We start from the raw sequence: 72,089 nt of genomic DNA, 5'->3' as shown, positions 1-72,089 counted from the left end.
TCTTTATTAGTCTGGCTAGTGGTCTATCTACTTTGTTAATCTTTTCAAAAAACGAGCTCCTGGATCTAAATTCTTGACTACCTCACCAAGTTATTCTAGGGTGGTTGTTTAGGAAAATGGAGGCTGGAAAGGAGTTGGAGAGGATAAAGGAAGATAAGTTCTGCCACTGAATTATCCTGTTTTACTCTATTTAAATTGCCTAAGTCTTTTTCTGATTTCTACATTCTTTCATGTAGGCCTGACTTTTGGGAGGGATTTCCTTTCCAACAACTAATATGTCTTCTCTGAATCTTGTTTGTTATTAAAACCTAATCCACATATCACACTATAGCTATTCACAGATCCGGGTTATCTGAGTGAATCACTAAACTGTGCTCCTACAATGCCGTCTTTTCCCTTTTACCACATTTATGTAATTCCATTGTAGTTATTTTTTTTCTGTGAAGGCTAGGTGCCATTTGTCTTTTCTTGCTCACTCGTACATCCCAGAGCATAAAAGAATATTTGGCATAATACATTTCTGTTCAATAAATGAATAAATGAGTTTGCTTGAATACACACAAAAAAAGTGTGCTCAGAAGAAATACAGCTTTTAAATGTCATTGTCATACTGTTGAAGAAATTTTTTCATGTTGTTTTTGCTTTAAGTCTAATGGCTTATATGCAGAATCTTAGGGCTTCCATTTTGCAAAATTTACATTGAGTGGATTATACTTGTTTTTCAGGAAGATATGATTATTAAACACCGTGGCAGATTTTGTTTTCAAATATAGCCTATTCCTGTGCTTTTCTTGCAGTGTGATATTGACATTTCTCCAAAGAAAGAAGATATTTTTATATTCCCAGTACTGAATATGCGCTAGCCTTAGTAACTTGCTTCTAAGGGATGGCATGCACTGGAGACAGGAGGTGACTTCTGAGAGGCTAGGTCATAAAAGGTAAAACAGCTTCCACCTGGCTGTCTCTTCTCTCTCTATTGAGACATTTGTCCTTGGAACCCAGCCACCATGCTGTGAGAAAGCCCAGACCATGTGGCAAGGCCATAAGAAAGTGCTACAGACAACCTCCCCAGCTAAGGTCTGAGCCTTCACATGTCAACGAAGCGTCCACTGCCAGACATGTGAATGAGTGAGCCTGCAGATTATTTTACCCCCTTGAAGCCTTCCAGCTGAGGTCCCAGACATCACAGACAAAAGCCATCTTACTCTGTCTCATTTGAATTCCTGAACCACATAATACATGACCAAAATAAATGGTTGTTTTCTGCCACCATGTTTTGGGGGTAATTTTTTAATGCAGCCTTGGTGACCAAAGATCTAGCTTTTGTTTTTGTATTACTTGTTGAAATTATTTTTATTAAGCTATACTTCACATATCATAAAAACTCACCATTTTAAAGTGGACATTTCAGTGGTTTTGAGTATATTCACAAGGTTGTGCAACTATCACCGTTCTCTAATTCCGGAATATTTTCATCACTCTGAAAAGAAACCCCTTTATAATATTAAAGTGGATGGCTAAAATCCATCTCCTTCAGCTATTCATGGAAAACCGCCCCCACTCTTGAGTAGTTTCATCTTGCCAGGACTGTGAAATCTTATGTGCGTATCTAGGGCTGACATTCTGAGGCTGCTGCCAGGGATTTAGCATTTGGAAGCACTATAGGAACCCCACATATGACCACTGTGAGACAAAAATGTTGGCAGGAGAATGACCCTGGAAATTGTGACTGATTAGTCAGATGAAGCTTATGAGATAACATAGAGCTTCCTCTCTACCAGGCACCGACGTAAGGACTTTACGTGTATTAACTCATTTAATTCTCATAGTAACCCTGCACAATAGATCAACTGGATATTGGGGAAAGGCTGAGAGTTAACCTCTGAAATCCTTGTTATAGATTGTCATTAGGCTCAGTTTGTTCCAAGGAGACTCGTGGTCACCATACTGGCCAAAATCTACAGCTATTCTGCAATTTCATGTGACTAATGAAAGGATCACCCCTACCTCCTACAAATATACTCCAAATTGTTTGGGATGACAAAACACTTTCTTTAGTGCACAAGTATCTATCAACCCTAAGAAAATCTAGACTTAAGTTTAGAAATATTTAAGAGAATTGGCCAGGCGCGGTGGCTCACGCCTGCAATTCCAGCCTTTGGGAGGCCAAGGCGGGTGGATCACGAGGTCAGGAGATCTAGACCATCCTGGCTAACATGGTGAAACCCCGTCTCTACTAAAAATACAAAAAATTAGCCGGGTGCAGTGGCAGGAGCCTGTATTCCCAGCTACTCGGGAGGCTGAGGCAGGAGAATGGTGTGAACCCGGGAGGCGGAGCTTGCAGTGAGCCGAGATCACGCCACTGCACTCCAGCCTGGCCCAAAGAGTGAGACTCCATCTCAAAAAAAAAAAAAAAAAAGAGAATTAAACCTTGAGATCATTATGTTTGTGTTAAGGAACCTATTCATATTTACAGATATTTAAGATAATTTGGGCTTTGAATAGATCAGTCTTGGAGTTCTCATTTGAAAGTTTTACTAAAATGTATATACAATATTAAAATATTTTAACAACATATATATGTATATATATATATATATATATATATATGTTCCTAGAATATATATTAAAATATTTTAAGAGTATACACACATACTTATACAATACACCATATTTTTAATTTTTTTCATTAGATGCATAAAACTACTTGAGTACCTGAGAAGGTTCCTTAGTCAGTCAAATGAAGTACTCAAAAAAAAAAAAAAAAGAAAGAAAAGAAAAGAAATATATTACATTTACGGATGCAGAGTTGATTTTGCCTTCAAATGGCAGAGTCTCTACTGTTGCTTCCGTAGAACTTAAAAATAAGTTCCTCACATGCTATCTCTTTTGTTACTGGTCTATGGTGAGACTCACTCAGGTCAGTTTTTCTCTCCAACCTAAAAATGCTACTCCTTATATCCTGTACTACCATATCTCACACAACATATATTAAAAATTACAGATTTATCATCAAATATTGTGGTGTAAGTTGATTATGCAGTTTCTGAAATTTTAGCACCAACTTATAAAACTCTTAACTGAAATAAGTGCAGTTGCAAATATTTCATTTATTTTAGTAAAGCACACGCACATAAAACTAATTTTAAAAATGTGAACTGTGAATGTTTTCATTTTCTTTACTGAATTGGCCCTCATGCAAGAAAGGATGCTCATGACTGCTAACTTGAGGGCTACAGTGTAGAGAAACATTTTTTCACATTATGTATGTTTCAGGTTGATACACTAAATTACTTTTTTTTTTTTTGTAGAAAATGTGGCCAAATATAGGCAATTTCAATGGTTCAATCTACTAATTAGGTAATTCCATGCTTACTAGTGTCTCTAAACTGAAACGTAGTCATAATTGTCACAATTAATTAGTTTTTAAACTGTATTTTCATTTCTAAATTATCTTTAGAGAATATTTTGAATTGTACAAGGTTTATTGTTACTATATTGGAAGAATAAAATGGCAATATATCTTCTGTAAGCGTAAATGACCGAAGAAATTAAGTAAAAAATTACTCTTCTTTATATTCATTGTAAATTTTAAGTCAGTCTCCATATTAGTTAGGATTAGATTTAACTATAAGTGTCAGAAAATCCAAATTAACAGTGACTTTTCATTTTAACTCAATATGTTTTCTAACCAAATAAAAGCAAACTGGCCGGGTGTGGTGGCTCATGTGTATAATGCCAGCACTTTAGGAGGCTGAGTTGGATGGATTGCTGGAGCCCAGGAGATCGAGACCAGCCTGGGCAACATGGAAAAACCCCATCTCTACAAAGAATTTAAAAAAAAAAAATAGCCGGGCTTGGTGGTGGGCACCTGTAGTCTCAGATACTCAGAAGCTGAGGTGGGAGGATTGCTTGAGCCCAGATCATGCCACTGCACTCCAGCCTGGGTGACAGAGTAGACCCATCTCCAAAAAAAAAAAAAAAAAAAAAAGTATTATTTATTATTTATTTCCCTTTAAGGTCAACAAATCTAAATAAAAACAGGAACAACTCTAATATTTTGTATTATAATGTAACTGGTATGATCATTTTGGAAGGCAATTTGGAAATTAGGGTGCTCTTGCATTGTTACAAAGAAATACTCGAGACTGGGTAATTTATAAGAAAAAAGGTTTAATTGGCTCACAGTTCCGCAAGCTCTAGAGAAAATGTTGTGCTAACATCTGCTTCTGGGGAGGCCTCAGGAAGCTTACAGTCATGGCAGAAGGTGAAGGGGGAGCACGTATCTCCCAGTGCAGAGCTGGAGAAAGAGAGTGGGCAGGAAGGTGCCACACACTTTTAAATGACCTGCTCTCTGGAAAGAACCCACTATCAGGAAGACAGCACCAGGCTATGAGGGATCTGCCTCTATGATCCAAACAGTTCCCCAGGCCCTACCTCCGGCACTGAGGATTATAATTCAGCATGAGATTTGGGCAGGGACAAATATCTAAACTGTATAAGGCAATATGTATAGTATAGACAAACATTTTGATTAAGGGAATTTGTCCTGTGGAAATACTCTAAAAGAAATAAAAATGTATAAAATAACATATTTCTTGCTGCATTTTAAATAGCAGTCCCAAATTAGAAACCACCCAAATATTGAACTATAGAAGAAGAGTTTTGTAAATAATGATACATCAGTAAAGGAATACTATTTAACTATTAAAAGTGGTACTAGAGAAATTTTATAAACAACATTAAAAATTATAGTAGTATATTAAATTAAAAAGACACAGACAGTTATACATAAAAACCTATATGGGGACAGGACCAAGATGGCCAACTAGAAACAGCGGCATTCAGAGGCTTCCATAGGAAAAAACCGTAATAAGCATGTGAATCCTTCACTGGCAACCAAAGCATCCAAGTTTTCTCATCAAAATCGACTAGAAGACTGGTGTGACCCACAGAGAGAAGGAAGAGCATTGTGGTGTGGTGGCCCACTTGAGAACCTCTTGGGGAAGAGGAACTCCCTCCTCCCAGCCAAGGGAGGTGGTGAGTGAGCATGCTACTTAGCTGGGGAACTGTGCTCTTTCCACAGAACTGTGCAACCCATGAATCAGAAGATCCCACTAGTGAACTCACGCCACTGGGGCCTAGGATCCTAACCTCAGAGCATGCAGATTCTTACAGCCTTTCAGCTGGAATCTGCTTAAGCCTATGGAACTCCTGGGGGAGGGGTGACCAGCACCAGGCATGGCTGCCTGCTGTCTAAACCATTTGAGCTCCTTGGGGAAGGGGCAGCAGCCAGCACGGGGACTTGCAACTGCCTAACAAGCTAAGCTCCCTGGGTTGGGGAAGGGCAGCATTTCTATAGCCCCAGGCTGCACTTTCCCCCTGCTGGAGCCAGGGAGGCTGGACAGCTTGGTCCCAAGACTTGTCCCCACAGCCCAACACACCAGCTGTGGCAATCTGTGGCCAGAGTGCCCCTTCAGGCCTAACCCTGACCCATCCTTCCTCATTGGACGGGGCTTCCCTGCAGGATCTCCAATAACTCCAGCCAGAGGCTCAGGGAAAGAATTTGAATCTCCCTGGGCTTGAGCCCCTAGGAGAGAAGTAGCCTCAGTCTCTGCAGAGCAGCAGACTTAGCCTTTCCTCCTGGTTGTTCTGAAGAATCTGGGGAGCCCAGCTGAGTGGGTTTCCCCACAGTGAAGCACACCCTCTCCACCAAGGGACAAAGTGTTTTGTTAAATGGGTCCTACTCCCCATGCCACCCAACAAGGTGAGACCCTCCAACAGGGGTTGTCAGACACCCTATATAGGAACGATCCTACTGGCATCAGGTTGGTTACCCTCAAGGTCAGAGGTCCCAGAAGAAGGAGTAGGCACCCATCTTTGCTTTTCTCTAGCCTCCTTGAGTGACATTTCTAGGCATAGGAGCAAATCAGATGAATAGGGCCTGAAATGAACCACCAGCAAACTGCAGCAGCCCTACAGAAGAGGGACCTGACTATTGAAAGAAAAATAAACAAGCACAAAGTGACTACAACAGCATCAACAACAACAACAAAAGGCCCCCACAAAAACCCCATCCAAGGATCAGCAGCCTCAAAGATCAAAACTAGACAAACTCATGAAGATGAGAAAGAAGCTATGAAAAAATGCTGAAAACCCAAAAGGACAGAGTGCCTCTTCTCCTCCGAATGATTGCAGTGTCTCTCCATCAAGAGCTCAGAACTGGGCAGAGGATCAGATGGACGAATTGACAAAAGTAGGCTTCAGAAGATGGGTAATAAAAAACTACACTGAGCTAAAGAAGCATGTTTTGACTCAATGCAAAGAAGCTAAGAACCTTGATAAAAGGTTAGAGGAATTGCTAACTAGAATAACCAGGTTAGAAAGAAACATAAATGACCTGATAGAGCTGAAAAAACACAGCATGAGAACGTCGTGAAGCATATGCAAGTTTCAACAGCCAAATCGACCAAGTGGAAGAAAGGATATCAGAATTTGAAGACCACCTTACTGAAATAAGACATGCAGACAAGAATACAGAAAAAAGAATGAAAAGGAATGAACAAAGCCTCCAAGAAATATCAGACTTCATAAAAAGACCAAACCTATGATTGACTGGAGTACCAGAAGGAGAGGGGGAGAATGGAAACAAGCTGGAAAACACACTTCAGGATATTATCCAGGAGAACTTCCCCAGTCTAGCAAGACAGGCTAACATGCAAATTCAGGAAATACAGAGAACACTGTTAAGATACTCCATGAGAAGATCAACCCCAAGATACATAATCATCAGATTCTCCAAGATCAAAATGAAGGACAGCCAGAGAGAAAGGCCAGGTCACCTACAAAGGTAAGCCCATCAGACTAACAGTGGACCACTCAGCAGAAACTCTACAAGCCAGAAAAGACTGGGGTCCAATATTTAACATTCTCAAAGAAAAGAATTTTCAACCCAAAATTTCATATCCAGGCAAACTAAGCTTCATAAGCGAAGGAGAAATAAAATCCTTTCCAGACAAGCAAATGATGAGGGATATTGTTACCACCAAGCCTGCCCTGCAAGACCTCATTGAAGAAGCACTAAATATGGAAAGGAAAAACTTGTACCAGCCACTGCAAAAACACACCAAAATATAAAGACCAATGACAGATAAAGAAACTGCATCAACTAGTGTGCAAAATAACCAAATAGCATCATGATGACAGGATCAAATTCATACATAACAATACTAACCTTAAATGTAAATGGGCTAAATGCCCCAATTAAAAGACACATAATTAAATGCAAATTGGATAAAGAGTCAAAACCCATAGATGTGCTGTATTCAGGAGACCTATCTTACATACAAACACACACACAGGCTTAAAATAAAGGGATGGAAGAAATTAACCAAGCAAATGGAAAACAAAAAAAAAGCAGGGGTTGCAATCCTAGTCTTTGACAAGACACACTTTAAACCAACAAAGATAAAAAGACGACAAAGAAGAGCATTGCATAATGGTAAAGGGAACAATTCAACCAGGAGAGCTAACTATTCTGAATATATATATGAGCCCAATACAGGAGCACCCAGATTCATAAAACAAGTTCTTGGAGACCTACAAAGAGACTTGGACTCCCACACAATAACAGTGGGAGACTTTAACACCCCAGTGTCAGTGTTAGATCAACGAGACAGAAAATTAACAAGGATATTCAGGACTTGAACTCAGCTCTGGGTCAAGTGGACCTAGTAGATGTCTACAGAACTCTCTACCCCAAATCAACAGAATATACATTCTTCTCAGAGCCACATGGCACTTTTTCTAAAATCGACCACATAATTCGAAGTAAAACACTCCTCAGCAAATAAATGCAAAAGAGCTGTAATCATAACAGTCTCTCAGACCACAGTGCAATTAAATTAGAACTCAGGATTAAGAAATTCACTCAAAACCACACAATTTCATGGAAATTGAACAACCTGCTCCTGAATGACTCCTGGGTAAATAAGGAAATTAAGATAGAAATCAAGAAGTTCTTTGAAACAAATGAGAACAAAGAGACAATGTACCAGAATATCTGGGACACAGCTAAAACAGTGTTAAGAGGGAAATTTATTGAACCAAATGCCCACATCAGAAAGCTAGAAAGACACCCTAATATCACAATTAAAAGAGCTAGAGAGGCAAGAGCAAACTAATCCAAAAGCTAGTAGAAGACAAGACGTAACTAAGATCAGAGAAGAATTGAAGGAGATACAGATATCAAAAACCTCAAAAAAGTCAATGAATCCAGGAGATGGTGTTTTGAAAAAATTTAAAAAATAAATAGACCACTAGCTAGACTAATAAGAAAAGAGAGAAGAATCAAGTGGACACAATAAAAAATGACAAAGGTGGTATCACCACTGACCCCACAGAAATACAGACTACCATCAGGGATCACTACAAACACCTCTATGCAAATAAACTAGACAATCTAGAAGAAATCGATGATTTCCTGGATGCATACTCCCTACCAAGAATAACCAGGAAGAAATTGAATCCCTGAATAGACCAATAACAAGTTCTGAAATTGAGGCAGTATTTGATAGCCTACCAGCCAAAAAAATCCCAGGACCAGATCTATTCACAGCTGAATTCTACCAGAAATACAAAGAAGAGCTAGTACTATTCATTCAGGAACTATTCCAAGCAATTGAAAAGGAGGGACTCCTCTCTAACTCATTTTATGAAGCCAGCGTCATCCTGATACCAAAACCGAGAAGACACAACAAAAAAATAAAACTTCAGGCCAATATCTCTGATGAACATCGATGCGAAAATCCTCAATAAAATACTGGCAAACTGAATCCAGCAGCACATCAAAAAACTTATCCACCATGATCAAGTCAGCTTCATCCCTGGCATGCAAGGCTGGTTCAACATATGCAAATCAATAAACATAATCCATCACATAAACAGAACCAAAGACAAAAACCACATGATTATCTCAATATATGCAGAAAAGGCCTTCGATAAAATTCAACACCTGTTCATGCTAAAAATTCTCAATAAACTGGGTATTGATGGAACATACCTCAAAATAATAAGAGCTATTTATGACAAACCCACAGCTAATATCATTTTGAATGGACAAAAGCTGAAAGCATTCCCTTTGAAAACCAGTCCAAGACAAGGATGCCTTGTCTCACCTCTCCTGTTCAACATAGTATTGGAAGTTCTGGCCAGGTTAATTAGGTAAGAGAAAGAAAGAAAGGGTATTCAAATAGGAAGAGAGAAAGTCAAGTTGTCTCTGTTTGAAGATAACATGATTTTATATTTAGAAAACCCTATCATCTCAGGCCAAAAGCTTCTTGAACTGTTAAACAACTTCAGCAAAGTCTCAGGATACAAAATCAATGTGCAAAAGTCACGAGCATTCCTTTACACCAACAATAGGCAAGCAGAGAGCCAAATTAAGAACTCCCATTCACAATCACTATAAAGAGAATAAAATACCTAGGGATACAGCTAACCAGGGATGTGAAGGACCTCTTCAGGGAGAACTACAAATCACTGCTCATGAAAATAAAAGAAGACACAAACAAATGCAAAAACATTCTATTCTCATGGATAGGAAGAATCAATACCACAAAAATGGCCATACTGCCCAAAGTAATTTATAGATTCAATGCTATTCCCATCAAACTACCATTGACATTCTTCACAGAATTAGAAAAAACTATTTTAAATTTCATATGGAATCAAAGAAAACCCTGTACAGCCAAGACAATCCTAAGCAAAAAGAATAAAGCTGGAGGCATCACACTACCTGACTTCAAACTATACTAAAAGGCTACAGTAACCAAAACAGTATGGTGCTGGTACCAAAACAGACATATACACCAATGGAGCAGAACAGAGACCTCAGAAATAATACCACACATCTACAATCATCTGATCTTTGACAAACCTGACAAAAACAAGCAATGGGGAAAAGATCTCCTAGTTGGTAAATGGTGCTGGGAAAACTGGCTAGCCATATGCAGAAAACTGAAACTGGGTCTCTTCCTTATACCTTATACAAAAATTAATTCAAGATGGATTAAAGACTTCAATGTAAAACCCAAAACTATAAAAACCCCAGAAGAAAACCTAGGCAATACCATTCAGGACATAGGCATGGGCAAAGACTTCATGACAAAAATGCCAAAAGCAATTGCAACAAAAGCCAAATTTGACAAATGGGATCTAATTAAACTAAAGAGCTTCTGCACAGCAAAAGAAACTACCATCAGAGTGAACAGGCAACTTACAGAATGGGAGAAAATTTTTGCAATCTACCCATTTGACAAAGGTCTAATATCCAGAATTTACAAGGAAGTTAAACATATTTACAAGAAAAAATAAACAGTCCCATCAAAAAGTGGGCAAAGGATGTGAACAGAAGCTTCTTAAAAGAAGACATTTATGTGGCAGCAAACATATGAAAAAAAGCTCAACATCACTGATCATCAGAGAAATACAAATCAAAACCACAATGGGATATCATCTCACTCCAGTCAGAATGTCAACTAGTCAGGAAACAATAGATACCGGTGAGGCTGTGGAGAAATAGGAATGCTTTTACACTGTTGGTGGGAATGTAAATTAGTTCAACCATTGTGGGAGACAGTGTGGTGATTCCTCAAGGATCTAGAATCGGAAATACCACTTGACCCAGCAATCCCATTACTGAGTATATACCCAAAGGAATAAAAATCATCTTGCTATAAAGATACATGCACACGTATGTTTAATGCAGCACTGTTTACAATAGCAAAGACATGGAACCAACTCAAATGCCCATCAATGATAGACAGGATAAAGAAAACGTGGTACATAATAGGCCATCAAAAACTATGCATCCATAAAAAGGAATGAGATCATGTCCTTTGCAGGGACATGCATGAGGCTGGAAGCCATCATCCTTGGCAAACTAACACAGGAACAGAAAACGAAACGTTGCACGTTCTCACTCATAAGTGGGCGCTGAACATTGAGAACACATGGACACAGAGAGGGAAACAACACACACCAGGACTTGTTGGGGGTGGAGTGGGAGGGGAGGCAACTTAGGGGATGGGTCAATAGGTGCAGCAAACCACCATGGCACACGTATACCTATGGAACAAAATCGCACGTTCTGCACATGTCCCATTTTTTTTTTTTTTTTCAGAAGAAACAAAAGAGAGAGAGAATCACATACCTCATACATAGCTAAAGCCTTTGTAAGTAGGCTAGTTTTTGGTAGTATAATCTGAATGGTTCATCAGGTTTTATATTAGTATCATTTATTTGTTGACCTAAAAGGGAGAAGCTGAAGCAAAATTAACATGGAGAGAGTATTTGGGACAAGATTGAAGACTGTGGCCAGGGACACACTTCCAAGTTGCCTTGGGAAGGGCTCTGGCAAACAAAGGTGGGGCTCAAGTTTTTAAAGAAAAGGCAGGCCAGGTACGGTGGCTCATGCCTGTAATCCCAGCACTTTGGGAGGCCAAGGCAGGTGGATCATGAGGTCACGAGTTCGAGACCAGCCTGGCCAAGATGGTGAAACCTCGCCTCTACTAAAAATACAAAAAATAGCCAGACGCAGTGGCAGGCACCTGTAATCCCAGTTACTCAGGAGGCTGAGGCAGGAGAATTGCTTGAACCTGGGAGGCGGAGGTTGCAGTGAGCCGAGATCGCACCACTGCACTCCAGCCTGGGCGACAGAGCAAGACTCTGTCAAAAAAAAAAAAAACAAAAACAAAAGAAAAGGCAAATCAGGAGAGGGGACAATTATAAAAGTAGTTCATCAGGAATTCTTACTCTGTTATATAAATAGCTTTGATTAGCAACTGGTTATACATTGTTAAACTAAGAGTAAGGGTAAGAGTTATGGTAGTAAGAGTATGGTATTTTATGGCTACTTGCCATCAGTAGTCACAAAATGCCCATATAGCAAGTGGTTTCAAGAGGTAATTAGTTCAAGGGAGAGTGAGACTTGTTACATTTTAAATGCCTCTTTGGGACTGATAATTTAAAGGAGCTCTCTTTGCTCAGATAATTTTTTTCTTTCTCACATTCAATATTTATTCAACAGATGCCTGTTGAATGGATGGATAGATGGTGAATGATAAAATGAAAAAAAATTCAATGGTATGCAATTTCAAAGAAACTCTGTGATAGCATGATTAAAACATCAGCTTAGAGCCAGACATACAGGGATTCAAATCTATCTGCCACTAATGAGCTGTGCAGTCTTGGGAAATAACTTAGATTCTCTGAGTTTCATAGTTGTTTTGTGTATGTGTATGTGTATGTGTGTCTGTAAATTGATGACAATAATATCTGCTTTGTAGGTTGCATAGGAACGCTAAATGAGCTAATATGAACAAAATAAAATACCAACTACTACTCTTAAAAATAAACCTATATAAACTGTAGTTACATACTAATACATAAAAGCAAAAAATGCATTGAGTGTTATGTTTTTTTCCTATATTTTAACTTATTGAAATACATTACTTTTATAATTTATTGGATTGGATGTATATGCATTTTAAAATCACTAATAGAGGGGCACTAAAGCACCATATTTGTCTTCAAGAAATCTCATATTTTTATGTAATATCTGTACAACTAATGAAAATACCTAAAAGGAAGCATTTGTTTGCTCAGAAAGCTAGTTGAGACAGGTTGACATAATACCATTAGGTAAATTAACTTCAATATTCTACTTTGTTGCAAAGTTTTAATTCTCTGTTTTCTAGGCAGGTATTTTGGAACTCATCCATGTGTAGAATGATCAGTTTGTACTTTGACCCTCTCCACCCTTTCCATACAATATTGCTCAAATCGAAAGATTCATAATAAGTACTTTTAGTCTTATTTTTTCTAAGTCTTTACATTTAAGTTTTTAAACGTGAGAAGAAAAGAAACAATAAATAAAAACAAAAAATTCCTTCCACCTGGATATTTAGTAAAAGTAGCCCTTCCTATGTTCTCCCCTCATTCCTACACACACAGTTTTCCTGAATATTTTTTGCATTATGGTACAATACAAATAATATAAAATTTGCCATCTTGGCCATTTTTATAAACAGCATTGAAAATTATAGTCCAGCTCAATGGTATTAAGTACATTCATTCCTACACACGTTTTAAAAAATTACAAGAAGGACTTTCTATGGCCTTAATACTTTGTTAATTTACTCAGCAGTTGGCTTAAACTGGAGAAAAGCAAGTGTCAAAAAGTTTCATTCTATGAATTTCCAAAGGGTACTTATCTCCTTTGATGTCAAAAACTAGCCAACATTTCAGGAAGATTTCTCCTATTTCATTGAAACTAGTAGACAAATCCTTCAAGCACAGTCATTCTGCTTTTACTAACCCTTTCTTGAAGAGCAAAGGCACGGTTGAAACTTTCCCAACCACATCATTTAACATTTAAGTACCTACTATGTGCCAAGTTTTACCTACAAAGCCTAATTATAGCAACAGTCTTCCAATTTAGGTGGTATTACATGCACTTTGTAGACAGAGAAATTGAAGGTCTATTTTAAGAGGCTTAACTAGAGCATGGTAGAACTGGGATTACAATCTAAATCTTTGGTCTACATGCCCACTGCTGATTCTACCCACCACAACTACCTTCTGAATGTTTGCAGCATCTTTCAAACAAACCCAGGTGTGGATATCCCACAATCTGACTCCCAAAATGCCACACAACGCTGAATATTCCTGATACAACTATTTATCTCAACCACTCTTTGGCATTTATTGCTTAAAAAAAGAACTACTCTTGAGTGGAGATGTGTTACATTCTTATGTTTATGTTTTAGACACGATTCCATTCTGGGTTATATTATTGGCTCTGGTAGATGATTTTCTTGTTTGATGGTGTACCTGCTAAACTAGCACATAAAGAGCAAGTCTGCAGTAAATAGGTATAGGTATAGCGTATATAATATACAGACCATATCTAGAGAGAGTAGAGTATGTAAAATGTATAGAAGGTTAGTGCTAATTCTAGGGCTGGGGTGCTCACACGTACACTGCAGTTCCTCAGATGCTAGAAAGACCAAAGCCTTAGAGCAATAAGGAAGAATTCTTCAGGATCTGAAATCTGTTGAAAGGATAGAGTTTAAATAGTTCTGTGAGTGAATACAAAGAAACAGATAGATGATAGAGGATAGATAGACAGACAGACAGACACACAAACACAGCTTTGCTATTGGGAACCCTGAGGATAACTGACTTTCATTTGACTGAGGGATTGGGATTGATCCTCTTTCTTTCTCTCTCTTTCCATCCGTCCGTCTGTCCCTCCCTCCCTCCTTCCTTCCTTCCTTCCTTGCTCCCATCCTTCCTTCCTTGCTCCCTTCCTTCCTTCCTTGCTCCCTTCCTCCCTTCCCTCCTTCCCTCCTTCCTTCCTTCCTTCTCTCCCTTTCCCTCTCCCTCTCCCTCTCCCTCTCCCCTCCCCCTCCTCCCATTTTGGACAAAAATCTAAAATAGATTGCATATTTCCTTGTGTTCTGTTAAACTACATTTTTCAGTGTTTATATGTCTGTCACTGAACTAAACACACTAACTGTACTCACATTTCATCCTCACAGTCAACCTATGGAGTAGGTATGTCACCCTCATTTCACAAAAGAACCTGTGGCCTAAAGAAGCCAAAAACGTGGTCCAGTTCTCATAACTAGAAGGAAGAGGTGAAGCCAGGATTGAAATGCAGGTCCTTCTGACCCTGTCACCCCCAAACTTGTTTCATTACCTTACTATATTATCTCTCTGAATAATTTAAGTCTTTGTGATAATTCTGTATTCTAAACTTTAATGTTGAATTGACCTGCATCATAATAGAGTGGGCCATCTGGCCCCATTTGTATATATGTAGTATTGTAGTCTAGGACCACTGCATACATATGTATTATCTAGGCCAGTGAATATAAATACAAATGGTATTGTGGAAGACAGTGTGGTGATTCCTCAAGGATCTAGAACCAGAAATACCATTTGACCCAGCAATCTCATTACTGGATATATACCCAAAGGATTATAAATCATTCTGTGAAGACACATGCACACGTATGTTTATTGCAGCACTCCAAAGACATGGAACCAACACAAGTATCCATCAATGATAGACTGGATAAAGAATATGTGGCACATATACACCATGGAATACTATGCAGCCATAAAAAAGAATGAGTTCGTGTTCTTTGCAGGGACACGGATGAAGCTGGAAACCATCATCCTTAGCAAATTAACACAGGAACAGAAAACCAAACACTGCATGTTCTCACTCATAAGTGGGAGTTTAACAGTGAGAACCCAAGGACACGGGGAGGGGAACATCACACACTGGGGCCTGTTGGGGGTGGGGGGCAAGGGGAGGGAGAGCTTTAGGATAAATACCTAATGCATGTGGGGCTTAAAACCTAGATGACAGGTTGATTGGTTTAGCAAACCACCATAGCACATGTATACCTATGTAACAAACCTGTACACTCTGCACATGTATCCCAGAACTTAAAAATAAAACAAACAAACAAAAAAACAAATGGTAAGCGTTTCTACCTGTATTTAGTGACACAAGACTACAGTGCTTTTTTGGGTTCATGACAGTTAATTTTTTTCTTTTCTATGCCCCCTTTTACTGAGCAGGAAGCCTTTCTTGGTCAAAGAGATGTGGTTCATAGAGTTAGAGAGGTGTATTCAATTCTAGCTCTGACACATACTATCATTGTGATCTCATTTTCTTCATCTTTAAAATGGATGTAACATTGCCTACTTTGAAGAGGATGAAAGCGGTAAAGTAGTTAAGTGTCTAACACTGCAACTGGCCATAGTAAGTTCTTGACCGATGTCAGTCATTATTATTATAGCATATCACTGCTGTCAGGTGGCTAACCCTATTTTCTCACTGCTATCAGTGTTCCTGTTATATCTGGCTCTTTAATAATTTGTAGAGTCTAATCTGTTTGGGCTTAGAAAACAGTTTCTGTATTGGTAACACTGCAAAAGGGACGTGTGCAGGGTATTGGCACAGAGACGGGAGTACAAAGTCAAGCCAGGAACAAAACAGGGGTAGAAATGCTGAGAAAACATGGTCACTGTTCCAACGCTCAGTCTGTGGATTTGAAACAGAATCAGAGACGTGACTGTGGCCAGATATTGGGGTAGCACAAGAGATAACAGTGGGAATGCCAAAGTCCATGGCTCCGTCTGGCTTTGCAGGCTGACAGGAGAAAATCAGAAGACAAAGCCCAGGGGTTCAGGAAAGACAGGCTTGACTGGGAGCACTTCTTGTAGCCACTAGTTTGTGCTAACCCTCCTTTTGGAGCCTGGAATTTTCCCACAGCAAGTATACTTTTATATTTTTTGTAAGCACAATTCTCCAAAACTAGCATCTCTTACTCAGAAAATAAATTCTTGAGATCTGAAGTTAAGGTTCATAGATACTGAGTGAAGGTATAGGGAGCCTTTCCTTTAGCAATGACCATGAATTTTAATGTGTACATTTTGTTTGACTGACTTAGGTATCTTAGTCTTTATCATTACATTCTTAGCTAAATGATAAATAAATGAATTTTCTTGAGCACATTTATGTGTAAATAAGGTTGCCAGATAAAAAGCAGGATCTTTACTTAAATTTGAATTTCAGATAATAATTCAATTTTTAGAATAAGTATGTTTCAAATATTGTATGAGACATACTTATTCTAAAAAAGTATTCATTGTTTACCTGAGATTCAAATTTAACTGGGAATTCCGTTTTTTTTTTTCTAAATCTGGAAACTCTACATATGAATGACTACAATAATATGAACAATAGTAATTATTGAGCACTTTCAGGAACAGTGATACTATTTTAACACACATTATCTTACTTAATTTTTACAACAATGGATCAACACAATTATTATTCTCATTTTCCAGTTATAAAACTGGGACTAGAAAGATTAATTTGTAACAGTTTGCAAATGGTAAAGCTAAAATTCAAACTCAGATCTGTCTGACTCTCTAAATAACACACGCATATACTTTGTGTATATGGATGAGAAGATAAATGCACCTGTCCTGGCATTCTGTCATTTTTGGATATTTGGATTCCAGATGCAATTGTCATTTATTATTCCTTATGGTAAATTCATAAAATGCAACCATTTTATCTCTCTGTATGTTTTCTTTGATCACAAGGAGAAAACCCATTTTCTATTACTTGAGTTCAGATAGGCATGTGGCTGAGCTTTCTCAGCAGATGCCGGTTTTCCTGTGCTTCAAACACAGTTTGAAGCTGTGTTTAGGTAACTCAAAGAAAGCCTTCTGGCCACCCTGCTTCTGATGGTGTCCTGCGAATACCTCATAGCAACAATGTCAATTTCTCACTCATTTTTGTTACTTACCTAGCATTAGGAAGTTTGCTGAGGTGAACATTACTTTAATGTTGTCAATTGGCCACTCTCCAGGAGCCAATTGTTGACAATTCTCCCTTGCCATTAAATAGTAAATATTACAAATAGGTGAGGCTAATAAACCACTTAAGAAAATGAATGTCATGTTATTGTGACATTTAATGATGAACATCTGAAGCTGTGAAGGTTCCCAGACTTCTTTGCATTTTGGGATTTGTGAAGTTTTGCTTTTTTGCCGCAACTAACCTCTTCTAAATGGTTACTTAATCACTAGAAACTAAACTACTGCCTTCTGAATTAGAAAACTGTATTGACTTTTAGAGAATATATTATAAAGGACCAGAACCGATAAACTATAATTTATATTCCCTGTCGCCTCTTCTGTGATTATTGACTTCTATTGGCAAAACACTCTGGAAGCATTTGCTATTAACATGACTAAAGCAATTATATGAGGCTTTTAAATAATGTCCAGCAACTGTAGTCTTTATTGCATTTAACATTAAGAATCTTTGGCAACTCAGGAGCTTATTATCATTAAATAAGTGATCCTTATCCTCACATATTATACAGAAATATTAGTTTTAAAATATTTTTTAAAAGAAGTAGTTTTTAGCTAATTCTTTCAAAAATAAAAGCAGTAGAAAAATGTAATTTCTTAAAAATGATCTATGGTTTTTGTCTGCATGATATTCATAACCATTTAAATCCTTTCGTATAAAAGTTGGTCAGTATTTCAGTTATTTTATTGCTATTGTCTGTCTTTATATAGATCACGACAAAAATATCAGAATTTTATTTCTTGAGTTCGGATTTCATATTTGAAAATATATGTAATTGAACTGTATTATTTTCAACTACTTGAGTCTTGTACAGAAATATTCAAATGATTCATTGAATTTTTCACTTTTCATCTGGATGTTTGTGTTTTATGTCAATACAGTCACAGCTTGAATTTACTATGATAAACTGTGGCAAGATGCAACTATCTCTCATACGACATCAAAGTGTTTGAAGGGAAATGAGTGTACCAGTTTCTTTGCAAAATCTGCAAAAAAAATTTGCAAAATTTGCTAATTTCAGATGCAAAAATCTGACTGGATCTGAGATAGCAATTGTGAAATATTCGAAATGGAATCGGGGATCCCATAGTAAAAGAAAAATAATTTCTCAAATTTTCGAGGTACAAAGTAGGCAATAGTGTCTTGAAACTTGTCGGCATGATTATCAGGAGATTGGGAACACATGTATTCCTGTTATGATTACCTCAAACATCACAGAACAGCTAACAAGCTTCTCAGATGTCATCCCTTGCATTCTTCTTAAGGTAAGTTTTTATACTCTGACAATGATGTTTACACACTAAAGCATATGACATTTAGTTTCATTAGGTTAACTGGACACAATCCAGTAGAAAGCAATACTTTTTAATAACCAGGTATAAAACTTTAAAGAAAAAATTACCAACTGGTGCCAATATGAGAAAATGGAGAATAACAACAACAACAGCAACAGCTAACACCACTGTGGTTACAAAAATAATATTAATACTTTGAGTGTTTACTATTTTTTTCTCTCTTCTCTGCCTTTTATTTTAGACAATATCTTTATGAAATTGCAAATTGCAGGACCATAGATATTATTACAGTTTTTGGAGAAACCAGAAAGATAGAGAAAGGATATATAATAAACTCCTGCCATGATCTTAATTTTTTTCAATGTAACCTTTTGAGATAAAGAAGTCTTAACCTATAGATCATGTTTTATTTCACATAGAATGAATTAAATACTCAAGAGCTCTCTATGAAGAAGGCAAATATTCCCACATACTTAACCTCATATATCTTTATTCTTTCTTTGTTTTCGTGAAATAAGAGTGCGTTTTTAACAACAATTAGAACATCTTTTAAAAACTGTGTTATGAAGAATCTCAAACATATACAAAAGGAGAGAATTGTATAGTGAACTACCATGTACTAAATGTGAACTTCCCTGTTGTCAATAGGACATGACTGATTATTTTGTTCTTATTGTCAATTACTTACCTCATTCTTGCTCCCATTAGGTTGAGTTCCTGACATCATACTGGCTTTTTTTTGGGTATTTCTTTATGAATTTGTAAAAAATAAGGAAACCCGTAATTCTATTATCAAACCTTAAAAATAACATTAATTTGCCGGTATTGTCAAGTGTCCAGTTAGTATTCACATTTTCCATTTTTCTCCAGTTTGTTTATTTGAAAAAGGGCCACATAAAGCCTATACATTGTGGTTGGTTAATTTGTCTTTTAAATTTTCTTTAGTGTAATTTCTGGAATAAAGATGATCATTGATATATATTCTTCTATAGTGACCATTGCCTTACTGCAAGGGTAGTTAAGGTATGTAATACCAAGTAAAACTATAAGTAAAATGGTCAATTTTATGAGATCTGGGTCTAAATATTGTTTACTTTAAAAATCTGGTGATTTATTTCTTTCCATTTTTATTTCACATATTTTCTTATTGTGTACATGTAGCAATGTTCTAAATATAAATTTAAATGTTGACATTTTAAAAGTTTGCCATTGATAGTGATCTTTAAAAAAACAACTTTCAGATTGAAATATTCAATTAAAGCAATAATCGGTTGCTGTTGGTTCTTTGTACGTCATGCTAATTACAGATTTTCTCCTACTTATATCAAGATGTTTAATTCAGTTCCTAGTTTATCTTGATTATAAATTTAGATTCCTTTCCTGAACCATGGAAGTTGAATATAAAACTGTCAGAAGATATTTATGTACTTTATTTAGACATAATTTATATAATTAATTGTAATTGGTACTATAGTTGTTAGAGAGAAACTAGTTAAAAGCAAAATAATCCACCAATCTCTTAATTTACTTTTTATAAAATAATCACATTATACTTGAATTTGTTCTAAATATGCATTTGATTTAAAAATGTCTTTTGATTGCATAGTTTCTACTCACAAGAAATGACTTGAGATAATTTTCCCCTTGAATTATTTAATCTACTTGTCCAGGGCATTAATTATGAAAATGACATTTAAGACTATCCTGTCTTATTAATGATGCTTACTTTTTTGCTCATAAGTATGAAGAGTGAGAATTGGAAGTAGATAATATTACCGTTGTTATCACTTAACAGGTACATAATTTAATTAGAACAATAGAAAAAAGTTAGAGTTTTCTTGTTTGCTTGCTTGTTACAGAATGTGCTAAGCAATGCAAACTACTTTTTTGCTCTTCTGAATAAACAGGTGCTCTTAATAACCCTGATTCTCCAATAAATATACATTTTTTTGCCTTTGTAAAGGAAGTAGAATTGCAACTCCTACCTTCAGTTGAATCTTATAATATGCTTAGCAATTGAAGTTGCTTTCATAAATAAATTTTCTGTTAAAATTCTGTACAGAGGAAATAATGAACCATGCTATCATTATTGCCTTCTTCATCTAACAATAGGTCTCTAAGCAAAGTTCCTGTGGGCAATGGACGTCTTTACCCTAGGAACACAGCTAAAGCCTATATGTCACTTAATATGTGCTAGGCACAATTATAAGCACTTGTGTACATTAACTTATTTAATCCTCCTAACAACCTTAAAGGAAGTTACTATTATTATGATATCCATTTTACAGAAAAGGAAATTGAGACATAGAAAGGTTAAATGACATCTTGGCTGGCACACAGCTAGTTGTGGTGGGACTAAGATTTGAATTGAGGCAGTCTGACTCCATAGATTTATTTTTATCCACTATGCTATACTGCCTAATAAGCATAGAGCGTGTCAGTGGTTGCCTGGGAGTTAGTTGTTTGATGTAAATTATGGAAATTTTCTAAATCTTGATTGTGGTGGTGGCAACATGAGTGTATTCATTTGTCAAAACTCATCAAACTGTGCATGCAAAATGGATGCATTTTATTAGATGTAAATTATACCTCAATTGATAGTCCTTCATACAGTGAATTTTGGTAACCTTTACTGGATGGTAGATTTTGTTAGTTTTTTAGTACAGTGCACTTTATATGACCTAACTGATATATAAAGAATAAGGTACTCAAAAATTAACAAATACACATCACTTTGGAATGGTATGGAATAATTAGTGAAATTTACCACATAGGGGGATCACACAGTGTGTCTGCACTGTAGACATGTTTCAGATCTTTTATATCCTTACTAGTTTTTTGTCTGCTTGCTCTATAATGACACAGAGACCAATATTAAACTAGTTATGAGTTTGTTTTTCCTTTTCATCCTGTCTCTTTTGTCTTCCTGTAATTTCAATCATTTTTATTAGTTACAAATAAAAGTTCTATTAGTTACAAATAATAGATTTTTTAGCATGGTTATGTTTTATACTGGGTTGATTTCTTTATCATCAAGAATAATTAAAAATCATCTCTCTTGATTTCTAGTCATGCCTTTTGATGTAAAGTCTTAAAATTTTATTAATATAGCCACACCACCATTCTTTGCTTAATATTTGCATGACATATCTTTTTCTGGCCTTTCGCTTTCAATCTGTTTCCTATTTTTATTAGGGGTCTGTGCTTGTAATTTTTTTTTGCTCTTGTTTTTATTTTTCATAGTGTAGCAGTCTCTCATTTATTTTTATTCAGTTTTATTGCTGATATAGTTGAGTTAAAACCTACCAGCTTTCTATTCCTATTTTTAAATTAGTTCTTTCGAGAACTAATTTAAAGACGTAAAGATGGCATTTCATCGATAATACTTCAAAGATGGTATTTCATTACCTTCTGGCTTTCATCATTTCTGTTGAAAATTCAATTAGTTTTATTGTTGCTCCTTGTAGTAATGTGTCTCCCCAACCCCCTACCTCTGAGTGCTTTCAAATTTTCTCTTTGTTTTTGGCTCTGAGGAGTTTTGCCATGATATGTCTAGGTTTCATCTCACTCGTATTCATCCTGAGAGTGCAACGAGCTTCTCAAATCTGTGGCTTGATGGCTTTCATCAATCATTTTCTCTTCAAATACAGCTTTTGCTTGATTCTCTCTCCTCTCCTCTGGTATTCCAATAACATGTGTCTGACATTTGGATTACTTTTCTTGTATATATTTTTGCATTTTTAAAATCATTTATCCTTCTGAGCTTTAGTCTAAAATATTTTATGTTAATCTGTATTTCAGTTCACAAAGTCACGATTCTACTCTGTCTCATCTGTGATCATGTCCCTTCATCAAGTGTGTTATTTTGTTTTTCATTTCTAGAATTTCCATGTGAAATTCTTTACTCATTTTATTCATTTTTTATTGTTTTTCAACTTTTATTTTAGACTCTTGGGGTACACGTGCAAGTTTGTTACCTAAGTATACTGCATGATGCTGAGGTTGGGGTATGAATGATCTCACCACCCAAGTGGCGAGCATAGTACCCAACAGTTACTTTTTCAACTCTTGTCCCACTCCTCACCTCCCCCCTCTAGTAGTCCTGAGTGTGTATTGTTGCCATGTTTTTGCCCTGTGACTTTTTTATTGAGATTTAAATTCTCTGGTAAAATTCTCTATCTTTTCATCTATTTTTCATCTTTCTATTTGTTTTCTTGAGTGTATTAGTTATAATGATTTAATGTCCTTATTGAATAATCCTAATATCTGGATCACCTGTGGATCTCTTTTTATCGACTGTTTTATTCTCGTGGTGTGGTGTTAGGTCATATAGTCTTGTGTTTTGGTATGCCTGGTTCTTAGTCTGTTTAGGCTGTTATAAGAAACTACCATAGACTGGGTAGTTTAAACAACAAGCATTTATTTCTTACAGTTCTGGAGGGTGGACATCCAAGGTTAGGGTTCCAGCATGGTTGGGTTCTTGGTAAGTGCCAGCTCTTGGTATGCAAATGGTTGTGTCCACACTGTATACTCACATGGAGGGGAGAAGTGGCTCTAGGCTCTTCATCCCCTTATAAGGATCCTAATTCCATCATCATGACCTAATCATCACCTAAAAGCCCCACATTCTTATTCTATGACATTGAGGGTTAAGATTTCAACATACAAAATTTGAAGAATACAAACATTAGGTTTATAACAGCTGGTAGGTTTTTTATTCAATGTCTAACATCATATATGAAAAATTATAAAATATTGATCATATTATCATCTCCAAAGAGCAGAAGGAGGGCCTGATCCTCTTAATCCAGTCAGAAACTAAATTGAAGACCAAATTGAAGTCGTGTTAAGGCTCTATCTAGATTTCTTTCATATCCGCTTCTAGGATGTGATTCCCAAGGTGTTCTGATTGAGGTCCAGGATGCTTCCTAGGTTCCATCCCTTTATGTGTCTAGAACTTAAAGTCTGTTTCCTAAGCACTGTGAGACTGCTAAGAACTCCTTGTTTTCCAAAAGCATTTTGCTTGGCTTCTTAGATTCCTTTCCCCACATAGCTGTAGAATTCAACCAACATCATCAAGGAAACCCAGCAAAGTACTGGATGTTGTTTGCCGTCCCCCAATTTCTCACTAGAATCCCATCCCCTCAAGCCTCTAAATTTTGTCTGTCCAACCTCATGAGATGGCCTGATGTTCTGATGGTCTTTCTGCCTCTTTAGCAGGGGCAGCTTCTTGGCCTTTTCCCTGAATCTTCAGCCTCTTGCTCTATGCACAAAACTGACAAGTGCACTAAGGGGGAAAACAAAACAAAACAACAACAACAACAACAACACTCAGCTGTGAATTGTCCACTTGGCTCCCCAAGCCATTAGTCCTTCCCAAGACCTCGAACTTTCATGTCCTGTTTGCCCTTGGCAGCAGTCTGATGGCCACAGGCTTATTCTATTGCTTGGCTATCTAGTTGTGTTTAGCAGAGGCTTTGGTTTAATTCAAGATGCTCCATCATGCCCTATTATGAATCTTTGCATTCCAGAGAAAACAGCATCAAACAATTCAAAGTAGCAATATATAGAATAACAAACAATTCAGGCCGGGCGCGGTGGCTCATGCTTGTAATCCCAGCACTTTGGGAGGCCGAGGCAGGCGGATCATGAGGTCAGGAGATCGAGACCACGGTGAAACCCTGTCTCTACTAAAAATACAAAAAATTAGCCACGCGTGGTGGCGGGCACCTGTAGTCCCAGCTACTCGGAGAGGCTGAGGCAGGAGAATGGCATGAACCTGGGAGGCGGAGCTTGCAGTGAGCCAAGATTGCGCCACTGCACTCCAGCCTGGGCGACAGAGTGAGACTCCGTCTCAAAAAAAAAAAAAAAAAAAAAAAGAATAACAAACAATTCAAAGCTGCAATCTATAGAAACAATAATAGTAGGAGATTTATAACTCACCTCACATGACAGGGAAATGAAATAAGAATACAGTGGATCAAAATAATGGAATTAATTAAATGGAACTAATAGATGTACATTTGGCTATATTTCAAAATAACAGCATTTTAGTCAGGGTTCTCCAGAGAAGCATATATATAGCTATACACACACACAATCTCCAATGTACAGTATTTTGTTACAGCAGCCTGTGTGAACTAAGACAATGAAGAAAAGTTAGCAAAAGATGAAGCAATTTCCTATTTAAAATTTCAAAATATAATAATAAGTTTGTAACTTTTCTCATTTATTATACCAAAACAAATTTCAAGTAGATCCAAGATTTAAGGAAAATTTGAAAATCACCAAAAAAGTGCATAGAATATTATTTATAAGTGTAAAAATCATTACTATGCATCATGAAATAATCAGGAAAGGAAAAGATGGATGTGTTGACTATGAAAAATTGTAAACTGTTCAATTGTAAAAATTATAAACAAAGTCAAAGCAAAATGACAAAATGGGAACAGTTATGTACAGCACATATGATGAACAAAAAGCTAATTTTACTTAATATATACAAAACTGAAAAAATTAACCATCATCCATAAAATGGTAAAAAAAATCTATGAACAGATATTTCACCAAAAAGGGAAAGAAATACTAACAGTCAAAAAACATATAAAAGAGTTTTTTTAGTCTAGATTTTTTAAAAAACTAAACAAGAATGTATTATGATGCTCAAACACTTAAAAATTAAATAAAATAATTCAAGTTTTTAGAGAGCAGTTTGCCAAAATTACTCAGAATTAAAGGCATATATTATTTGACTCAGAGATTTCACTTCTAAGAATTTATCATACCATATATTCCCAGAGATTTCCCTTCTAATAACTTATTACACAGAAATATTCCCGTAATTCTACAAAGTATATTCAAATATTCCAATTACATTGTCATGTGAAATAGCAAATGAATAAGCAACTTATATATCTAGCAATAAGAGACTGGTTAATAAATAATAGTATATTTATTAATAGAATGTCATGCAGTCAGTAAAACGAATGAGAAATGAGTCACTGAAGAAAACTATCAAAGCTAAATTGTTAACAAAAAAGCAAGTTGCAGAAAAATTTGTATACATGTTTTCATTTTTTCTTTTGGCAACAAAAATAAAAAAACCTTATTAGGCTTATATGTACATAGCCATTTTCTGAGAACAAGCATGAAAAATTGTAAACACTGCTTTTTGGAGACTGAGCTTTGGGGTTCAATAGTGGAGGACAATATCTTCTTTTGTACTTTGCATTATTCTATAGCATTTGAAATTTTCTAAAACACATATTTACTTTTATGATTAACTTTTCAAACTATCTTAAAATGATATGGTAATGCTAAGTTTCAAGTTTTATGTTAATTTTAATCAATAATTTATTCCTCTCCTCATTATTCTTGCTTTAAAAGAAATCTCAGTGCTCTCCTCATGTGTGAAAAATTTCTGATTTTAAAAACATGAAAATCAAATGATGTAAATGGAGAAGTGCCTTTACAATTTTAAGGGAAGAAAAAGAGACATGTTGATTTTGTTTAAGTTTACACACATTGCCAGACAGTTTTTAAATAATTGAATGACATTAGGGCTTGCCTGTTATTGCCATGTCTAAGACCACCTAAAAGATTAGAGCCTTCTGAGAGCTAAGCACCAGCAACTAAGGTCCTTAGTAAACTGAGGGTTCCAGTAGATAACTCTTGTCTTTACTGGAGTCCTAGCTATGAGGGAAAGTTTTTTACTTATTATTTTTCATTTATTTAACCAATATGCGTTCAGTGCTTGCTTGTGTAATATATTAATACTAGGCCAGGCAGTGGGTATATAGTGCTGAATATTAATAAAGGTGTCTACATTAAGATCTCTGACAAAGTCTACAAAAATAAACAATGGGGAAGGATATCCTGTTTAATAAATGGTGCTGGGAAAGCTGGCTAGTCATATGCAGAATGAAACTGGACCCCTACTTCTCACCGTATACAAAAATTAACTCAAGGTAGATTAAAGGCTTACATGTAAGACCTCAGAATATAAAAATCCTAGAAAAAAAAAACAGGAAAAACTCTTCTGGACATTGGCCTAAGCAAGGAATTTATGACTAAGACCTCAAAAGTATAAAAATTGACAATTGAGACCTAATTAAACTGAAGAGCTTCTGCACAGCCAAAGAAACTATCAACAGACTAAACAGACAACCTAAAGAATGGGAGAAAATATTTGCAAATATGTATCTGACGAAGGTCAAATATCCAGAAGCTACAAGGAACATAAACAAATCAACAACAACAACAAAAACAAATAACCTCCCTAAAAAGGGGGCAAAGAACATGAACAGACACTTCTTCAAAAGAAGATATACAAACAGCCAACAAACATGAAAAAATTCTCAACATCACTAATCATCAAAGAAATGCAAATCAAAATTACCATGAGATATCATCTGACACCAGTCAGAATGGCTATTACTAAAATGCCACAAATTAACAGATGTTGGTAAGGATGTGAAGAAAAGGGAATGCTTATACACTGTTTCTGGGAATGTAAATTAGTTTAGTCCCTGTGGAAAGCAGTTTGGGAATTTCTCAAAGAACTAAAAATAGATCTACCATTTGACTCAGCAATCCCATTTCTGGTTATCTACCCAAAGCAAAATGAATTGTTCTATCGAAAAGACACCTACACTCAGCTGGTCGCGGTGGATCACACCTGTAAATCGCAGCTCTTTGGGAGGCCAAGGTGGGCAGATCACGAAATCAGGAGTTTGAGACGAGCCTGACCAACATGGTGAAATCCCCTCTCTACTAAAAATACAAAAATTAGCTGGGCATGGTGATGCGCGTCTGTAATCCCAGCTACTCAGAAGGCTGAGGCAGGAGAATCGCTTGAACCCAGGAGGAGGAGGCTGCAGTGATCCGAGATCGCACCACAGCACTCCAGCCTGGGCAACAGAGCAAGACCCCATCCCCCGCCCCCCTCCAAAAAAAAAGACACCTACACTCAAATGTTCATTGCAGCACTATTCAAAATAGTAAAGTCATGGAATCAACCTAGATGCTGGTGAATGGTTGACTGGACAAAGAAATGTAGTACATATACACCATGGAATAGCCATAAAAATCACGTCCTTTGCAGCAACATGGATGCAGCTAGAGGCCATTATACTAAGTTAATCAACACAGAAACAGAAAATAAAATACTGCCCAGTTATAAGTGGGAGCTAAACAATGGGTACACACTGACATAGAGATGGAAACAGTAGACACTGGGGACTCCCAAAGAGGCAGGGATGGTGGAGAGAAAGGGTCGCAAAACTACCTGTTGGTTACTATGTTTACTATTTGGGTGATGGGTACAACAGAATCCCAATCCCAAACATTATGGAATATATCTATGTAACAAACGTGCTTATGTATCCCCGAGTCTAAAATCAATCCAACAAAAGAAAAAGCAAAAAAAATTAAGCATAGTACTAAGCATATTTCATATATTATCTCATGTCTTCTCATAATGGTTCTGTGATATGGATTCTATTTTTACACTTTTTAACAAGAAAAAAATTAGGGCTGAGGTTGTGTAGGTTGCTCACGATTACATAGTTAATAAGTGATGATCTTGGAGTTTGACATCAAATTCCAGAACATGTGCCTCTAAATATTATTATGCACTGTCTTCAAAAGTGCAAGTAATCTCCCCAAGTAAGCGATGTGGCCTAGAGACTACATGTGCACAGGCTACTAAGGAATGTACAGGAAGGTGAGTATGCACAGGATAGTAAAGGGTGTACGGGTTGGTGAGTTTGCAGAGGATAGTAAGGGATGTACAGATTGGTGAGTTTGCCCAGGATGGTAAGGGAAGTACAGGTTGGTGAGTTTGCACAGGATAGTAAGGGATACACAGGAAGGTGGGTTTGCACAGGATAGTAAGGGATGCACAGGATGGTGGGTTTGCACAGGATAGTAAGGGATACACAGGTTGGTGGGTTTGCACAGGATAGTAAGGGATGCACAGGATAGTGGGTTTGCACACGCTAGTAAGGGATACGCAGGATGGTGGGTTTGCACAGGATAGTAAGGGATGCACAGGATGGTGGGTTTGCACACGATAGTAAGGGATGCACAGGATGGTGGGTTTGCACACGATAGTAAGGGATACACAGGATGGTGGATTTGCACAGGATAGTAAGGGATGCACAGGATGGTGGGTTTGCACAGGATAAGGGATGCACAGGATGGTGGGTTTGCACAGGATAGTAAGGGGTGTACAGGATGGTGAGTTTGCACAGGATACTAAAGGATGTACAGGAAGGTGGGTTTGCACAGGGTACTAAGGGATGTAGAGGAACATGAGTTCTCACACGATATTAAGGGATGTACAGGTTGGTAAGTTTGAACAGGATAGTAAGGGATGTACCAGATAGTGAGTATGCACAAGATAGTAAGTAGAGGTTGGTGAGTTTGCAGAGGATAGTAAGGGACATACAGGAAGGTGGGTTTGCACAGGATGGTAAGGGAGATGTACAGGAAGATAGGTTTTCACAGGATAGTAAGGGATGTACAGGATGGTGAGTTTGCACAGGATAGTAAAGGATGTACAGGATGGTGGGTATGCACAGCATAGTAAGGGATATACAGAAAGGTAGGTTTGCACAGGATAGTAAGGGATGTGTAGGATGGTGAGTTTGCACAGGATAGTAAGGGATGTACAGGATGGTGGGTTTCCACAGGATAGTAAGGGGTGTACAGGATGGTGATTATGCACAGGATACCAAGGGATGTACTGGAAGATGAGTTTACACAGGATAGTAAGGGATATACAGGATGGTGAGTATGCACATCATAGTAAGGGATGTTATCTCCTTAAGTGGCAGAGGTCACATAGTCGTATGCATTGAAACCCATTTCCTTGGTCTCAGAGCTCACAGCTAAGCACCATTTCTGAACCTCCTGTACAATTAAATGGGGCCAACAGAGTGTGGGCAAAACTGACAAACTCCCCTTCAATCCCTGGTGCTACCTCTCTCCTATGATCCTCCATACGTTTTTCCCTCATATCCCTGCTGCATACAGCAGATACAGTCCAGGAATCTGAGGGCTTGGAAAGTGATGGAGCCACTTCATTAGAAGAGCCTGGGCCCTGCATCCCCACTAGGAAGTCTGTCCCTGCAAACCTGAGCTGAGCTAATTGAACTGTGTATGACTGTGAAATAAACTTTTTTGTGTGTGTGATAAACCTCTGAGATTTTCGTGGTGTTAGGGCAATTAGCATACCTGACAAATTAAACGCTATTATTTAAGCTGAGTCTTGAGGGATGAGATGGAAGTTTTATGTGAATGGGTGTTTTAAAGAGAGGAAACAGCATGTGCAAAAGATCTGAGGCAGAAAGGAAACCACCATGTACAATAAGCTGAAAGATGCCAGTGTGCCTGAAACTTTAGTGAGTGAGGGTGATGAGGCTGGAAAGAGAGGGTTGCTGCCTGACCAGACAGGTCTTTGCAGATCATAAGAGTGAGAAATTTATTCAAACGCAATGGAAAGAGATTAAGGAATCACGGTGGATGGGAGGCAGGACTAGATTGCAGCTCTGGACAGAGCAGCATGCAGAGGCTTGCATTGTGAATTTTAGCTCCAGATTGACTGCAAGAACAAACCAGCAATCCCAAGAGAACCCACAGACCCTCTGAAGGAAGTGGATCCTCAAGGTGGTGCATCTGGAGTTGTTCGTTCCTCCTGGTGGGTTCGTGGTCTTGCTGCCTTCAGGAGTGAAGCTGCAGACCTTAGTGGTGAGTGTTACAGCTCATAAATGCAGTGTGGACCCAAAGAGTGAGCAGTAGCAAGATTTATTGCAAAGAGTGAAAGAACAAAGCTTCCACATTGTGGAAGGGGACCTCAGCCAGTTGCCACTGCTGGCTTGGGCAGCCTGCTTTTATTCTCTTATCTGGCCCCACCCACATCCTGCTGATTGGTCCATTTTACAGAGAGCCGATTGGTCTGTTTTACAGAGAGCTGATTGGTCCGTTTTGACAGGGTGTTGATTGGTGTGTTTACAATCCCTGAGCTAGACACAAAAGTTCTCCACGTCCCCATTAGATCAGCTAGATACAGAGTGTCGATTGGTGTATTTACAAACCCTGAGCTAGACACAGAGTGCTGACTGGTGCATTTACAACCCTTGAGCTAGATACAGAGTGCCGATTGGTGCATTCATAATCCTTTAGCTAGACATAAAGGTTCTCCAAGTCCCCACCAGATTAACTAGATCCAGAGCGGCGATTGGTGCATTCACAAACCCTGAGCTAGACACAGGGTGCTGATTGGTGTGTTTACAAACCTTGAGCTAGATACAGAGTGCTGATTGGTGTATTTACAATCCCTTAGCTAGACATAAAGATTCTCCAAGTCCCCACTAGACTCAGGAGACCAGCTGGCTTCACCCAGTGGATCTTGCACCGGGGCCGCAGGTGGACCTGCCTGCCAGTCCCAAGCTGTGTGCCCGCACTCCCCCACCCTTGGACAGTTGATGGGAATGGGGGCCGTGGAGCAGGGAGTTGCGCTCGTTGGGGAGGCTCGGGTCGTGCAGAAGCCCATGGTGGCCGGTGGTCAGGAGGCTCAGGCATGGCAGGCTGCAGGTCCCGAGCCCTGCCCCGCAGGGAGGCAGCTAAGGCCCGGCGAGAAATCAAGCACAGCAGCTGCTGGCGCAGGTGCTAAGCCCCTCACTGCCCACCGGCCGCACTGAGTGTGGGGCCCGCCGAGCCCACGCCCACCCGGAACTCAATGCTGGCCTGCAAGCGCCGCACAGCCCTGGTTCCCACCCACGCCTCTCCCTCCACACCTCCCTGCAAGCTGAGGGAGCCGGCTCCGGCCTTGGCCAGCCCAGAAAGGGGCTCCCACAGTGCAGCGGCAGGCTGAAGTTCTCTTCAAGCACCACCAGAGTGGGCGCCAAGGCCAAGGAGGCGCCGAGAGCCAGCAAGGGCTGTGAGGGCTGCCAGCACACTGTCACCTCTCAAAACTATACTATAAGGCCATAGTCACCAAAACAGCATGGTACTGATATAAAAAGAGGCACATAGATCAATGGAACAGAATAGAGAACTCAGAAATAAACCCAAATACTTACAGACAACTGATCTTCAATAAAGCAAACAAAAGCATAAAGTGGGGAAAGGACACCCTTTTCACCAAATGGTGCTGGGATAATTGACAAGCCACATGTAGGAGAATGAAACTGGATCCTCATCTCTCACCTTATACAAAAATCAACTCAAGATGGATTAAGGACTTAAACCTAAGACTTGAAACTATAAAATTTCTAGAAGAGAACATTGGAGAAACCTTTCTAGACATTGGCTTAGGGAAGAGTGCGAGGGGGATGAGGGATAAAGACTACAAATATGGTGCAGTGTATACTGCTCGGGTGTTGGATGCACCAAAATCTCACAAATCACTACTGAAGAACTTACTTGTGTAACCAAGTACTACCTGTATCCCAATACCCCAGTAGCTTACGGAAAAATAAAAAAATAAAAACAAATGCAATGGAAAGCCATCAGTATGTTTTATGCAGGGAAGTGTCACGATTAACATTACTAAAATATTACCCTGACTTCTAGCATAGAGTAGATAAGAAGAAACAAGACTACAAATGGGAACAGGACATGTTACATAATTTGTGAGTTCTAGTGCAAAATGAAAATGTGCTCCCCTTGATCAAAAATTATTAAAAATTCAAGACAACAACAGCAGAGCATTAAACAAAACTCAGGGCTGTTTTAAGTACAGGGCCTGGGTGACTGCACAGGTCTCATGCCCGTGGGGTTGTTCTGAATAGGTAGCTCAGTTAAGAGGCTCATAGAGAAATCTAGAGAAGAGATGTTAGTGACTTAGGCTATCCTGTTGGCAATGAAAATGAAGAGAAGTGCACGGATTTAAGACATATTTTAGTGAAAGAATAGACAGATGTTTTAAATTCATGAAATGGTGGCATGTCCTGAGAAAAGGAAGAGTCAGTGATGATGTTCCATGTTTCTGTGGCTTGGCTTTAGGTGTTTGTGCACTGGGAGAAGTAGACACCTTTGCCAATCTTTACAGACTGGCTTTGGCAGGAAGAGCCCTTCATCTGTCAGCTCATCTAGAGATTCGAGGTAGGTTAGCTGGCAGGGCCCATGAGCAAGCTTGCATTTGGAGTTCTTGGGCAGGCTGGCCCAGTGTCTGGGTCAGTGGGCAGGTGGGCCTGGAGCTTGTATCTGCAGGGGCTGGCTCGGTGTCAGGATTTTCTGGGTCTGGTTCTGGGGTTGGTGGTGAAGTTGGGTACTCATTTCACTCTTTTTTCCCCATAAGAAGGGTATGTCTCTCTGAGCTGCACTACGTGGGCTCGGAGGAGGGGGTGACGTGGGTAATGTGAAATTGTGTCCCCTACTATCTTCAGTGTTTCTTTTCTTGTTTCTGTGTTCAATTGAGGTGATATAATCTCTCACCTGGAATCCGTAGCTCTCATGAAGGTACAGTCTGCATGGATGCTTATTCAAACTGATGTTTCCATTAGGGAATGAGCGTTGGGGAGGCTCAACCAAAAACTGCTATACTGCCATCTAATTGAGGTCATTTTCTTTAGAATCTTATTTGTATGTAGAAGCAGTGGTGAAGAGTGGAAGAATTTCCCACTGGCCATTCTTACTTTCTCTATTGACAAATAAGGCGAAGTCTTCAGCTGAAAGGATAACCAAGAATATGTTAGGATGAAGTTTGAGGAGACAAAACAGGTGTGAAATAATCATCTTGGGATAGAAAACCAAGCCTATTAGAAAAACACAACAGATTGCTCTTGTTATTGAACAATCAACTTGTTATTGAATTTGACTTTTTAAAAGAAAATTCCCTTAAAATAAAAACAGTCTTACTGCAGCACTATTCACAATAGCAAAGATATGGAATCAACCTAAGCATCCATCTATGGATGACTGGATAAAGAAAATGTGGTGTGGTGTGTGTGTGTGTGTCTGTTTTGTATAATGAAATACAATTGAGCCGTAAGAATGAAGTCACGTCTTTTGCGCAACACGGACGAACTGAAGGCCAGTATCTTAATGAAAAACTCAGAAACAGAAAGTCAAATACTGCATGTTCTCACTTATAAGTGGGAGCTAAATAGTGTGTATACATGGACAACAGAATGGAATAATGGACACTGGAGACTCAGAAGGGTGGGAGAGTGGGAGCAGAGTGAGGGATAAGAAATTACTTAATGGCTATAATCTCCATTATTCAAGTAATGATTATAATAAAAGGCCAGACTTCACCACTACAAAATAAGTTTACATAACAAAACTGCATTTGCACTCCTTAACATTATTACAAATACAAAAGAAGAAAAAAAGAAGTAAAATAAAAAGTCAATTTGGTCATGTAATTTTTCTGTGCAATATTCACTGGCAAGGAGAACATAAATGGTTTAATCCATACTGGATTAGAGTTTTAGTAAGCTGGTACATAAGGGAAAAGTGGCAAAAGGGAGTTAAAAATAATTGTGAACGAGAATTCATAAAGAAGGACCACATCGTCTAAGATAGAGAAGGAGGAAGTTGAAGCGTGGAGGGGGCTGAAGGTAACTGCAAAAAATGGTAGATTGGCTCATTGACATCAAAGGGTGATGCACCTAAGACATATGGGTAGAAAGCTAAATGGTAGTGGTGAAAGAAGGGAACATCTGTGATCAAGGTTTTAGGGATGGGCATTTTTGCGTAAACAAGTGAAGAATGAGCTCTTTGAAGAAACTGGCCAAAGTGGACCGGAAGGGAACTATTGGAGTGAGAAGGTGAAGAAACTGAGAAGCCAGACTGCTGAGTGGGTCATCTGTATTGATGCTGGAGTCATTGTGCATGATGAGAGCTAACCGGAAGTTAACATCTTCAATAAATGAGGGGTGATAAATGGGAGACCAGTAGATAACAGCCGGGATAAAGGAGTTGGGTATTTTTTCAAGTTGGCGTGAAACTAGAAGAAGCAGGGGATTTACAGATGAAATAATGGTGTGGAGACAGCAATGGTGTTTGCAAAGATGCCTATGGTGGATGCAAGGATGCCTTTAGTACTTTGAGAGGAAAGCAACCTTCACCTGAGAGGGCTGCAGGGAGGCTGTGCCCATAGACGAGATCCAGAATTTAACAAAGGCAAGGGGCTTCAAGGACTTTCAGGGGAGAGATTCGGGATATAGGCTTGTTTGCTGATCAAATGGTGGGAATTCCAGAGGGCACAGTGTGATGGTAATGAGGGTAACTGACACAGTGGCTAACACAGGACATTCAGCTTTAGTGACCGCCTCTTGCATTCTTTCCTTGATGGTATATCGGTGGTGAGTGTGGTGATGAGCGTAGTAAAGAGTGTGTCTCCTCACACTAATATTGGTTCTCTTCCCAATTAGATTCCAATAAAGCAGCTAATGATCCTAAAGCAGAGGGGACACTCTATTTAGAAGGTTTGATTATTCCCAGAATCCTGGATAAAGTGCTTATTTAGGGCAACACTGGACCTCCCATAGTGACAGAGGCTTTTATCTTCCTTTCTCAGTGCTTTGGTGGCCAGTGTCTCCTAGACTTCTGAGGAGCATTTGGTTCAACCAAAGTGTATTTTCAAATCTATTCCTAAAACAACTTTGAAGACTCCAAGTTATGACTTTATAATCTGATAGAAGCAAAACAAATTCGATTATTTTCTGAGTTAGAGTACACCTTTGAACCTGTACATTATCTCACAGATAGAAGGTAAATCCGTACTAGCCCAGAGCAAAATTAAATATGCAGATAAAATGCTGGTGAAATGCTATTTTGCATAGATCTAAATAGTGTAAGTTGCCAGTTTTGTGAGTCAGGCAGATGCAGTTCATTTTGAAGCAGCCTTTGGGTCTTTTCACATGATTTGGCTATTCTTAGATTTCTGAGTCATTCTGTCCTCCATGCTAGTCATTTTTCAATTCCATATTCTCTATTCATGAGGGAGATACAGATACAACATTAACGTATCCAAATTTGGCTATGTGGCTTAATACTCTGAGCAAACAGGCTATATATTCATTTCTATTCTTAGCAATACCTTGGGACAAGTTGAATGTAAATAAAATATTTGGGCAATACACTGTAACACTGTAGATTTCTGGTAAGTGATGCCAGGAAACCTTGGCATGCACATTATTGCATAATTGTTTTGATTCTATTTGACTATCCTCTTAACAACTAAAATCCCAAAGCAATAGGAATACTTACAAAAGGAACAGAAATGTGGATAACATGGGATGAGCCAAAAGACTCTGCCAATGTTTTATCCAACAGAAACGGCATCTCTTAAAGACTAATGCAGGCAGTACATTGATACCCATAATAATAAATTCACAGGAAATGAAATTTCCTTTAACAAACTGAGGATAGTAATAAAATCTTTATTCAAGGTATCATTAGGAAAGCTCAGAAGCATAGGTACAAATAGGATTGTCAGGGCACTGAGGAGTGTAATTGGGTTGGTGAATTCAGCAGAGAAGAATGGAGAGAATCCACCAGATGAGTTAGGGATCCTGATGTTTCACTGGAGAGGAGCCTCTCTGATTATCACCTGATGAAATCAAGTGTTCACCAAACTGATGCTCCTTGAGGATACAGGTTGTGCCTTCCTTGTCTTTGTGACCCTATTGCCCATCAGAATGCCTGGCATATAGTGGACATTCGAGGAATACCTGTTGAACTGAAAGAAACTTCAGCGGGAGGGTAAAGCAGATCTGACACTTATGCTTCCACTCAGAAAAGCCGGCATATCATTGAAAGCACCTCGTTCCCTCCAGCCAGCCTTCAGCACTGCGCCTCACATCAACCACTCTGAAAATTACAGTGGAGACAAAGAATTGAGTCTGTCCTATTTTTCACTTCTTCCTTCATTTTATTTTTCTTCTTCTATTAGGAAACTTCAGGCTACCATACCTGCTTCAACTGTAGGAGAATCTCAGCTTTGGAGAGCTGACCTTCCAGGTGAAGAATTAGGCTTTGATACAATTTTTCTGGTACAGGCTGTAGATCTGGTCTGGGCCCCAGACTATCTTGCCTGTCCTCAAGAATCACAACCACCTTGGAATAACTCCTGGCCCACTCAGCCAGCACCTTTCCGGTAAAGTGAAACAAGTAGATATTGAAGACCAACGTGTAGCACATGTCTGCAGTTTTTGCTGCTTTGTACTCAATGTGTAGTACTATTAAGAAGTTTGATATTACAATCTTCATACTTTTATGAATGTTTGAGATATTTTTCATTTGTACTTAATGTAATTATTTTTTTCCAGGAAGCCAGAAGAACGAAGTGCCACACATATCATCAGAGAGAATTCCAAGAAAGAGGGAATGATCTATAGTGTCTCAGGCCACAGTGAGTTTGAAATAAATTTACAAGAGTATCCCCTGGAGCTATGTGGCCAATGGCATCCTTAGCAAGAGCAAGCTCTTTGTGCTGCTGGGAACAGAAGCCGATGTTCTGGGGGTCGTGAGATGGAGACTGAAGTTCAGGCTATATTTTCAAGGAGCTTGATTAAAAAGAGAAGGAGATAGCGGGATTGAACCTACAGTAGGAACTTAAGTAATGAAAGATTTTTTTAGATGAGACAGATTGAAACATATTTAAAAGCTGTAAGAAAAGATTCGGTTTCTGCTAACTCCATATGTGGATAAATAGTAAAGCGGGGCCATGGACCGGCCAGGCCCTGAGGTGAGCCCAAGACCCAGAAAACAGTCAGCAGAGTGAGGGTGAGACTGGCCTCTGGGCTGCAGAACAAAGGAAAGAGTCCTCTGAGAGGCGAGAGAACTAAAAGGCAGGTGGAGTTTTCAACTGTCATGTATCTAAAGGGAGACCCTGAATTGGAGGCGATAGGAAACAAAACAAACAAGAGTAAATAAAGCTGTCATGAAACGCCTTAAAGCGAACCCTAGGAGGTAGATCCTGAAGTTGCTTATGTATTGAGAACGTAGCCACCGCTTTTCCTATAAAGCTTCTGTTGCCCACAGAGAAGAAACAATTAAGGGTGCCAGTCTGCCTGGGTAAATAGAGATGTTGAAGGTATTGGAGAAAGAGTTTGTAACAGATAGAATAAGGTCCCTGAGGTCATGGGGGTGGGTTTGCATCCTGACCACAGGTTTGTAATTAACTACATTAACATTATACATAATATACACAGGATTCTGAGCCAAGAAAGAGAGTAACTTGAAGGCATTTTGTATATGCATATTTACATATCTGGGTGGAAATTTAGCTTGCTTTAAGAGTCTGAGGGGAAAATACATATATGCATTAAAATGTTTGCATATTGTGTTTTAAAAAAATCCCCAGAAGTCTTAAGCCTTCCAAAAACTGTGGTCAAATAGACTTAATGTAATATTTGTATTTAAATGACCTTGAATAGTTTTTGAATGGTTATTCTTTTCAACTGAAAAGACACTTTTTAACCTGGCTTTCTCTGTACCAGTCTCTCAAAGTACTGCTCTTAATTTCAGTTTAATGAAACTCTCTACACTTATGGGTTTGTGTTTTCTTTGGATTTCAGTTAATCCTTCAAGAACAGTGTTAACTTTCTCAGGCTACTGGAACTCCACTTTTTGGAACTGTTATGTTTACTGTTGGGGAGTGACTTTGGCACCAAGGAGAACTTGGCTCAGTAAGTATTTTCAACAAAATTACTAATATTATAAATTTTATATTTATGAATTATATTTTATTATTCCATTGTGTTTCTCTGAGAAGTCCTGATGCATTGTTATGCCTGTTTAGAATCACTGGTTCCGCCAAATCCAGCATTATTTGAAATCAAAATCTTTTATAATGATGCAACCATTCGGCTTGATGAAATTAAATACCTGGACTCAAAAAGAAAATAAACTGAGTGGAGAGAACAAAAGCAACAAAGAAATAAAAATTGTACCAAGGGTATTTTCTTTCCTTTTCCTTTTCTTCTTTTTGGATAAAAAGTAATAAAAAGCAGGAAATTTTTCTTAAAAACTGTCTTTTAATGGATCCTTTGTTATGGGATGCTCATTTACCTACATTATTACATTTTTGGAAGTAGTTATTTACTAAGTGAAATTAAGAAGCTAAAATATTTAATCAGACTTTGAAATTAGCTTTTCACAATCGTAAAGTTTTTTTTCAGGATTTGTATCAGGACCTTCTAAGAGTCTCCCATGTTTGCCAATGTCATTCTGCTTTCTCTCTCTCTAGAATAAGACAGCAGTGTTTGCTCACTTTGTAAACATTTGTTATGAGATCTTTGGGGTGTTACTTCACCAGCTGGAAACCTCTGTAGCTGGCGGGGCCTTCTGTCTGAGTACTGCTGGGGCTCGCTGGGCTCCTTCCGCCCACTCTGCCTGGCAGGCTGCACTCAGCTTGCACTACTGGCCTGAATTCCACACCTGCCAAGGGTGAGCCAGGCATGGAGCGGCAAGGGGTATGCGGATGAGTGAGCACGGGTCCGGCCACTGCGCACAGCCAGGCATGCTGGCTGCTGCAGAGGGGTGGGCAGCTCCAGCTGCCAGCACAGGTGCTGGCTCACTGATAGGCTGTGGCTGGACCAGATCTACCACATGTGGCTCCCACTGTGGGCACCTGCATCTGGACAAGGGGAACACAACAGTGCCTGGAAGCTTGGAGACATGAGGAACTGCAGAGCACCAAAGAGGGTGCCACAGCCCTGGCTCCAGGAGCCCTTAGGTCTGGGCTCCCCAGAGGGCTGCAGCTCTTGTCTCCTTCTCATCAGCTGCAAATTGGTGAGCTGGGGGGCATGTTTAAGTCCTGTTTGTGTTACAGCTCTTTCAGTCCTGCCCATTTGGTGGGTCCCAAGGTCTTGTCCCGCATCCAGGAAGAATGAGGTATGTGGACAACTGGAGGGTGAGGAAGGCGGAGAGCAGCTTCATTGTGCACAGGACAGTTCGCAGGAGACCCGAAGTGGGTAGCTCCTTTCAGCAGGCAGGTTGTCCCAACAAGTACCCAGCTCACAGCAATCAGTGGAGAAGAGACTGCAGTGGGTAGCTGTTTTCTGCAGGCAGATCATCCCAACAGTCAAAGAGACCCAAAATGGGTAGCTCGTTTTTGCAGCTGGTAGTCCTGACAGCTCTCTGAGTTTGGCTGAGTCTGGGTTTTTTTAATGGGCTCAGAAGGGAGGAAGTGCATGTCGACTGGTCCATGGGTGGCCATGGGCAGCTGGGAAAAAGCACCATAAGTTCTCACTATGGGCTGCAGCCTCCACCTGGAGCTGGCAGCCCAGCCCCCAGGCTTCAGGCCGTCCCTGGCTTGAGGGTGGGGTTTCACCAGGAACCCACCCCTTTCTACCCAGGAGTCTGTGTCCCTCCTGTTGTCCACCATGCCCAGGCTGTTCGTACAGAGGGGCACCTGCAGGCCTGCGCCGAGCCGCCTTCAGCCCCCAACTTGGCCTCCCTCCCGTGCTTGTTAGTGCCCAAAGTCTGGAGGGGGCCAAGGCAGCAGGCGGCTGGTGTGTCAGCCCCACCCCAAGTGTGTGCACAGCCAGCAGGGTTGCAACAGTGCTCAGGCTCAGCCATGATTTCATTCTGTCCTGGAGCAGGTGCCAGGAGTGGGGAAAGGCCAGGGAGCAGGAGCAGGTACCTCCAAGCCTGCCTAGGAAAGAGGGCTTCCTGGCCCCTAAGAATGCAGGGATGCCTGGATCCAGAGCCACAGCTGAGCAGCTGCAATTGTGCCTGGGAGTGTGGGGCTCCTGCCCTGCCAATTGGGTAGGGGGTGGGGTTCCACCTATTCCCGGCCCTGCCAGCTCCACAGAGCATGCAGCCCCAGCCGTGCCTCCCCCTGCTGTAGTCCACATCTTTGCAGAGGCCACTCTGGATGGGACACTGCTGCCATCACTTTGACCTACATATGTATGGAAAACATGTTATGTATTCATTTTATATTATTTCCAAAAATATTTTTATTATTTTGTCTTAAAGTTTCAATAAGATCTGAAAAGAGATAGTTAAGAATTTGGATTTTTGGGCCAGGTGCGGTGGCTCATACCTGTAATCCCAGCACTTTGGGAGGCTGAGGAGGGCAGATTACGAGGTCAGGAGATCTAGACCATCCTGGCTAACACGGTGAAACCCCGTCTCTACTAAAAAATAATACAAAAAAAAAATTAGCTGGGCGTGGTGGCAGGCGCCTGTAGTCCCAACTACTCGGGAGGCTGAGGCAGGAGAATGGCGTGGACCCGGGAGGCGGAGCTTGCAGTGAGCCGAGATCGCGCCACTGCACTCCAGCCTGGGCGACAGAGTGAGACTCCATCTCAAAAAAAAAAAAAAAAAAGAATTTGGATTTTTGAAAAAATGCTGCTTGTTAGATAAATCTGAGCTCCTGCCATTTCCTAATTACACTGATAATTTAGAAAATTAGTAGAGAATCTATAGACAAGGTCACACTCCAGTCACCCAGGCGGGAGTGCAGTGGTATGGTCATGGCTAACTGCCTCCTTAACTTCCTGACCTCAGCTGATTCTCCCGCCTCAGCCTCCCGAGTAGCTGCGACTTGAGGAATGTGCCACCACACCTGGCTAATTTTTTATATTTTTAGTAGAGATGGGGTTTTTCTATGTTGCCAGACTGGTCTCAAACTCCTGGGTTCAAGTGATCTGCCTGCCCTGGCCTCCCAAAGTGCTGGGATTACGGTGTGAGCTACCGCACTCAGCCATATTTTTATTCATTCATATAATGAGTGGCATCTGATTTATGTTTCATGCCAGATCAATGTTCCAGGGTCTTGCACTGATTCCCACATTTATTATGTCAATGTCTGGCATAATAACAGTGTCTTATAGTAACAATAATAGAATCTATTTATAAGGATATTTTAGAAAATCAGTGAGCTATAAAATCTACTTGATTGAAGCAGATTGTAAACCACAGCTATTGTTTTGTTGGGTTAATCAAAGCATCAAAAATTATAGATTAAGGACTTCTGTATTTTCTGTCAAAAAGGAACTAAGAATATGTTCTCATGGGTATGAAGTGAACAATAATTCTCTCTCTTTCTCTCCCATATTCACTTTTCTATTTGTCTCTGAGTAGAAAATTATCCAGTGGACACTAATGTTCTACATGGCTGTTTAGAGAATTTTTTTTTTTTTTTTTTGAGATGGAGTCTCACTTTGTCACCCAGGCTGGAGTGCAGTGGCGTGATGTCGGCCCACTGCAACCTCCACCTCCCGGGTTCAAGCGATTCTCCTGCCTCAGCCTCCCTGGTAGCTGGGATTACAGGCGCCTGCCACCATGCCCAGCTAATTTTTGTATTTTTAGTAGAGGCAGGATTTCACCATGTTGGCCAGGCTGGTATTGAACTCCTGGCCTCAAGTGATCCGCCAGTCTCAGCCTCCTGAAGTGCTTGGATTACAGATGTGAACCACTGTGCCCAGCCTTAGAGAAAAATTTTTGCCAATTGACTACAGAATGATCGGAGGTAACACCATCATCCAGAGGAGAGTAAAACCAACATGCGAAGGGCATGAATTCTATCTGGATGGATTTATGGGCTCAACTAATAAATTACAATTACATATTTGGCATTTACCATGCATTCAGTATGGCAGCACTTATAAGATAATTTACTGACCATATACTTGCAACTTATTTGGACAGATGAATGTGGTAAGATGTCTTAGTCTGTTTTGTGTTGCTTATAGCAGAATACCTGAAAGACGGGGTAATTTATAAAGAAAAGGAATTTATTTCTTACAGTTATAAAGACTGAGAAGTCCAGGGTCTAAGGACTGCATTTGGTGAGTGCTGTCTTGTTGGTAAGGACTCTGCAGAGTCTTGAGGTGGTGCAGGGCATCACATGGTGAGGGAGCTGAGTGTGCTAGCTCAGGTGCCTCCTCCTCTTCTTACAGAGCCACCAGTCCCACTCCTGTAAAAACCCATCCATTGACCCATTTATCCATTAATCTATGAATGGATTAATCCACCCCTCCTGACCCAGTCACCTCCTAAAGGCCCGCCTCTCAATACTGCCATGTTGGGGATTAAGTTTCAACGTAAATTTCAGAGGAGACAACCATTGAAACCACAGTGTAGGATAATGTGCAAACAACCAATGTGTTTCCCATTCTCCATTCACTCTCATTTGTACACTTTAGACTTGTGACCCGACCGCATTTTGGCCAGCCAAAGGTTTTTCAAAGGGAATCTGTCATGAATAGCTTTAAGACAGGAAAAAATTAGGAAAAGAGGTGATTGGGCAGAAGCAGCCACCCACTCCACCACCATATAAGCTAATCTTGTTAAGCTGTAGAGGGAAGGAGGGAGTTAGACAACCATAATCTTAGAAAATATAGAAAAAGGGAATATTACAGCATTTCTTATTAAATGTAGGAATGTAAGTCTGAGAGTAGAGAGACTAAATGGCTCTTTTCACTGGAATGCCAGAAAGTGTAGTCTTACAGATGTGTCCTTGCCATGGACGTGACAATAGGCAATGAAGAGAGCTGTTTAGAAACTATGAGTGGCAGAGAGGGCTAAAAATAGCCCTAAATATCTTTTCATCCCAAGAGAACAGCTAAATTTTCTCAGTACTTTAGTAAAAGGCATAGAAGTTTGCTCAGCAAGAAATCCTACTGCCCAGAAAGGCCTTACACAGGTGACATGGGTTATAGAATTATATTCTGTCAGTCATCTATTGCTGCATTACATTCCTGCCCTCCAAAACCAAATGGCTTCAAACAATAACCATGTATGTGCCCATAATTCTGAAATTTTGCCTTGGGTAAGCCAGGCTGTTTTCTGCAGGCCTCACCTGGGCTTACTCATGTAGTAGCAGTCATCGGTGGCTTGACTGGGGCCGGGCAGGGAGGCTGCATGGAAGGTAGCCTCCCTCTCATGTCTGGGGTGTTGGTGTTGGCTATTGCCTTTATAATCAATGATCTGTGAAATCTCTTATCCTTCAAAAGTTGGATCCAGTCTTCCTTAAACAACAGGGGTAATTTCTAAGCATGTAAAGAAAAAGCTACAAGTCTTATTGAGAATTAGGCTCTAGAACTCATACAACACTTTTTAATCACATTCTGTTAGTCAAAACAAGTCAGAAGGCAAGCCTATTTTCAAGGAATAGGGGAATAGATTCCACTACTTAATGATAGGAGTTGCAATGTTTTTGTGGCCATATTTAATGTATTACAGTCCTCTCTCTGGCTACCGTTATTTACATTCTTCCCAAGCAACACATGCTGATTCCTCCTACAAAAGTCTCATCTCTTGAAGTGTTTAGACTTGTGCAATGCATTACCATGGCTATGTGCCACATGTGGCTACTGAGCACTTGAAATATGGCAGTTCTGAATTGAATTGTGCTGTTATTGGAAATACACACAGGATTTCAAAGACTTAGTGGGAAGATTGTAAAATATCTTTTAAAAACCTTTTTATATTGATTATGTGTTTACATCATAATTTGGACATATTGGGTTAAATAAAATATATTTTAAAAATTATTTTCACCTGTTTTTAAGTTTGCTTGCTTTTTTATGTACCTACAGAAAAAAATCACATAAGTGGCTTATATTATATTTCTATTGCATAGCAGAGATTTAGACCAATGGTTGGTGAACTTTTTCTGTAATGGACTAAATAAATATTTTTGGCTTTGTGGGCCACACAATTTCTGTTGCACCTATTCAACTCTCATTGTCATACAAAGCAGCCATAGATAATATATAAACAAATGAGCATGGCTGTGTTACAATAAAACTTTATTTACAAAAATGGGTAGCAGACTGGATTTGGCCTGTAAGGCAGTATTTTGTTTCACTTGTCTGAGATCATTAACATTTCATGTAATTATTAATATGGTTGGATTTCAGTGTACCATTTTGGGGAGCGGGAACGTGCTTGTTTTTTCTGTTTTTTGTTTCATTTCTCCTTTTTCTGCCTTCTATTGGATTGACAGTTTTTGTTTTAATATTCCATTTTAATTTATCTGTTGTCTTTTTGGTTACATCTCTGTATTTTTAAAGTGGAATTATGAGGATTATCATATACATACTTAAACTTTTATAAATATCTAGGGCTAAATACACGTCTTAGATCTTTTTATATTAATTCATAGATCCTTTAGGCTATAGATATTTTAAAAAACATTTTTTCTCTCAGTTCTTCATATGGATACTTTTTATTGACATATCTCCAAATTCACAGAATCTTTGTCACTTCATTCTACTCTCAAGACTATTAATTGACATTTTTATTTCAGGCATTGTATTTTTTTAGTCCTTAAGTTTTCACTTCTCTTTTTTATAGTGTATATATCTCTATTGTGATTTTCTATTTTTCATTTGTTTTTTGTTTTCCTTTTTTGTATGGATGTAGTTATTACAGCTGCCTTTCCGTTAAGAATGGGTCTTTGGGGCTGGGTGCGGTGGCTCATGCCTATAACCTCAGCACTTTGGGAGGCCGAGGTGGGCTAATCACGAGGTCACTAGTTTGAGACTAGTCTGGGCAACATAGTGAAACCCTGTCTCTACTAAAAATACAGAAAAATTAGCCAGGTGTGGTGGTGTGTGCCTGTAATCCCAGCTACGCGGGAGGCTGAGGCAGGAGAATCACATGAACCCGGGAGGCAGAGGTTGCAGTGAGCTGAGATCGTGCCATTGCACTCCAGCCCAGGCTACAGTGTGAGACTCTGTCTCAGAAAAAGAAAAAAAGAATGGGTCTTTGTCAAGTAATTTGGATTTTATGCAGTACATTGTAAATGTTATGTGTGTGGACTCTGGCTTCTGTGAGATTCCATTGGAGGATGTTGTTTTTGCTTTAGCAGGTAATCAACCTAATTAGTTGCACATTATGAGCTTTGACTCATTTTCTGTGCTGGTGCCTTACATCTCTATTCAGTTTTCTAAGCCTTTGTTATCCTGATTTCTGTCTGTCCTGTGCATGTGTGGTTCAGAACCTAGGACAAGACTCTTGTGAGTTCATAAACAGAATTAGGAGAAACTTTTTATGGCTCTGTCTCTTTTACTCTCCTGCCTGCTAGAGCTTTTATTCATGACTAATCTGGAAAAAGAGAAGGTGGGGTTTTGAGTTTTAGATGTCTGCATTGTACTACTCTCCAACGGGGGTCCACTCTTGGAGCAAAAATGGAAGAAAAAAGTGAAACTTACTCCTGTGTGTGGATTACTTCTTCAAGTTTTGTTTTGTTTTGTTTTTTCTGAGACAGAGTCTTGCTCTGTCGCCCAGGCTGGAATGCAATGGTGCGATCTGGGCTCACTGCAACCTCCGCCTCCCAGGTTCAAGTGATTCTCCTGCCTCAGCCTCCTGACTAGCTGGGATTGCAGGCACATGCCACCAAGCCTGGCTAATTTTTGTGTTTTTAGTAGAGGCGGGGTTTCACCATGTTGGTCAGGCTGGTCTCAAACTCCTGACCTCGTTATCTGCCCACCTTGGCCACTTCTTCAAGTTTTAACTCCCTTTCCCTTTATGTTTCAGAGAGCCTCAGACAGTTCCCCCTGCCCACACAGAATTTTCAGTTATAATCAGCAGAAAATGGGCTGTAGGGAACTTACGTGTTGCCTCTTGAAGCCAACATCAACTGGCCGGGCGCGGTGGCTCACGCTTGTAATCCCAGCACTTTGGGAGGCCGAGGCGGGCGGATCACGAGGTCAGGAGATCGAGACCATGGTGAAACCCCGTCTCTACTAAAAATACAAAAAATTAGCCGGGCGTGGTGGTGGGCGCCTGTAGTCCCAGCTACTCGGAGAGGCTGAGGCAGGAGAATGGCGTGAACCCGGGAGGCAGCGCTTGCAGCGAGCCGAGATCGCGCCACTGCACTCCAGCCTGGGTGAAAAAGCGAGACTCCGTCTCAAAAAAAAAAAAAAAAAAAAAAAAAAGAAAAGAAAAAAGAAAGAAGCCAACATCAACTTTGATTGTTGTTTGATTTTTTTTTCATTCTTCATCAACCTTCGTGTATTTTCATATTATGTCTTTAGCTAAAAAGGATTACTCATATCTACTCTCAGAAATTTGTCATTTCACTGTAGCGTTGTTTACATTTAATGTAATTATTTATTTATACATTTAGATTTAAATCTACCATCTTAGTTTCTACTTTCTGCTGATCTCCACTGTTCTTATTATTTCATTTCCCTTCTAGCTCTTAAGTTACTTATTCATTTTCTACTTATTTGGCATTACACTTGAAATTATAAGTGCTTTATTGAACTATCAATTCACTTTTTTTTTTTTTTTTTTTTTTAGACTGAGTCTGGCTCTTTCACCCAGGCTGGAGTGCAGTGGCGCGATCTCGGCTCACTGCAAGCTCCGCCTCCCAGGTTCACGCCATTCTCCTGCCTCAGCCTTCCAAGTAGCTGGGATTACAGGCGTCCACCACTACGCCTGGCTAATTTGTTGTATTTTTAGTGGAGATGGGGTTTCACCATGTTAGCCAGGATGGTCTGAATATCTTGACCTCGTGATCCGCCCGCCTCGGCCTCCCAAAGTGCTAAGATTACAGGGGTGAGCCACCACGCCTGGCCAGCCCTTTGATATTCTTAAGAAAAATTTTGTCTATAGTCCTATGATTATTATTCCTCCTCAAGTTTACATGTAGCATAATTTTACTATCCTTTTTCATCATCTTCAGGTTAAGAATTCCATTTATAACTTGAAAATTTATGATAAAATTTAGTGTTAGGGAAATATCACAGTGACATTAGTATCCAAGTTCACAGAATTAATTAGAGAGCTTCACAAACATCTTCATTATGCACATCTGTTTGTAAGATTTCTAAGAATTGTTTAAAATAATTGAACAATCTAGAATTTATGCAAAAAACTGAGACACTGGGATGTAAAATTTCACATATCACAGGTTCTTTAGGAAGGCAATGAGTAGGTATTTCTAATAAACTATCATATATTAAAATAAGTTTCTAAATTCAGAATTTTAGGCATTCTTATTAGTTTTTCATGAACATTTTAGATCAATGCATTGGCACAGTTTTAGATATTTGAATGAATTCTCTTTCCATTTTTGTGTTAAATCTATTTCTTTCATTCTAAAGGAGCTTAACTATAAGATTTTATCCCATTTAAAAAAAAACTTTAATTTAAATTCTATCATAGTAGCAACAGATCCAGTAAATTGAATTTTGAGAAGAGTTTTCACTATCTACTTCTAATGGGCAAAATACTGCCATGCTACCTGGACAAAGCAAAAAACCAGAAAGCTACTTACCATAATAACAAGCGAGGATTAAGATAGGAGCTTGGACTTGCCACTGCTTTTGAATAACCCATATAGTGCTTTCCAAAGGCACTGTCTCTTTTAGTAATTCTTTAGCACAAGATTGTCTTGCATAGAAGTATATTGTAAATGTTACATGATTCCCAATATAGCATCAAGCTACAGTCCTGGAAAAGCTTCTATTTATATCTTTTAGAAACAGCTTTTATCAGGAAATGGTTTCCCTTCCTCATTTGCCTTCTTATAATCTTCATGAAAATATATTTTCTTCTGTGACACAGAGAAGGCCTAGAGCTTGCTTGTTAAATAAAATGTATGATAGAATGATTAGATACATATACTGTAATTAGGAAATGAAAGGTAGAATGACTGCCAGCTGCTACAGAACCCCAAACTGAGAGATCTGAACTGAGATACCACATTCATTTAAAACAAATCTTCCTCTGTAGTGGACTCATGAGAACATTCAGTCCCATGTTTCTCTTGCTTGGTCTTGGTGAACTCCGTTAACTTTTTTCTTACTGTTCATTCCCTTAAACAAAACTCAAGTCAACTACTGAGTTCTGAGGATAACTTTGTACCAAAAAAGTCGTGTCTTAATTCAGTCAGGCAAGAAGAAAAAGAAAAAAATCACTTTTATGACATTTGGTTGGCCCTGTTGGATTTTAAATAGAATAGAAACCATAAGTCAAATTCTGCTGGTTCCTGATAATTATAATTTTACAAGAAATGTAAGTACAATATATTTAAAATAAAAACTTGTACCACTGTTTGTTTCTGACCCATTTTCCCTTTACTGATCTGGATTTCTCTTTCTTTTGGAATGAATGGTTTAGGATCACACATCTTCATGATTTGGGAATGGTATGTGTGATAATTTTATGAAAAACGTTAGTAATGAAGCATTTAAAATATATCAAAAGGTAAGAGTTGAAAACAGAATGGAAATATCCTTTTAGAATTTAACATTGAATCAGCATAATTAAAAACTAAGCAAGGGGAAAGATACAAGGGAGTAAAGAGTTAAACTCTGACCGCAGTTTGGATCAATTGTGCACATACTGGAGACTTCCAGAGAAGAATGTTTGTCTTATGTATAAAAAGCAGTTGGGAAGAGGGGGTGAGCAGGAGAAGCCACTAGGGAAGATGGTCTACGTGATATATGCACCAGTGAAATTTTAGCATGTAGAAAGTGCATAACCATTCTTAATCACGTAAAATGAACACTTGGTACTCAGGCCAAGATAAACCGTTTTAGCTTTAGAGAGAGTAGATCAGCATGGCACTTTTGTTTTTTCATTTTTTTTTCTATTGAATTCAAAATTTTTATTTTATTTTATTTTATTTTATTATTATAATACTTTAAGTTTAGGGTACGTGTGCACAATGTGCAGGTTTGTTATGTATGTATCCATGTGCCATGTTGGTGTGCTGCACCCATTAACTCGTCATTTAGCATTAGGTATATCTCTTAATGCTGTCCCTCCCCCCTCCCCCCACCCCACAGCAGTCCCCGGAGTGTGATGTTCCCCTTCCTGTGTCCATGTGTTCTCACTGTTCAATTTCCACCTATGAGTGAGAACCTGTGGTGTTTGGTTTTTTGTCCTTGCGATAGTTTACTGAGAATGATGATTTCCAGTTTCATCCATGTCCCTACAAAGGACACGAACTCACCATTTTTTATGGCTGCATAGTATTCCATGCTGTACATGTGCCACATTTTCTTAATCCAGTCTATCGTTGTTGAACATTTGGGTTGGTTCCAAGTCTTTGCTATTGTGAATAGTGCCACAATAAACATACGTATGCATGTGTCTTTATAGCAGCATGATTTATAGTCCTTTGGGTATATACCCAGTAATGGGATGGCTGGGTCAAATGGTATTTCTAGTTCTAGATCCCTGAGGAATCGCCACACTGACTTCCACAATGGTTGAACTAGTTTACAGTCCCACCAACAGTGTAAAAGTGTTCCTATTTCTCCACATCCTCTCCAGCACCTGTTGTTTCCTGACTTTTTAATGATGGTCATTCTAACTGGTGTGAGATGGTATCTCACTGTGGTTTTGATTTGCATTTCTCTGATGGCCAGTGATGATGAGCATTTTTCACGTGTTTTTTGGCTGCATAAATGTCTTCTTTTGAGAAGTGTCTGTTCATATCCTTCATCCACTTTTTGATGGGGTTGTTTGTTTTTTCTTATAAATTTGTTTGAGTTCATTGTAGATTCTGTATATTAGCCTTTTGTCAGATGAGTAGGTTGTGAAAATTTTCTCCCATTTTGTAGGTTGCCTGTTCACTCTGATGGTAGTTTCTTTTGCTGTGCAGAAGCGCTTTAGTTTAATGAGATCCCATTTGTCAATTTTGGCTTTTGTTGCCATTGCTTTTGGTGTTTTAGACATGAAGTCCTTGCCCATGCCTATGTCCTGAGTGGTGATGCCTAGGTTTTCTTCTAGGGTTTTTATGGTTTTAGGTCTAACATGTAAGTCTTTAATCCATCTTGAATTAGTTTTTGTATAAGGTGTAAGGAAGGGATCCAGTTTCAGCTTTCTACATATGGCTAGCCAGTTTTCCCAGCACCATTCATTAAATAGGGAATCCTTTCCCCATTGCTTGTTTTTGTCAGGTTTGTCAAAGATCAGGTGGTTGTAGATATGTGGCATTATTTCTGAGGACTCTGTTCTGTTCCACTGATCTGTATCTCTGTTTTGGTACCAGTACCATGCTGTTTTGGTTACTGTAGCCTTGTAGTATAGTTTGAAGTCAGGTAGCATGATGCCTTCAGCTTTGTTCTTTTGGCTTAGGATTGACTTGGTAATGCAGGCTCTTTTTTGGTTCCATATGAACTTTAAAGTAGTTTTTTTCCAATTCTTTGAAGAAAGTCATTGGTAGCTTGATGGGGATGGCATTGAATCTATAAATTACCTTGGGCAGTATGGCCATTTTCACAATACTGATTCTTCCAACCCATGAGCATGGAATGTTCTTCCATTTGTTTGTATCCTCTTTTATTTCATTGAGCAGTGGTTTGTAGTTCTCCTTGAAGACGTCCTTCACGTCCCTTGTAAGTTGGATTCCTAGGTATTTTATTGCACTTTTGTTTTTTCTTTGTCTTTCTGCTTTAGTGGCCTCATTGGAATTATAAACCAGAATATTCAACATATATTAAGAGCTTTCCATGTCCCAGCCAAGCTTTAATGTATCAGTTCTTTAACTCTTCATAACAAACCTATGAGGCCAAAACTATTTTGGAGGTGATGAAACTGAAGCATATGAGAGGTGAGGGTCTCTTCCCAAGATGACATGGCTACAAGTGGTATCCTAGCTCTAGAGTCTGTTTCTTCACCACTTACGTCAGACTCCAAGCAGTGTACCCTACTTAACCTCAGTGACTGCAAGATCACTTGGGTTATTCTTGCCACATCTTTCAGAATTGCCTAGAATCCTTAGGACTTAAGATTTACAGAACCCTTTAGCCTTAGTGAACAAAACCTTACTTGCCTTTGTGTTTTTTGACTTAAAAACATAATTGAATACTTTGTTCGTATTCTATTATAAGGAATTTCATAGTCTTCTATAACATGTCCTACACGAGAGGAATAGTATTCCCCTCATGGGAATCCTATTTCTGTACCTTCCTTTATCCTAAGAAAAGGACAAGAAGGTAGACCAGCCTACAGCTAAACTTAATAGATAAGTATCTTCTGCCCTCAGGTGTAGAGTGCATTTCTGATATCACTATTCTCTCACTAGAGAGATACTCATAGGAGACACTAGTGGTGATCTTAATTATGCTCAGAAATCTACAATACCACATAAATACACACACACGTAGGGAAGCACTAAGGTAGTAAGAAAAGAAAATCTCAGATAATCTTTAGAAGATAATTGAAAGCAAAAGAGAGTCAATGCACTTGAATTCTCAGTATTGACTTTCTTAAAAAGCTGTTGGACAAAAATGGGGAATGACTGTCATGAGAGAGAGTGGTATGAATTGTATCAAGTAGATTTGGTGGCAGAAGCTCAACTGTTGTGTAGATGAATCAGAAAAGAGGTAAAAATAGAGTTGCTAGTATGCTTAAGAAAAAACTGATTAGTTTGGTATAATATTTGTTGCCAAGATTATAATTAGATACTTTCAACAGCCCAACTCTATCAACAAGTCAAGTATTGCATCAGGAAAACTGGCCAAGTTATGATAAAGGTACTGTGGGCTTACCTTCTCCACAGATAATGAAATGAGAATACAACAGGGAGACGTTAGAATCAACCATATATATTTTTTTCAGAATATATGTTACCATTACAAGAAAGGAACTATAGAGAGTTCTATGAAGGCGTCAGGGAAAAATCGTGTATCACAAGTATCTGTGCCTTTACTCACATTGCTCTCTCTACCTGGAGTGTCCTCCCTCCTTTGCCTACCTGCGAAACGACACTAATTTTTCAAGTCTATCTTCTTGTGACATTTCCTTTATGAAGCCTTCCTATTTTCCCCTTGGACATTGTCTTCCTTGTACCTCATGATTGCCTATAAATACTTCTGTTGAAATGTTACTGCTTGCTGATTCCTTACTAAAGATCAGGCAGAATGCAAAATACTTTTCATAGACATACAATCCTACAATAACCCAACAGTTTACTCCAGATTACACATGGAGAATCTGAGAATCTCACAGACATGCTGTAACTTCTCCAAAGTCTGGCAGTTAGAAATTTAAGGCCTGGGACCAAATCTACATATATCTTACTCCAACATTTATGTGGTTTTAAAACCACCGAAATCGTTCCATATACAGGTTTTTTTTTTTTAAATAAACATAGAAATCGACCATAATTATACATGGAAATAATTCTGGTCTTAATGCTTGAAATTTACATTTGTTTTATCTGAGTTCCTTCCTCAGGAAAGGACTACTAGATGTCTCAAAACATATCAAAGAACTGAAACTCACCAGGTCCTCACATCCAGACGATGAGAGGCCAAGCCACTCACTCATCGTGATTGCTTCCTGCCTAGTTCCTGTTTTCCCACAAATAGTTACATTTCTTCCCTACTATGTAAACCCCCAATTTTATTTGGTCAGGGAATGGAGACTGATCTTCCATCTCCTCAGCTGCAGCACCCAATTAAAGCCTTCTTCCCTAGCAACACTCATTGCCTCAGTGATTAGCTTTCTGTGTAGTGAGCAGCAGGACCTAGCCAAACCCCTGGTGTTTCAATAACAGCTTTCTAATGCCAAATTGCTCTATTTCTTTCCTATATCTTATAGTGTGAGAAACTGAGAACCAAAATGCCACCTATACATTCCTATAATGTCTAGAAATTTAAAAATTGGTGTTCAAAAACTGTTTTTTTTTTGCATGAATGAGTGTTTGGAGCAGTACTGCTATTCCAGGTAGGTACTGCAGGAGCTGGAATTCCGTATAACTGAAATGGGGCAATGTATGGTCAGATCAACTGTTTTAAGAATATATTGAGGAAACATGACAAAATCAGATTCAATTATAGAATCTCAAGAAAGAAGAAAACAGTATAATGGCATACATTGTAGCACATCTTTTTAAGGACAGGGCTATCTGAAATATAAAAAGTTTACCATAAACAGTCTAAAGAATCTGAAAATATTGGGTGGAATCTCTAAGAAAAAACACCAACTGATATAGTTTGGATCTGTCTTCACCCAAATTCCATGTCGAAATGTAATCCTCAATACTGAAGGTGGGGCCTGGTAGGAGGTGATTGGATCTTGTGGGTGGTTTCCACTTGTTTAGCACCATCCGTCTCATAGTAGAGCTTTCATGCCATCTGGTTGTTCAAAAGTGTGTGGCATCTCCCCACCTCTCTCTTCCTTCTGCTCTGACCGTGTAAGACATGCCTGCTTCCCCTTCACCTTCTGCCATGATTGAAAGTTTCCTAAGGCCTCCCTAAGTGTCATGCTTCCTGTACAGCCTACAGAACCGTGAGCGAATTAAGCCTCTTTTCGTTATAAGTTACCTAGTCTCAGGTATTTCTTTATAGCAGGGTGAGAACAGACTAATACATCAACTGTAGTAATAGAGTGGCGAAAATGCATTATGCTGAAAAATGTTCAACTTAAGTCACATCTTTGTTTAAATTATCATATAAACACTACTTTTAAATATCAGTTTACTGTGTCAACATTTAAATGCCTACTCTAAGACAGTTGCAAATAAGATTAAGTCTCCTGCATGACAGTCTGTATTAGTCAGGGTTCTCTAGAGGGACAGAACTAATAGGATAGGTATTTATAAAGGGAAATTTATTAAGGAGTATTGACTCTCATTATCACAAGATGAGGTCCCACAATAGGCTGTCTGCAAGCTGAGAAGCAAGGAAGCCAGTCCGAGTCCTAAAATCTCAAAAGTAGGGAAGCCAACAGTGCAGCCTTCAGTTTATGGTCAAAGGTCGGAGAGTCCCAAAGCTGAAGAACTTGGATTCTGATGTTCAAGGGCAGGAAGCATCCAGCACAGGAGAAAAATGTAGCCCGGAAGACTAAGCCAGTCCAGTCTTTCCACATTCCTCTGCCTGCTTTCATCGTAGCTGTGCTAGATGGTACCCACCCAGATTAAGGGTGAATCTGCGACTCCCAGTTTACTGACTCAAATGTTAATCTCCTTTGGTGACATGCTCACAGACACATCCATGAACAATACTTTGCTGTTGTAATCCGATCAAGTTGACACTCAATATTAACCATCACAAATGCAAATATAATTCTGCTTTCTAAATGACAATACCTACAATAGAAATGATTACGTATATGATTGTGTCTACTAGATGAGTTATATATATGACCATTACAAAGTTAAGTGATAGATTTCTTGCCACTAAGGAAATTAAAGTTTTGTAATAGATGTCAAACATACAAAGTAACAGAGGATGTAGGTTAGAGTTGTGTCTTGCACCATTCTGAATCTGTATTAAGTCTCCTACATGACAGTCTGTATTACTCAGGGTTCTCTAGAGCAACAGAACTAATAGGATAGGTATTTATAAAGGGAAATTAATTAAGGAGTATTGATTCTCATGATCACAAGATGAGGTCCCACAATAGGCTGTCTGCAAGCTGAGAAGCAAGGAAGCCAGTCTGAGTCCTAAAATCTCAAAAGTTGGGAAGCCAACAGTGCAGCCTTCAGAAGAATGAGATTATCCTGATTTAAACCAATTATTTGGGGTGACATTAATGTTGGTCAGTCATTCACATTGTCACAATATCTCCATAAGAGAAACTAACAGAGGGCATCATCAAGGAGACACCATTTGACCTGAAGAAACTGGGGAAAGCAAAATATATTAGGATAATTTAAGTAGCTGAACAAAGTTGTAGAAACAAGAAAACTCTTGACATGTTCATGGAAGACTGAGTGGTTAACTATAATTGGAGAATAAGGTACAGGTGTGGAATGCCAGGAAGGGCTAGAAGGGCTTGGATCACAGAGAACAATATATCACATGCTAAATGAAATTGAAATTTATCTTGTAAGGTGTCACTCAAGAATTGTGTGTGTGTGTGTGTGTGTGTGTACGTGAAGTTAGTTTTTCCTTTTAGAAAGTTTGTCTATGTTAAGGAGGATTTATGATAGGAGGATTGGTAAGGGTTAGTTGATTTGAGCCTACGTTGCCTGATTTCAGTTATGTGGAATTCTAGCGCCTGAAGTACCTACCTGGAATAGTGGAATTGCTCTACACACTCATCCATTAAAAAATAGTTTTTGAACACCTGTTATTTAATTTCCAGACATTATAGGAATGCATAGAAGATTGATGATGGAGGGGAAGAGGAGAACTTCAATTGGGGAAAAGCATAAATACTTTATCTAACATGGTGGAAGAAGAAATGGAAATAAAGGGTCAGGCACCAGGAATGTCAAAAAAGTAAACTCACCTCTTCTGAAGGCCTAATTATAAATGTCCTCTGAGGGAGAGAGAGCAGTCTCAGATGGTGTCTTAGTCAGTTCAGGCTGCTTTAACAGTGTACCATGGACTAGGTAGCTTATAAACAACAATATTCATTTGTTACAGTTCTGGAGATTGAAGTCTAAAAGCCAGTGTGGTTGGCTTCTGGCGAGGGTTGCAGACTGTCCTTTTCTCATTGTATCCTCACATGGTGGAAAGAGTGAGAGAGCTTTCTGGGGTCCCTTATATATGGACACCTATCCCACCCATAAAGGTCCACCCTCATGACCTCATTACCTTCCGAATAGCACTGTATGAAGGATTAAATTCCAACATATGAGTTTTGAGAGTCACAAACATCCATTCCATTAGAGATGACTTTTGGTTTTCTGACTTGAGTGACTTAGTAGATTAGGTTGCTCGTCACTTATGTGGAAATATAAGAAAAGCAGTAGGATATGGGGGAGTGGGGGACAGTGTGTTGATGGAATTCTGCCTCTTGTGGAACGTGCAAGCTTTTCAGTTATACAGATCTTAATCCATTTCTAGGTTGTTGTTGGCTGTGTGACCTTGGGAAAGTTGTTGAAGATATTGAGTCAAATTGAGAGAGACATCAATTCAGCATTTTAAGGAATAGATACAGTTATCAACTTACCTAATGAAACATTGAATAATTAGAGAAGAATTGAGGTTAATAGGATTCTTTTATTGAGACCTTAACACTAGTTTGTATATGTCCACAGTCTAATTTCATAAGCATTCTCTGTAGATTAATATTTAGAGCAATTCAATTCCAGAATGTCAATCTTAGAAAACCTTAATTAATTAGCTATTTGCAACATTATAAAATCACTACTGTCTACATTAATATTAGTAGATTGGTATAATATAAACATGTCTATATTAATCTGCATAATCTGCAGAGGAGTACTAAACTGATGAATTATGCTTTAAAAATATTTTTTGTTATAATGCAAAACACAACCATAAATATGATCATTGCCCTCAAGTGAAAATAAAGCAGATGAACAAAAAACAGATACATGCTCAGAACAATGAAAAGAAATCACAAAATTCCATTCCTAAAAAGGTTTTCCATTTTCCAGGAAACTATAGTAGAAAAGACAAAAGGAAATAAGACCATCCCTTTCAAAATATTAGGAAAAGTTATTGCAAAGTCAATATTTAAAATAGCAAAAATTGGCCGGGCACAGTGGCTCACCCCTGTAATCCCAGTATTTTGGGAGGCTGAGGCAGGCGGATCACCTGAGGTCAGGAGTTCTAGACTAGCCTGGCCAACATGACGAAACCCCGTCTTTACTAAAAATACAAAAAATTAGCCGGGCGTGGTGGTGCACACCTATAATCCCAGCTACTGGGGAGGCTGAGGCAGGAGAATCTCTTGCACATGGGAGACAGAGGTTGCAATGAGCAGAGATCGAGTCACTGCACTCCAGCCTGGGTGACAGAGCGAGATTCCGTCTCAAAAATAAATAAATAAATACATAAGTATAAATAAAAATAAAATAGCAAAAATAAAGTAATTTGTCCTGAAAGCCTATCTGAACCAGTCAGGAGCAGGTATTGAAGTTCACATTAAGCACGTGGTAGCCAGATAAAGACAGCTTTACAGGAGAGTAGATTCATTTTAATTGGAACAGGTCCCTGAGGAAAAAATAAGTACGTCACTGAAGTTACTATCTAGACCAACAGTGGCTTTGAGTCTAGACTACTCAGTGAAGCAATCATTTTCTTATTTCATTAATTCTTCTTAAAAATAAACTTAGTCTGGATTCTCTGGAAACGAAAACTGTAAAACTTGTGTATTTAACAGGAAGTGAATGTGTATGTTATGAATTCATTTGTCTGGAAGTCTGAAAAGTATTACTGAATGTGGTGAACATTTGTCATTTTCAGCAACAACAAAAAAGCACACAAGATCAGCAGTGAATGAGACAAAAATCTTTTAGGGAAGAGATTAGATTTCATCACCTATTTATGATCATTAACTTGCTACAAATTGAGTTGTCTAGCATATAGTAGATCTTCAAATATTCATTGAATGAGTGCAAGATTTTTAAAAATAAGTAAAGGGCAGTGTTAATTAAGCTATATGTGTGGTATTTGATTATTATTTATTCACAGGAGTCTGTTCCTTGGCTGTTATCCCATTTATTCAGTCATGACTTTTATCTGGCCATTAGTCAGGGATTGATCTCATGTTTCAGAGCTTATAGCATATCTAGTATGATATATTAGAAAGACACCTTCCATTTATAATCATGTGTTTATGTCAGAAATTTATGACTCTTATCAAATAATAAAGAAATTATAATTTTCCTTTTGTTTCAATATGTAAATCCTTTTTCCTTGCTCCAAATAGTATAGGTTATAAATCTGGTAAGACGTGTATACATAAGTGGGGGGTGCTCTTGTTTTCTAGGTTGAATTAGTTTATGTAACCATCTATATTTAGAGATTTTGGGGGCCTCCTAAAGAAGGAACATTCTAAGCAATCATTTTCTTGTAAATAATTTTCCAGGAGGCAAAACAAGATTTTGGCCTGTCCTGTACATAATAGATAAATTATGTTTTGATTAGAAGTTTTTATTTATTCATCAACTGGTTCTACCTCTGGAGTTATGACTTTTAAATATTATCCATGTACTGAATGTTCTCAATATTCAAAGTAAAATTTAATGAGATACAACGTGTAAGTTTCTAGTTTGTAAGCTGTAGAGCGTTATTCTCATTGTTTCTGACAGAACAGTCTTATTGCTCATGCCTTGTGTATTCCCATTTCACTCATTCTTTTGGATTTATATTCCTTTTAGTCTGTGTTCTTTTCTCCTGTCAAAGAAGCCAGGCAAAAACAAGCAGTGACTAATTTCATTTTAATATAATTCTTACACCAAAAAGCATGAGAAACATTTAAATGAGGAGGGAAAAAAAATCAACCTTGCTTTGACAACATAGGAAAGTGAATTTGAAAGTACATGGGGCTATGAAATCAGTAGTCATATTTTATTGTTCTCAGGTCCTCCAATCATTTTATTTCTCTGAACTAGGACTTAAAGAAAAACTTATCCAAGCAAGTGGTAAGTAGTCTTGCTGTCTAGCCTGTTGACCTCATGAAAATTGTGCATACAAAATTCAAATTGCAGAAAGTGTCCCAAATATTTGGATTCTATAACTATTAAGATGCCTTCCAACCTGAAATTCTGTGATTCTACAGTGGAACTGTGTCCGGAATTGTGGGTTCTTGGTCTCACTGACTTCAAGAATGAAGCCACGGACCCTCGCGGTGAGTGTTACAGCTCTTAAGGTGGCGCGCCTGGAGTTGTTCGTTCCTTCTGATGTTCAGATGTGTTCGGAGTTTCTTCCTTCTGGTGGGCTCGTGGTCTCGCTGGCTCAGGAGTGAAGCTGCAGACTTTCGTGGTGAGTGTTACAGCTCTTAAGGCAGCGCATCTGGCATTGTTCGTTCCTCCCGGTGGGCTCGTCGTCTCGCTGGCTTCAGGAGTGAAGCTGCAGACCTTTGCGGTGAGTGTTACAGCTCATAAAAGCAGTGTGGACCCCAAGGGTGAGCAGTAGCCAGATTTATTGCAAAGAGCGAAAGAACAAAGCTTCCACAGTGTGGAAGGGGACCCGAGCAGGTTGCCACTGCTAGCTCGGGCAGCCTGCTTTTATTCTCTTGTCTGGCCCCATCCACGTCCTGCTGATTGGTAGAGCTGAGTGGTCTGTTTGGACAGGGCGCTGATTGGTGTGTTTACAATCCCTGAGCTAGACACAAAGGTTCTCCACATTCCCACCAGATTAGTTAGATACAGAGTATGGACACAAAGGTTCTCCAAGGCCCCACTAGAGTAGCTAGATACAGAGTGTTCATTGGTGCATTCACAAACCCTGAGCTAGACACAGGGTGCTGATTGGTGTGTTTACAAACCTTGAGCTAGATACAGAGTGCCGATTGGTACATTTACAATCCCTGAGCTAGACATAAAGGTTCTCCATATCTCCATCAGACTCAGGAGCCCAGCTGGCTTCACCCAGTGGATCCCGAACCGGGGCTGCAGGTGGAGCCACCTGCCAGTCCCGCGCCATGCGCTCCCACTCCTCAGCCCTTGGGTGGTCCACGGGACTGGGCGCCGTGGAGCAGGGGCTGACACTCATTGGGGAGGCTCCGGCCGCACAGGAGCCCATGGAGGGGGTGGGAGGCTCAGGCATGGCGGGCTGCAGGTCCTGAGCCCTGCCCCGTGGGAAGGCAGCTAAGGCCCCGTGAGAAATCAAGCGCAGCGCCGGTGGGCTGGCACTGCTGGGGGACCCAGTACACCTTCCACAGCCGCTGGCCCAGGTGCTAAGCCCCTCATTGCCCGGGGCCAGCATGGCCGGCTGGCTGCTCCAAGTGCAGGGCCCGCCAAGCCCACGCCCACCCAGAACTCCAGCCGGCCGGCAAGCACCGTGCGCAGCCCAGGTTCCCGCTCGCGCCTCTCCCTCCACACCTCCCTGCAAGCTGAGGGAGCCGGCTCTGGCCTTGGCCAGCCCAGAAAGGGGCTCCCACATGACAGCGGTGGGCTCAAGGGCTCCTTAAGTGCCGCCAAAGTGGGAGCCCAGGCAGAGGAGGCGCCGAGAGCGAGCGAGGGCTGTGAGGACTGCCAGCACGCTGTCACGTCTCAGAACCACTTGAATTTGATTTGAGGAAGGAGATATCTTTACGCCTTGTATGTCATGTATTAAGTTGATGGTAAGTAGTTGTTGTTTGACAAGGGGACATGTTGACCATGACTATGTCTGGAGCTATATTTGAAAGACCGAGTTTGTGCTGGGATTCCAAGTGTATCTGTTTTGGAATCAAGTTAAACAGTAGTGTGACTGTAGTTATATTAATTTACAGTGATTGTAGATTTATACCACAGATTCTCCTCCTAAAACATAGCCTAAGGAGGAAAACTTAGCTAAAATTAATAGCTTGGGAAATCGTCTATGGTTGTTGGCAGTTAAGGGGTAAAAGAGGCGAGGTGGAAAAGAAATCTCCTCTCATTGTTCCACCTCCATCACTTCTCACATCCAAACAATGACAAAGTCATGCTAATGCTTCCTAAACATTCCATAAATCTGGCTTTCCTTTTTATTCCTCATCTCTACAATTACTGTTCCAGTTCAGTCTCTTATCCACCTCTCCCCTGGACTCTGCACTGTCTATATAAGTTCTCATTTCTTTTTCTTTGCTTATGTTACTTTCTTTGCCTAGAATATTTCCTTCTTTCTAATTACCTCATCCTGTGTCTGATTAATTCCTTTAATCTTTTAAGTCTCAATTCAGGACATTCCTCTGAGACTTAGTGTCAGCTCTTTTGCAAAAGACTCTCCATGTCCCTTAGGAAGTTTGGGGCCCCCTTTCTGTTCAATATCATGGGAATAGCATGCTCATTGCACTCACTACCTTGCATTCCACCCTTCTGGAGAAGAGGGGATCTATCTTAGTTATCTCTGTGTTCTCTGAACGTAACAAAGTACTTGCTCCCTAATAGTTGCTCCATAAAATATTTCTTGAGGGCCTGAAGCTTGCTGTGAATTTCCACTCTATAGTATCACTAGAGTCAGCTGTTCTTCCACAAATATTTCTTATCTAAGTTGCATTATCATTCATCTCTACACTGTTATCTAGCCATATCATCTCTCTACTTTCATTACCTTTTCATAATTTTCAAGGAACATTCAGGGTGAATTTACAACTCTGATTTACCCCTTATAATACCCGTGGATCTGGCCTTTGCCTATTTCCCTTTCCAGCCTCCTCATTCTTCACTCTTCCACATGCATCTCTGACACAGATAAATAGAACTACTTGTGCTTTCTCATAAGAAACATGTGTTTCAAGCTTTTATGACTGCACATACAATTTCTCTTTTGCCTAAAACACCTTCCTTCCAACGCCTCCTTCCTTCATCTAAATGCTGTCCCTTTCTTGAATTATCAACTGTCTTGGGAAAGACTTCCCAGAGCCACTTCCACTCACGTCACCTCCCCAAATCTTAGCTACTGCTCTCTTGTGTATTCTTATTGCACCCTGTGCTTTTTCTATGAAATTCCTATTACACTTCTATTACACTTCACCAACCTTGTCAGTTTCTGTTTCTATTTCTTCTATGTAAGTATAAGCTCCTCAAGGGAAGAGACTGTGTCTGCTTGGATCTGTGTTTTTGGCACTCAGTACAGTATTTAGCATATACTATAAGCTCAATTGCAAAGGAGAGAATAGGAACAGAGAAAAAGAGAAGGAGAAGAAGAGAGAGGAAATGGCAGTAGGCATGTACTAATTTCCAGATATTTGAAATCATTCCAAATAGTGAATTTTTTTAAATAAACAAGAATCTCAGTAGCTGACTGAATACTGTTCTCTCTGTTTCTGTAATACTTTAAAAAATAAAAATTAGTTTTATAATCAAAATATATTTGATCGTCACAAATGAGTAAAAAAATTTTGACATTTCTGTCGTTAAAGCTCCTAGAAGTTCATGAAGCTAGGAAGTAAGAAAACCAGAATGTGAATCCATCTGATTTACACAAATTGGGATTATCTGATAGCATAAGTAGGACTGGCTATGTAATTTGTGGGGCCCAGTGAAAAATGAAAATGTGAGTTGCTTTGTTCAAAATTATTAAGAATTTTAAGACAGCAATAGCAAAGCATTAACAAGTTTAGAAACCTCCTAAGTGCAGGGCTGTGTGCAATGGCAGAGGTCATACACTAGTGCAGCTGGCTTGACATGCCTTTCCATAGTTCTAAGGTGCTCTTCTGTTGAGTGCTAAGAATGTCGCTGGCAGCACATTTGCCAAAAGCAAACATTTTCTTGTTGGATTAGGCAACATCTGCCTTGTTGGACTAAAGAGCGAACGTATTAACAGTTAAGGACCAAGCACAATGTGGTATAAATGTTTTGATTATCCCATGAATCCTCACAATAACCCTGCACATTCACTATCCCTTCTGTCTAAGCCACCTTTCTTTCAAAATCCTCTTCACCCAGGTGAGTCCTATGCCTCTCTTAAAGTATCAACTACTCTGGGAAAGACTTCTTCAAGCCCATTCTTCTGCCTGGTCTAAATCATTGCCCTCCTATATATTGCACCCTCTTCTGCTCTAGTGAGTCACTCGTGTTGATTTCACTCTGTTTATGTAAGAGTAAATTGAGGCTAGGAGAGTAACAGAGCTAGGAAATAAATATTGTTGGCTTCTAGCTCCTTTCACGACTAACTAAACCTTCTTTTATGCTACTCTAACCTGCTGGAGGTCACTTTTCCACTTAGTGTTCAGCATTAGGCATCCTTGCCATCTTACCTTTTATGCCCCTAGAAGAAACACACTGAAGGCTGATGGAATGATAGCTATTTTCTAGGTAGAAAATAACACACCATCACACATATGTATCTGACCTGGGCTTTGTGATCTGGTGAAGGTATATGACCCAGTGTATCCAAGCGTAAGTAGGCATCATTATCTCTCCAGATTTGGGAGCAAAAAGATGAGCTTAGAACACTCGTCTATCTCATTTATCTAAGAATAATACTTACCAAGCTTTCACATGAATCTGAAAAGGAAGGCCAATGTTCCACACTTTCTGGGAAGCTAGAAGACAAAATTTGCATTACTTACAAGACTTGATTTGTTGAAACGCTAAGTGCTCTTTTTTCTTTACTTTTTTAAAGTGACGAATAATAATTGTACGTATTTGTGGGGTTCATAAGGATGCTTTCGTACGTTAGTGTCATATTGGAACTGTTTCAATGGCAAAATAGGCATTTTACTATGATATAATTTTTAAAAAGCTTGACTACAATTTAAATGTAAAAAATACATATTAAGATGTAATGTATTGGTCTCTACCTTTAAAAATTAGGATTAATATAGAGAAGATCGGGGTAAAGATTAGTACTTGGCGTGTAACAGAAGATATGTGAAAGGCAAAACAGCTTCTTGAAATGTGTTAACTGTGGAGCCATCATCACGTGAACAGTTTTCATCGTTTAATTGGCTTAATTAATTGAAAATGAGGTAATTGATTTTTAGAAGGTATTTAAAAAGTATGGTTAAGGATGGAAATTTTATAAAATGAATTCATAAATCTTTGATAATCCTTAAACAGAATAAGGAAGTGTTGGTTTCAGTGAATTTCCCATTAATCCTGTAAGCCCACATGAGGTTAAAACAATGAGACCGTTGTTTGTAACCAGATGTTAATTCTCCATAAACGGTAGTGTGGTTCATAGTAATACAGAATCTAATGTGGAATTAATTTAAAAAATAAAAAAAAATCAATTACCTGAGTATATTGGGAGGAAACCTCAATGAAACGAAGGAGATTCTACATGGGTAGTCCAGGGAATCTCACTAGTTGTGAAATAGCCTGTCTCTAGAGGTTTTTCAGCACTTATCTCCATTGTGACTACAGGAGGAGCGTTTACATCTTGACTATAAAGATATGTGTGCAGCTGAGACTGACACATCTAATAAAGGACTGTTTTGCTGCATCTGCCAAGGTCTCTTGGCAAGGGCTTTGGATCCAAATACTAAGATTTCCTAATATTTCCTGAATGGTTACTCTCTCAGAAGCATAGCAATATTATCGCCTACCCTTCCAATTCAACCACTTAGCTTCTCCTTCAGTATTAGTGTAGTGGGGGTCATATTTTGAAAAATTTAACTATGCATTCTTCTTTAGCTTTCCAAGCAAATATCATTTGTTATAGTTGTCCCAAGAATTTATGAAACCTGGAGAAGATTAAAGTATGTTATTGCAAATGGAATGATGTAATAGCTTCTGACATGGAAAATACGATTTTTAAAATTTCTTGTTTCATTTCAGTGTACCGAGAACACTGGTGGATGAAGACAAAGGAAAGATGTTACTAATCCAGCCAAAAATGTGTGTCCTTATTTCTCCTTCCTTGGGCTGCTGCTTGAAGACCTAAAAAAGAGTAAATAAATGAGAGTAAACGAGGCCAGAATTGGGTTTTTAGGCCCACTTCTTACTTGAAGCTCGGAGCTTTGCAAGCTACTCCTTACATGACCTTATGAGATAAATGTTATTCTTATTTTTACACCGGAGGCAAGTGGAGATGAGTAATTTATTCAAGATTACACAGATGGCACAGAACCTGGATTTGAACCCAGGACAGTCTGATTAACCACTCTTAATCACAATACCATATTGCTTCTCTGTGCTGCAGTGGGGAACACAGAGTTGCTAAAATTTTTAAAACTTAATTAAAATTATAAAAAAATGAAAGTCCATAAATTTTCACACCTTTATATTTATGAAATAAGTGAATTTCTGATCATATTTTTTTTAGCTGGTGTGATACCAGGGTATAGCATTTGCTATTCTGGTTTAGTAATGTATTAAAATCTATTAAAATTGTGTGTAGTAGAATCAAAAATTTTAAAATGTAACTTGGACTTCTGTGTATCGTGCTAAAAAACAATTTGAAACATACTTTTGCTCAGTTGCATCTAAGCTAAAAGCATTTTTTTCTTATGTGACTCTCTTGAATAGGTTTGTAATTATTGATGATTGTTAATGATGATAAAATTTCTGGTCTTGATTTATCAAGTACCATAAACATTCACAATAGATTTGTAATTTCCTCAGAGTTTCAGAAATTAAATTAATTGCCACTATAAAAATGATTTTTGAAAGTCTTCTGGGTAGGGTACTTTGTTTATATTCTAGCCATTTCCTGAGGAATGGTGTAAATATTTCATAAATGTTTTGGGAACCAGACTTTTTATGCCCAGTCTCGCTATCCAACACATAAATTATCTCTTTCATCTAGATATTATTTTTTACTTTTAGGTACTTAGCTCTTTATTTACATGTTTTAAAGTATATTATTTCACAGTAGTTTATTTGAACTAAATGAGATATTTCTGACATCAACTTTTAAAACTTGATGGTTTCTGTTGGAGTTTTTATTTTTGTAGACTTGCTGTCTCTAGTTCAAGGCTTGCTTTTGCTTGTAAATCTATAATGTTACAATTAAATGATGTAGCAGTTCAAGTAATGTTAACTACCCTGGATTAAAATGCTCTCAGGCTATTAAACGGCAGTTGTAAATCATTGGAATTTGGAAAAATAATCAGTGTCATATGATAGTTGCATGACACATGATGGATCTGATTTTTAATATATGCCATCTTGATTAGAAAATGAAGACGAGCCTTCTACAAAATGTCATGCATAAGATAGAATTAAGTAGAGGAAGGAAAAAAAGAACAGAGAATATGTGAATTTTTATTTTCCAGAATAGTTAGGGGAGGCAAAATTTAACTCAGAAAAGTGATAAAACTGTAACAATTCCATTAAATCAGTTATACTCACTGTGAAACACAAGTCATAGTTTTCGTTTTTCTGTGGTTAAATGAAATAAACGCTGTATTTGATAAAAGCAAGTAAAAGTCATACACAACTTGAAATGACTCAATTAAATACTCCAGCACTGCCTTCCCCGTGCTTAGCTGGTATTGGTGGGGCTTCCTCTTACCTTTTTAGTTGTGTCTCTCTCCATATAGATATTTTTATTAACACCAGTCATTTGCTATTTTGTTGAAGATTGATTTGGTTTATTTCTACATATCTGTGATTATATACAAATAAGGTCAAAACAAACATTGGTGTTTTTATCTTTCAGGAAAATCTCCAAGAGTTGGTGAATCATGCTATTGCCAATAATAGTCATGTGACATAGCTGAACATTTCATCATCTTCAATAAATAATCAAGATGGTAAGAATTATACAGGATGTAGCATAGATTGTTAAATTTGTGAAAGTAAGTTGTAGGCTATGTTAGTTAGAATTAGGTTTGCCTGCTACTGACAGAAAACTCCAAATAACAATGTCTGAAACAATATGGATGTCTTCTTCTTCAAATAGAATCTAATGTCACCTGTGCAGAGATGACATGCTGGGTCCGTGATCACCAGGGATCCAAATGCCTTCTATCTTGGTGCTGGGCCACAATCACCAAGTGGCTTCCACCTCACGGTCTGCTGTGGCTTATTAAACTCCAGCATCTTATTGATGTTCTAGCCGGCAGAAATGAAAAAGAACCCAACAAGAGCAAGGTTGAATTACAAAGAAAGGAGAAAATATCCATTGGAGGACTACTATCAACCTCTGCCACAATTTCTACATTTTCTCAACATATGAAATTTTAAAGTATACTACTAAATTTTAAAAATTATTCGTATTCATATTTTCAATGGCAAAACTATCGAGCATTCTGTTGTTTGTGCCAATTGTTTTGCCAAAAATTTTAGATATAAGAAGAGACATTTATAACACAAGGTGTTTCTAATTGGAAAGTAAGCCCTGGAAAAATTTAGAAAACAAGAGAGATGTGAAATGTGCTTTGTGTTATTGTGATTTTGAAATCTATGTTATGGAAAAACTATGCTTATAAATAATTGAAACTTTAAGAGAGGTTGAAGACAGTGGAGCACAATTAAATTTTGTGGTTAGAAGGTTGCATTTCAAAAAAAAATGTTTACTATTGAGAGGGCATGACAGTGCTATGAGGGCAGGAATTTTCGTTCATTTTGTTCACTTATATTTTTTGCAACCAGAGTAGTGTGTCAAACAGAGTAGGGGCTAGATAAATGTTGAATTAATGATTGATCAATTGGTGGATTAAATTAGAGTAAAAGATGAAGAAACATTTCTTTTTATTTATTTATTTATTTTTATTATACTTTAAGTTTTAGGGTACATGTGCACAAAGTGCAGGTTAGTTACATATGTATACATGTGCCATGTTGGGTGAAGAAACATTTCAACACATGAATTGCAAGTAGATTTTTACAAAAGAGCATACATTTAATACTAAATTTGAAAGTTCACCAAACATAGTAATAACATCAGTTTTTCCTTAGCTTATTCAATAATATGAGAAAACCGTGTAGGGAAAGAACAACTTGAGTACATATAAAACCCACTGAAGATGTCAAAATGTATCGAAATTTAAGCCGGGCGCGGTGGCTCACGCCTGTAATCCCAGCACTTCGGGAGGCTGAGGCGGGCGGATCACGAGGTCAGGAGATCGAGACCACGGTGAAACCCCGTCTCTACTAAAAATACAAAAAAATTAGCCGGGCGTGGTGGCGGGCGCCTGTAGTCCCAGCTACTCGGAGAGGCTGAGGCAGGAGAATGGCGTGAACCCGGGAGGCGGAGCTTGCAGTGAGCCGAGATTGCGCCACTGCACTCCAGCCTGGGTGACAGAGCAAGACTCCGTCTCAAAAAAAAAAAAAAACAAAATGTATCGAAATTTAAAAGAGGCTCTTAAATTTTATCAAGCTAGGAGAGAAGTCTGGGACTAAGCAAGAATTTATTTGTAGCAAGTCACAAAATAAAAATAAATTATGTGGCCTAGACTGCAACAGTCATAACATTGTGGGAATTTTAATGAAGTTCTTTCTGAATTTAAAGAAAACCACAGAGGTTTCTTTATCATTATGCATGCCTTTTGCATTTATGAGTGATAATGTTTCATGAATAAGTAAAAAAGTTGTAAAAACTCTAAATACTGTATGTCTTTATATGCTATCACTCAGAAATATGCAAAAAGATAAACACTTCCTCACAATATGTAAGCAGAACAAAGGCATTTGAAGTAAGCTATGCAAGTTGTAAAACATGGGTTGACATGTACTTAATCTTATTTTATTGGTGTAATTGAGATACATCTGGAGATTACTGAGTCTTGAAATATGCATATGACTGGTGAATTGTTTGGCTGACAGATTTCAAATTTGAAATTATAATTTCTTTAAAATGCTTTTTTAAAAAAAGTCTTCTGTTGTGATTAGAATTCTTTTTCAAGGATAGAAATGTAAATATATTATGGATCCTTTTCCTTGGCCTTCAACAGAGAGCCATGATTTCACTTTTTTGTCAAAGAGAGACAATAAATATTTTAAATATATTTGGGAAAGAGAGAAACTATATGTCACAAACTAATCTCTATCTAAATCTTTCAAAGTACACATGCCCTCTCTTTACAACAGGCAATTCATAATGAATTTTTCTTATTTCAAGGAATGAACTCATATCAAGTAACACGAAGATGTTCACTGAGAGCAGGGTTCAGTCTGTTTATTCACTGTATTCTCTGTACCTGGAACAGGTTCCTGGCACATATCAGATATTTAATATATATTTGGTAAACAGGTGATTGAGTGAATAAATTAATAAATGAATGAACAGCTAATCATATGCATATGTAATCCCAGAATTCCAATTTTACTAAAATTCTGCAAATTATGACTTCATCTATTATGTCAACATAATTTTTTCATTTTATGTATTTAAGGTGGCATTCATCATAACGCTCAGAGCTAGCATTTAATGTTTTGAGTTGGCCAGTCGTTACAGCAGGAACAAATGATTCACTTCCATTCTACTTTATCCTTAAGAGTACTTTAAGAATACTATAGATAAAAATAAAATTAGTGTCTGCCATTAATGGATATTGGGAAATAATTGGTAACCAAACTGATGAACTCAGAAGGGCTCAGTGGCTCTAAGAATCAGGAGAAACAAAATCCAGACCACACTGGTGCATGTCAAGTGAGAACTTTCTTGGACCTTCTTTTTAATATGCTGCCCACAGTTCTAGAACTGAAACCAGTCGTTGAGAGAGGGAGGTGGGGTGGACGTCTTAGGCAGTGAAGAAAACACCTAAATTTTTTTTTTTTTTTTTAAAAACAACAACAACAAAAAACCAAAAAACCTTGCCTTTCCCACCCTGAGTCTAGCAGCCTATTCCTCAGCCTGTGCCAGGAGAGGATAAACTTGAAATGAAGCTTGGAGCTTTGACTATTACTTGAGAATATTTGAATACTGAAATCAAGCTTTTTGTAACTGAAAGTGACTAGAAGACTCTATATTTTCTGAGTGATGAGAAGAGACATGGCATCTACCTAGGTTTTGTTAAAATGATCCAAAGAGTTAGCCTCAGAAAACAGATTTGCATGGGCACTGTGGGAAAAGAATAGTTTTCTGTTCTATCTTTTGGGGAATAATTACAGCTATTGGTGACATTATGAGTTTTCCCTCTGTGTATTTTTCTGAATTGCTGGCTTTCAAACTTTAGTACATATCAGAACACCAGAACTCAGAAAGAACAGAGAGGGGCAGGCTTATTGAAGAGGCTAGACCTGAGCCTCTGAGGGGTCTACCAGGTTCCCAGGTGATTCTGATTTCAGCTAAAATTTGAGGACCACTGTCTTGGCTATATTAGTGTTAAAGTGGATGAAGCTGTGTCATGAAATGCTTGCCAAATGCAGAGTAAATTAGAATACTCTGTGGCAGAGGTCTTTAATTCTATTCATTTACATGTTTCTCACATTGCTGATTCTTCCTCTTTACGTTTCAGCAATCTTATTCCTGTTTCTCATTTCTTTACATGCTAAAAAACTACTGCCCTTCTTACCATTCCAAATTCATTCCACTTTATTTTATATCTAGTTACTACAATTAGGGCACCTCATATTTCATTATAATCTTGTGTGTCATCAGGCAGTACAATGAAGGCCATAGAAAAGATTACTAGCCTTGATACTGTGATGTCTTATTATCATTATTTTTTAATTTCGAGATGAGATCTCACTATGTTGCCCAGGCTAGACCCAAAGTCTTGAGTTCAAGTGATCCTCCAGCCTCACCTTCCTGAGTAGCCAGGACTACAGGTATTTCTTTTTTTATATATAAAAAAACCCACTTTGAGGTACGATTGACATACAAAAAGCTATATATATTTAATGTATATAATATCATAAATTTGGATATAAGTAGACACTGCAATCTGCCATAAAGATATCTATTAACTACAAAATTCCCTCACACCCTCTTCATTTATTATTATTACTACTACCATTATTATGATGAGAGCACTTAGGAACTACTTTATAGTTTTAGTAAAATTTTAAGTATGTAAGACAGTATTGTTCACTATAGGTGCTTTACTGTAGATCTCTTACAGAGGTTCTCTGTATTTCCTGAAATTGACTGTTGGCCTCTCTAGTGAGGTTGGGGAAATGCTCATGACAATATAATATGTTTTCCAAGTTTTTCACTTTTTCCCTGTCCCTTTCAGGGATGCCAATAATTTGTATATTTGGCCTCCTTACACAATTCCCTATTTCTCAGAGGTTTTGCTCATTTGCTTTTTATTCTTTTTTATTTTTGTCTGTCTTATTTCAGAGAGCCAGTCTTCAAGTTCTGACATTTTTTTCTCCACTTGGTCTATTCTGCATTAATACTTGTGATTTCATTGTGAAATTTTTCTATTGTATTTTTCAGCTCTATTAGATCAGTTAGGTCCCTTTTTTATACTGGCTATTTGTTTGTCACCTCCTATTTTGTCTTATTTTGATTGTTAGTTTCCTTGGATTGGGTTTTGCTATTTTCCTGAATCTCAATGATCTTTATTCCTATCCATAGTCTGAATTCTATTTCTGTTATTTCAGCCAACTCAGGCTGGTGAAGAACCCTTTTTGGAGAATTGCCGTAGTTGTTTGGAGGACACAAGACACTTTGGCCATTTGAGTTGCCGGAATTCTTGTGTTGTTTTTTTTCTCATCTCTGCATGCTGGTATTCCTTTAACTGCTGGGCTGTTTCTAATTGAGGTAATCAGGCAGGCAGGGGCAAGGCGGTTTTACTGGAGTCCCAGATCAGGCAGCCCTGCCTAGTGAGGAGAAGTGTGGACTAGGACCTGCATAGAGAACAGTCTGGCCACTTTTCTGTGAGGTGGGTGCCCTGTGCTGGGGATCCAGACCAGCCCCTGGGCTTCATGGACTCCCCAGAGCCTGGAGGCAGCAAGGGTGTGGGCTCCAAGGCAGCAAAGATAGCAACCTACCCCTCTCACTGGGAGCTCTGTCCCAGGGAGTTATAGAGCTCCTACTGGCTCAGTAGTCCCAGCAGGGGGTGGCTGGAGACCCAATCCTGGAAGACCTGCCCAGTAAGAAGATACAAAATTTGGGACCCACATAACAACCAGCCTGGCCACTTTTCCCTAGGGCTGCTGCAGTATGCTGACGGTTCACTTCAGTCCCTAGTGACCTTGGGTTTTCCTGTGCTTGAAGGTGTCAATAGTAAAGGCTGCAAAATAGCAAAGACGGCAGCCTGCTCTTTTC

At 38.8% G+C, this 72,089-nt stretch overlaps 1 protein-coding gene across 2 annotated transcripts; it reads left to right on the top strand.

Annotated features, from left to right (window-relative positions):
- The first annotated feature begins 18,597 nt into the window (after positions 1-18,597).
- Positions 18,598-39,263, top strand: LOC129483284 (uncharacterized). 2 transcript variants are annotated; one of them, XM_055280446.2, is made up of 6 exons: positions 18,598-18,735; positions 19,474-19,508; positions 36,674-36,877; positions 37,050-37,132; positions 38,301-38,411; positions 38,972-39,263. In XM_055280446.2, exons 1-6 carry the CDS (start codon positions 18,667-18,669, stop codon positions 38,974-38,976), a joined length of 507 nt encoding a protein of 168 aa, XP_055136421.1. In that variant the 5' UTR covers positions 18,598-18,666; the 3' UTR covers positions 38,977-39,263. The 2 variants fall into 2 exon arrangements, with proteins under 2 accessions (XP_055136421.1, XP_055136420.1); XM_055280445.1 differs by lacking the exon at positions 38,972-39,263 and adding an exon at positions 38,525-38,674.
- The last annotated feature ends 32,826 nt before the right edge of the window (positions 39,264-72,089 follow it).

The sequence above is a fragment of the Symphalangus syndactylus genome, chromosome 5 (assembly GCF_028878055.3).
Source record: "Symphalangus syndactylus isolate Jambi chromosome 5, NHGRI_mSymSyn1-v2.1_pri, whole genome shotgun sequence".
Taxonomy (NCBI): domain Eukaryota; kingdom Metazoa; phylum Chordata; class Mammalia; order Primates; family Hylobatidae; genus Symphalangus; species Symphalangus syndactylus.
Note: the sequence above shows the minus strand (reverse complement) of the source record. Positions and strands in the feature narration are given on the sequence as shown.

Bases quoted from the DNA above. Each gene is read 5' to 3' on its own strand.
- LOC129483284 (XM_055280445.1), top strand. From the start codon at position 18,667: ATGATTACCTCAAACATCACAGAACAGCTAACAAGCTTCTCAGATGTC. The intron at 19,509-36,673 runs GTATTTCTTTAT...TTCTTCTATTAG, and splicing joins TCATACTGGCTTTTTTTTGG to GAAACTTCAGGCTACCATAC. The intron at 38,412-38,524 runs GTAAGTATTTTC...ATGCCTGTTTAG, and splicing joins ACCAAGGAGAACTTGGCTCA to AATCACTGGTTCCGCCAAAT.